The sequence below is a fragment of the Micromys minutus genome (assembly GCF_963924665.1).
Source record: "Micromys minutus genome assembly, chromosome: 24".
Classification (NCBI taxonomy): Eukaryota; Metazoa; Chordata; class Mammalia; order Rodentia; family Muridae; genus Micromys; species Micromys minutus.
Window position 1 is genome coordinate 6,072,159 of NC_137959.1, and position 72,089 is coordinate 6,144,247.

At 40.0% G+C, this 72,089-nt stretch overlaps 2 protein-coding genes and 1 pseudogene across 3 annotated transcripts in view; 1 reads left to right on the top strand and 2 right to left on the bottom strand.

Moving 5' to 3' along the window:
• FREM3 (FRAS1 related extracellular matrix 3) overlaps positions 1-22,230 on the top strand; it is a gene marked incomplete at both ends in the record, with an annotated part of 59,358 nt that extends 37,128 nt beyond the window's left edge. Inside the window, 2 exon segments of the mRNA XM_080936634.1 lie at positions 18,112-18,363; positions 21,995-22,230. Coding sequence (XP_080792760.1) covers positions 18,112-18,363; positions 21,995-22,230 — 488 coding nt within the window.
• Positions 22,231-25,416: 3,186 nt separating this feature from the next.
• On the bottom strand, positions 25,417-59,365 carry SMARCA5 (SNF2 related chromatin remodeling ATPase 5). Its single transcript, XM_080936674.1, has 24 exons — positions 58,074-59,365; positions 55,583-55,657; positions 53,508-53,674; positions 50,110-50,210; positions 48,400-48,500; positions 47,552-47,731; positions 46,177-46,332; positions 45,959-46,090; positions 44,537-44,605; positions 42,107-42,216; positions 41,176-41,402; positions 39,291-39,412; positions 38,385-38,537; positions 36,726-36,858; positions 35,608-35,756; positions 34,562-34,681; positions 33,451-33,561; positions 33,085-33,198; positions 32,636-32,758; positions 29,845-29,977; positions 29,608-29,726; positions 29,016-29,228; positions 27,383-27,490; positions 25,417-26,578 (listed from the first exon to the last, which is right to left on the bottom strand). The coding sequence occupies exons 1-24, from the start codon at positions 58,248-58,250 to the stop codon at positions 26,513-26,515; spliced, it is 3,159 nt and encodes a 1,052-aa protein (XP_080792800.1). The 5' UTR covers positions 58,251-59,365; the 3' UTR covers positions 25,417-26,512.
• A 7,315-nt stretch (positions 59,366-66,680) lies between these two features.
• Positions 66,681-69,581, bottom strand: LOC308435889 (small ribosomal subunit protein uS17-like; annotated as a pseudogene). The gene is made up of 3 exons: positions 69,406-69,581; positions 69,038-69,204; positions 66,681-67,139 (listed from the first exon to the last, which is right to left on the bottom strand). The product of its transcript is annotated as a small ribosomal subunit protein uS17-like (transcript).
• Between the last annotated feature and the right edge of the window lie 2,508 nt (positions 69,582-72,089).

A 72,089-nucleotide genomic window follows, 5' to 3' on the forward strand; every position in this document is an offset into this window, starting at 1 on the left:
CTCACTGGTTGGTAGTTTAGTCCCTGGGAGCTCTGGGAGTCTGGTTGGTTGGTATTGTTGTTTTTCCTATGAGGTTGCAGACCTTTTCAGTTCCTTCAGTCCTTTCTCTAACTCCTCCATTGGGGTCCCTGTACTCAGTCTGATGGTTGGCTGCAAGCATCCTTATCTGTATTGGTGAGGCTCTGGCAGGGCCTCTCAAGAGACAGCTATATCAGGCTCCTGTCAGTAAGCACTTCTTGGTATCAGCAATATTGACTAGGTTTAGTGGCTGCATATGAGATGGATCCCCAGGTGGTACAGTCTATGGGTGTCCTTTTTTTTTAGTCTCTGCTCCACACTTTGTCCTTGTATTTTCTTTGGATAAGAGCAAATCTGGGCTAAAATTTTCAGAAGTTTGGGTGGCCTCATCCCTCACCTGGGTCTTTGCCTGACCTCTACAAGTTCTCCCTCCCCTTTTTTGGACATTTTTGCTAATCTCATTCCTACAGGGTCCTGGGAGCCTCTTGTTTCTGGGCATTTGGGACTCGCTGGTGGCTATCCCCAGTTCCCCATCCTCCATTGCTACACACCTATGTTCAAATTCCAGACCCTCTGTATATCATCCCTGTCTCCTCTCATACCTGATCCTGCCCTACATTTTTCCCTCCCCCTCCTCTCTTCCTCCCAAGTCCCTCCCACCATCTACTTCCCCTGAGTATTTTGTTCCCCTTCTAAAAAGGACTGACACATCCATGCTTTGGTCTTTTTTCTTCTTGAGCTTTGTGTGGTCTGTGAATTGTATGTTGTATTCTAAACTTTCAGGCTAATATCCACTTACCAGTGACTACATACCATGTGTGTTCATTTGTGACTAGGTTACCTCACTCAGGATGGTATTTTCTAGTTCCATCCATTTGCCTAAAAATTTCATAAAGTCGTTGTTTTAAATAGCTGAGTAGTACTTCATTGTGTAAATGTACCACAATTTCTATATCCATTTCTCTATTGAGGGACATCTGGGTTCTTTCCAGATTCTGGTTATTACACATAAGGCTGCAATGAACATAGTAGAGCATGTATGTGTTCTTGTTATATGTCCGAGCATCTTTTGGGTATGTGCTCAGGAGTGGTATAGCCAGGTCCTCAGGTCCAATTTTCTGAGGAACAACCAGACTGGTTTCCAGAGAGGTTGTGCCAGCTTACAACCCCATCAACAATAGAGAAGTGTTCCTTTTCCTTCACATCCTCACCACCATCTACTAAAACAGGAGATTTTGATCTTAGCCATTCTGACTGATGTGAGGTAGAATCTCAGGGTTGTTTTGATTTGCATTCCCTGATGACTAAGGATATCGAACGTTTATTTAGGTGCTTCTCAGCCATTCCATATTCGTCAGTTGAGAATTCTTTGTTTAGCTCTGCACCCTATTTCTTAATAAGGTTATTTGGTTGTCTAAAGTCTAACTTCTTGAGTTCTTTATATATATTAGATATTAGCCCTCTATCACATGTAGAATTGGTAAAGATATTTTTCTAATCTGTTGGTTGCCATTTTGTCCTATTGACAATGTCCTTTGCCTTACAAAAGCTTTGCAATTTTATGAGGTCTCACTTGTTGATTGTTGATGTTAGAGCTAAGCCATTGGTGTTCTATTCAGGAAAATTTCCCCTGTGACTATGTGTGCTTTTTCTCCACTTTCTCTTCTATTAGTTTCAATGTATCTAATTTTGTATGTGAAGGTCCTTGATCCAACTAAACTTGAGATAAAAGTGCTACAAGGATATAAGAGTGTTCCTTCTGTTTCTATTTTGTGGAATAGTTGGAAGAGTATTGGTATTGGGTCTTCTATGAAGGTCTGATAGAATTTTGCACTGAACCCATCTTGTCTTGGGCTTTTTTTGGAGGGGGGGGTGGGGAGTTAGAAGACTTTTGATGACTGCTTCTATTTCTTTAGGGTTTATGGGACTGTTTAGATGTTTTTTTTTTTTTTTTTTTTTTTTTTTTTTTTTTTTTTTTTTTTTTTTTTTTCTGATCCTGATTTAACTTTGGTACCTGATATGTGTCTAGAATATTGTGCATTTCATCCAGATTTTCCTGTTTTGGTGATTATAGACTTTTGTAGTAGGACCATATGACTTTTTAAAATTTTCTCAGTTTCTGTTGTTATGTCTCCCTTTTCATTTCTGATTTTGTTAATTTGAATACTGTCTTTGTGCCCTCTGGTTAATCTATCTTGTTAATTTTCTCAGAGACCCAGCTCTTGGTTTTGTTGATTTGGTGTCATGGAATATCTTAGTTATTTTTGTTGTTAGAGTTGTTCTTTTATAATTTTGTTGAAGATATTTACTGGCCCTTTAGGATGGGAATCTTTGCTCTCTGCTATACTTTGTTATCATTAGATTTGGTCTTCTCATTGTGTCCTGGATGTTTTGGGTTAGGAGATTTTTGCATTTTGTATTTTCTTTTACTATTGTGTTCATGTTTTCTATGGTATCTTCTGCCCCTGAGATTCTCTCTTATATCTTCTGTATTCTGTTGGTGATGCCTGCATCTATGTTTCCTCATCTCTTTCCAAGGTTTTCTATCTCCAGAGTTGTCTCCCTTTGTGATTTCTTTATTGTTTCTGTTTTCATTTTTAGATCCTGGTTGCTTATGTCCAATTCCTTTACCTGTTTGTTTGTGTTTTCCTGTAATTCTTCACGGGATTTTTGTGTTTCATCTTTAAGGTCTTCTACCTGCTTACTTGTGTTGTCCTGTATTTCTTTAAGGGAGTTATTTATGTCTTTCTTAAAGTTTTCTATCTTCTTCATGAGATATAATTTTTAAATTCAAATCTTGCTTTTCTGGTGTTTTGGGATATCCAGGACTTGCTGTGGTGGGAAAACTGGGTTCTGATATGCCAAGTGGCCTTGGTTTTTGTTGCTTAGGTTCTTGTGCTTGCCTCTCACCATCTGGTTTTCTCTGGTGTTAGTTGGTCTTTCTGTCTCTGACCGTAGCTTGTCTCTCCTGTGAGCCTGTGAGCCTGTGATCTTAGGAGTGAGAGCCCTCCTGGGAGACCATCTCTCCGGGCAGGATTGGGGGGAGGGAGGATGCTGTGGCACAGCTATGGGGCGAAGATGAAGACTGGAAGGATTCTTCTAATCTGTCACAGAATGTGACAAATCTTGTTTCCATGATTATTCTAATTCCAGGCAAGTTGACAATCAAAATTTCATGTTGGAGACCAACAGTGCAAGACAAACAGAAGCCTTGGATGGAATGGCCTTGGGAGTCTTCCCAAACTGTAACATACCCAGAGCCACAGTCAGTATTTCTGGGTTGTTAATAAGATATATGTCTACTGTCCACTCAATCATTCAACTATTTCTAACTATTAATTGTTAAACCTATATTTTAACTTTTGAAAATGTTCAAAAGTCCACCTTGAAGTTCCATCCACTGGGAAGGAGTGAGGACAAGGGCCACAGCGGCCTTTTTTGTGAGACTTGACAGTTCCCACAGTTCCACAAGGGTCAGATGTTCTTATGTACACACTGTGTTTCTGTGCACCAGGGAAAGATCTGAGTTCATTGTGTTTCCTTGTTTTAACTACAAGCCAGAAAATAAGTGCTTGTGTAGAGTCCAGGCTCACGTGCCAGGCATTCTGCATTATGTGACAACTGGGAATGGGGTCTTCTGAGAACACCTCTCCGATGTGGAGACAGAATGGGAAGTCACATTCTACAGAAGAGTCTGCTCCAGGAAGGCAACTCCCATCTCACTACCACCACCTCTGACAGCTGATTCACAAAGCTCTTCTCTCAGCTTCCTAGTTCATCTCCAGAAGCAGAGCAATGGGTGGATCCCATCTAGCTTAGCAGTTCCATGAGCTCTGCCAAACTGCTGTCCCGGGTTCAACAGAGCACTGAATTCTGGGAGGCCCTCTGATGATTGTGAGTGCCATATGTATGCCATATGTGTGTGTGTGTGTGTGTGTGTGTGTGTGTGTGTGTGTGTGTATCCCTGTCTTAAGATCCAGATCACAGGTATGCCCTCCATTTCTGGATTGCAGTTCATGCCAGATATAGCCAAGTGACAACCAATGATTGTCATTATACCGGAAGAAGTATGGTTTAAAGGTGTACATTAAAAAGTGCATTTGTTACACTTCCAGGCCACCAAACACTTTCTGCATAAGGCTCATGTGATCTTTCACAGACATGGTGGGCTTTTTGGAATTGAGTGCATGCCCCTGTAATTAGCTGGCAAGAAAGAAGGACTTCACTGGGTGCTGGTGGCTCATGCCCTTAGTCCCAGCACTCAAGAGACAGAGGCTATTTCCAGGGTAATAAAGGCAACAGAGAAACCCTGTCTTGAAAAAAACAGAAAAAAAAAAACAGATTTTAGAAAGAGGAAGAAAAGGAGAAGGAAGAGGAGGAAGAGGAGGGGCAAGATAACTTCCTCATGGAGTGCTTCTGCCCACCTAATTTTCTTTTTACCCTTCAAAACCCAAAAAGGAATAAAGCCAGGGCTGGCAAGGAGGCTCAGAGGGTAAAATCTCTTGCCACTCAAGCCTAACTGCCTAAGTTGGAACCCCAGAACCCAGAAGGAGAGAAAGGGCTGCCTGGTCTCTCACTGAGCCTGAAGCTCACGTTTCAGCAAAGCTGTCTGGACAGTGAGCTCTTAGGATCCAGCAATCTCTGTTCTCCAGGAACTGGGGTTACAGGATTTGCACAGCCGTGTTTGTCATTTTGCATGGCCACTGAGGGTTTACGCTCAAGTCCTCTTGCTTGCAAAGCAAGTGCTGTTACCCACTGAGCCATCTCCCCAATCCCTTGAGAGGCCACAGGATTATCCATCTCTGAATATACATACAAAAACATGAAAACATTCAAACTATATCTTAAGTGCCTTGTCATTATGTTTGATTTTGAACAGCTCAAGATAAATGATATGTGGACTGTCAAATCCTCTGTCCTCAAGGTTAGAGGAGAATTCATTGTTTGTAGGATATTACGTAAACATCCTTGGCCTCTAGATGTTAGAATCCGGGAGCATCCACCAGCTCCAGCTGTGAGTCTTCAAAATGCCACTAGACATTAACAAATGTCCCCTGGGAGATACAACCAGTCCAACTAACATTTATTGCTCTTCAGTGAAATGTTTTGGTTTTAATGATACTCTGTATAAAAACTTGCTAATTAGATAGTTCTTGGCCCAATATTGTCCGCAAAGTAAATCTCATCAATCTTTTCTTATTTATTTGCCACTTTCTTGTTAGGAAACTACTCTTTTTGGAAGAAATAGTCAATGAATAGCAAACCATAAACCCAGAGGAGCAGGAGTAATGTTGAGTCATCCTGTGGTTCCAGGCAGCCTGAAACTAAGTGTGTTGTAAGTTATTAATGATTGCCTTTATCCAGTTGAACAAGATCCTAAAATAAAGCACACATGGTGAACCTGGCTGTCAGGGTCCACCGGCGTCTAGGTAACTGAGGGAGTGCATATGTTGTTGGCAATTGGAGTCAATGCTAACAGCAGCCTATGAGGGTCCCCACTTATAGCGGTGAGCGATTTATGGGGTCAGCACTGCTGATGGAACTAAACTTAATTATCTGGAGCCAGCGAGAAACTCTGAACTTTTAACTTTTAAGAGGTTAGTGGGGAAAAAAGAATAGAAAGTCATGCACACACAAACACTGGCAGGGACTGACCACCATTTTCATCTATTTCACAAGTACACATGCAAACTTATATACATACACATGTGCCTACATACATATGTATGTACATATATATAGACCGTCAGACATATGCATATATGCATATTGTACATGCACACACACAACACATATTTGGTAGATGAAGCAGGGCCCCAACTGCCACATTTTATTTCTTTTCTCAGCCTTTTTATAGCTTCTTAGACAAAAGCTCTTTATAAAATCCTCACAGATAAAATGTCACATAAAAGGGGAGTTACAGAAGGATGTCCATAGTAAGTTTAAAGCATGTTTCATTTTTTTAAATTTTTTATTAGATACTCTCTGTATTTACATTTGAAATTTTATCCCCTTCCCCGACTCCGCTCCCATTCCCCTCCTCCTCTACTTGTCTTCACAAAGGTGCCCTTGCTTCTAATCACCCTCTCCACCTCAGTGCCTTGGCATTCCTCCACATTGGGAAAACGTGCCCTCCCTGAACCAAAGGCCTCTTCTCACATTGATACCAGACACTGGTATTCTCGGCTACATATGCAACTGGAGCCATAAGTCTCTCAATGTGTGCTCAATGGTTAGTATTTTAGTACATGGGAGTTGTGGCAGGTTTAGTTGGTTGATAATGTTATTAGGTTGCAACCCCTTTCAGCTCCTTCAGTCCTTTTTTTAGTAACTTCATTGGGGTCCCTGTGTTCATTCCAATGGTTAGCTGCAAGCATTTCTATAAGCTCATTATAAGTTCAAAGCAACAGTTTCACGTGGCCTTGCTTTATCATAGTGCATACCACTTCATCCTTGGACCTGACCCAGAATGAATGCTTTTACTTGACCACAAATCTGTCTCAAACCTATTTCTCTTCTTAGTGCAATTTATAAAAGCTTGCTGTATTCCTACTTATGGAGTCTTTATTTACTGTTCTATGAGGAGAGGGCACATTCTATTCTTGATTCTAAATTTATTACATATTTCTGGCAAAATAACTAAAACCATCTCCCTAAACTTCCTTCCAAAAATTATTTAACTCAAATCAGAAATTCTATAAAGTCATTAACTCATATAAACATCATTAATTCATGAAAGTTCATCTTCATGTTGATCTGCTGGAAATTTGCCACGGGAGTAATCATACCAGGGCCATGGGCAATAAGAGTCTCCAGGTGTCCACTCACACCAAGCTGAATCAATAAGGAGTATGGCAGTGACACACACGAGAAAGCACATCAGGAACAAGAGGCAATCCTGGGATGAAGTCTCTGGGGCCATGCCTCACCAGAGCGCACCCATTGCAGCCTAGAAAAATGATGGGCCATCTCCAGTGAGCTCATCTCTTCACGCCTTCCTGAACAGCCAATGTACTTGTTTCAGGTTTGTTTTCAGGGTACAGATGTGAGACCCTGCATCTTAGTGGATTTTTCTTCTACCAAAGCAGATATTTCAGGTCTGTGTGTCTATTGGGGTGGACTAAGTCCTGTTTATCAGTTCTAGGGTGGATAGCTATCTTTTCCCAGCATCTTAATGCTTCACTTTCACTGTGATTTTCAAATCTGTCTTTGTTTTGAAAACCATCTTGGTAGGGATGAGCTAAGATCTTCTCTCATATATTTGATCTGTGAAAGTTCTGGAAACTTGACTTAAAGAGAATTTACTTCACTCAACCCATGGACCAGGGCCAATTCAAGGCTCCTCTGTGGCTCCCAGGTGTCGTCCCTCAGGTTCTATGTTTGCTCTTGAAACGTGTCCCAGACCAGAGGCCAGGCTCCCCCTGCAGTGCTGGTGGTGCAACTGCTGCTGGGAGACACCAGTTTCTAAGTCAAAAAGCCTAGTTTCTATTTTTGAAGTTTGAAGGATGTGTTGTTGTTGTGTAGTTGTTGTTGTTGGAGCAGGATGTTCTGTTTTGTTTCTGTCATTGTCTTGATGATTTCCCTTGCTTTCTCTCAGCACAGAAAAGCCAGGATGGTTGGTCTTGCTTTGGCTGTAGTGTAGAGCACCTCTGAGTGTCTCACTGGCCAACCGCTGGGAACAGAAGTTGCAAGAAATCCCTCAAATTAAAGCCCCCAATTTGCCCTTCCCCCACTCACCTCCTACCTCTCTCCTCACAGGCTCTCATCTCTAACTTAAATTGCCTCTAAAATAAAATTAAACTTTTTATTTATATAAATGGCACTATTCTGTGTTCTTGACTATCCCATATATCTAGGCAAGGAGTTTCCTAAATTAAATTTCAGTCACAGATAAGCCTAGGGACATAGCTCAATTGATAGAACATGTTCTTGACGTGGGCCCAGTCCCCAGCAGCACATAAAACTGGACATAGTAATGCGTGCCTGGAATATCCAGAACTCAGAAGCTAAAGGCAGGAAAATCAGAAGTTCAAGGTCCTCCTGAGTTTGAGGCCAGCCTGAGACTCTGTCTTAAAACAAACAAATCAACAAAAACAGCAAAACCCTAAGAGATTAATCTTTGATTTAGCAGTTCCTTAGACAATGCAGCAACTTAGAACCAAACCCCTGCTGCGTTGTTTGAGAGCCAGGGGCATACTCCAGTTCTAAAACAAACAAGCAAACAAACAAACAAAACTCCTAGTAAGTGTTAGCATGACTATTCAACATAGAAAACATTGGAGGGTGGACAATGGTTACTGCACAGACTTGTAACTTATCAAAGTGCTGAGAAAAACTGACTATTGAAAGCTAAGCCCGGCTCAGGAAACATAGCAGAGACAGAAACAGGAGAGGAGCTGAGGAAAGAGTGGAGCATGTGAAGTCATCTAAACATGGTGTGGAGTTCTAATACCCTTCCTGTTGCTGAGATAAAACACACACCAAGGGGCTGGAGAGATGGCTCAGTGGTTAAGAGCACTGACTGCTCTTCCAGAGGTCCTGAGTTCAAATCCCAGCAACCACATGGTGGCTTACACCCATCTGTAATGGGATATATATTATTTATATAAATAAAATAATTTTTAAAAATACAGACCAAAAACAACCTGGAGAGAAATGGTTTGTTTCAGACTACAATGTATAGTCCATCCTTGAGAAGAGGGCAAAAATGTATCTCTTGCTCATCTCATGTAATTGTCATCTCCAGGGCTCACTGCCTCTGTTTGCTAACCTAGGCTTAGTCCTGGAAGCTTCCAGCCTTCGTACAGTCTTATCTAGGCCTAGAATGTTTTCAGCATCTGAAGCTTACTGCTGAGCCCTTTTTGACCTCCCTCTCCCTCTCCCTATTCCCCTCCCCCTCTCTTCTCTCCCCTCCCCCCCCCCCCCCCCATTGCTCTGCTTGGCTTTATACTAACTCTGGCAATATATTCTAATCTTATGGCTCCTCATTCTCTGGCTTGTTCTGTCTTTACCTGTGTCTAGCCTTTTCTCTCTTCAACCTGTCTCTGTAAAACTCCCTCCTTTTTTCTCTTGACTCTCTGTCTACACTGTCCCTTAAGTAGCTTCTCTTTCTCACTCTTCTTGTGAGAGTTGGTCATATATTATTCTGTGAAATCTTTCTCTGATTCGTCACTTTGTCTGCCACTCAATTAGACATCAATTTCAAACATGGATGCTTCCTTCTACAAACTAACTTTATCTTCATTGTTTGGGATTAAAGGTGTATGCTAATGTCAGGTCTGTGTTCCAGCCAGAGGGAATAAAGGTGTGTACTAAGGGCTGAGTCACACCACAGCTAGAAAAAATTCTTTTCAGTAAATAACACAATCTCGGGGTTTAAAGCATGACCAAATATCCTGGAACAAGAAGTCAGGGCAGAAAGAACCAAAAGGAGCTGAAATAGAATCATGAAGAAACACTCTTTACTGGCTGTCATTAGTTATAACTACTACTTCACACTAAAGAAAGCGACAGGAGATATTTAATATGTTAAGACATTTTATAGTCTTTGATGTGCTCTGCCTAAATCATCAACTATTACAACTCTTTATCACTATTTTAACTCTAACCCTATGCTATGGTTGATATTTTCTTTGTTTTATTGTTTGTGGGTTTTGTGGTGTACAGGATCAACTCCAAGGCCTCTGTCCGTAGAAGGCAGTCTCTCTACCGAGGAGCTACATCCTCACCCCTTCATTTTCTTAGAGTCTCATTGTGCTACCCAATATGGACTTGAAAGGTTTATTTTCATTTTATTTTGTTGTGTTGTGTGAGTGTAATGACAGCGCAAGCAGACCATAGCACATGAGTAGCGACAGAGGACAGCTTGTGGGGGTTGTTTTTTCTTTTAGTATATGGGTCCATGAATGAACTCATGTCACCAACTTCGGCGATAAGCACTTTTTATCCGCTGGCTTTAAATTTCTGATTCTCATACAGGTGGGTACACCATGAATGTCTTTGCTGTTGACGTTCATTGGTTCATTGCTGTCTCCTAGCAACACTGTGCAATGACCCCAGGCCATCTATGTGATAGGTAAACTCTCCCACTGAGCTCCAGCTTTATTCCTTTATGTTGCTGTTTTTAACACTGTCCAAAAATGAAGGTCAGCAGTGGTGACACGTGTCTTTAATTCCAGCACTTGGGAGGCAGAGGCATGTGGATCTCTGTGAGTTCCAGGCCATCCTGACCTTCAGAGCAAGTTCCAGGACAACCCAGGCTACTCAGAGAAACCCTGTCTCTAATTAATTAATTAATTAATTAATTAATTAAACTGATTTCTAGAAATTCTACTCTATCTCGGAGAACTATAGGTAGACACCAACTGAAAGAGCAGCACTGAAATTTCATAGAAGCATTAATTCAGAACAGCTAAGGGCTGTCTGTAGAAATGCTCCGTCATCAGCTAGCTAATGAGTAAGAGACTGTAACATCGCCAGACAGTGGGGAGTGTTAAAAACTCTGAACTTGAAAGTCTTTGAGGCCCAGGAAGGCTGGGATATGGCTGGAATCTGGGTCAAAGACCAGGAGGAAAAAGGAAGTTACACAGTGGTAGGAGACATTCATCAGAAGCATCTGCTTTGCTGACTCAGCCAGAGGAGACTGGGAGCAATCATATTTGCTGGACCAGTTTACACCAGCTTTCAACACGTTCAGGGCTGCCAGTTGTACAGGACAACCTGGGGCCATTGTGATGCAGGCAGTTTGGAGCAGTCTGCAGATCATGATAATTCCTGGATGATGTCTGTCATATGGGACAGACATAGACTAGGCACAGAAGGTAAAGTTAATGAGCCTAGTGGGGAATCTTTATCCTAGGGTTAAACTCAGAAGCTTTGAGGCCTGTGGTCCTGACAAAGACCAAGAGAAAGAAAAAGCCCACCTCAGAGATATGTAGGAGGTGGGAAGGCTGAGGCTGTGACCTGTAACAGGTAAAATCAAGTCAGGACTTCCTGAAACTGACATGAACTGTTTTATATTTGTAGAAAACGAAATTAACACGTGTTTATAAACGGCTGGAGGGGACATGCGCCTTGTAATCACAGCAAGAACAAAAACCTGAGAAGTGGGCAACAAGACGAAGCCCGGCTGGATTGATGTAGATTGAACAAAGATGATTTGGGTACAATGAGAAGCACTTTCAGGTTCATATTTAGAAAACAACCAGAGGAAATTCAAATATTTGAGCCTGTGATTGTAACAGAAACCAGTCACTGGGACAAAGTAAATAGTTTATCAGACCACATTGATTATTATGTTCAAATTCTAGACTTTGAAATCTTTTTTGTTATCATTTTTATTAGATACTCTGTATTTACATTTGAGATATTATCCCTTTACCCCACCCAGCTCCCATCCCCCTCCCCCTCCAGTTGCCTTCACAAAGGTGCACTCCCTTCTGATCTTCCTCTCCACCCCATTGCCTTGTCATTTCCCTACATTGGGAAAACATGCTGTGCACTCTCTGGACCAAAAGCCTCGTCTCACATTGATGCTAGACACTGCTATCTTCAGCTACATACACAACTGGATCAATAGGTCTCTCAAAGTGCACACAAAGGTTGGTGTTTTACTCCATGGGAGTTTTGGAGGGTTTGGTTGGTTGATAATGTTGTTATCTTCCCATGAGGTTGCAACCTCTTTCAGCTCCTTAGGTCCTTTCTTTAGCAACCTCATTGGGATTCCTGAGTTCAGACTGATGGTTAGCTGCAAACATGTTCAGCTGTATCTTTATGACTCTAACATAGTCCCTGAGGGGGCATCTCTGTCTGGTTCCTGCTTGTAAGTACTTTTTGGGACCAGCTATAGTGCTTGGATTTGGTTGACTGCATATGTGGTGGATCCCCAGGTGAGGCAGCGTCTGAGTGATCTTTTTTTCAATCCCTGCTCCTCTATTTGACCTTGTATTTCCTCCCATGAGAGTTTTGTTCTCTTTTCTAAGGACTGAGGCATCCCCATTTTGGCCTTCCTTCTTTTTGAGCTTTATAATGTCTGTGAATTGTTTCTTGGGTATTGGATATTGTAAGCTTTCTGGGGCTAGTATCTGCTTATCAGTGAGTGCATACTATGTGTGTTCTTTTGTGACTGGGTTACCTCACTCAGGATGATAGTCTCTAGTTTCAATACATTTGCCTACAAATTTCATGAAGTCATTTGTAGTATAATTTCATTGTGTAAATGTACCACATTTTCTGTATCCATTCCACTGTTGAAAAACATGTGGGTTCTTTCCAACTTTTGGCTATTATAAATAAGGCTGCTATGAACATGGTGGAGCATGTGTTATTGTTATAGGTTGAAGCATCTTTGGGGTATATGCCCAGGAGTGGGATGGATGGGTTTTCAGGTAGTACTATGTTCAATTTTCTGAGGAACCACCAGACTAATTTCCAAAGTGCTTGTACCAGCATACAACCTCATCAACGGTGGAGGAGTGTTCCTCTTTCTCCACAGCCTCACCAGCATCTGCTGTCATCTGAATGTTTGATCTCAGCCATACTGACTGGTGTGAGATGGAATCTCAGGGTTATTTTGATTTGCATTTCCCTGATGACTAGGGATGTTGGGCATTTCTTTAGGTGCTTCTCAGCCATTCAGTGTTCCTCAGTTGAAAATTCTTTGTTTAGCTCTGAACCAACACCTTTTGTTGAAGAGGCTATCCTTTTTCCATTGAATGTTTTTAGCTCCTTGGTCAAAGATCAAGTGACCATAGGTGGGTGGGTTCATTTCTGGGTCCTCAATTCTGTTCCATTATCTACCTGCCTTTCTCTGTACCAATACCATGCAGTTTTTATCACAATTGCTTTGTAATATAGCTTGAGATCAGGGATGGTGATTCCTCCAGAAATGTTTTTATTCTTAAGAATAGATTTTGTTATTCTAGGTTTCTTGTTATTCCAGATGAATTTGCAAATTGCTTTTTCTAACTCTATAAAGAATTGAGTTAGAATTTTGATGGGGATTGTATTGAATCTGTAGATTACTTTTGGCAAGATGGCCATTTTTAAAATGTTGATCCTGCTAATCCATGAGAATGGGAGATCTATCCATTTTCTGAGATCTCCATGAATTTCCTTATTCAGAGTTTTTGAAGTTCCTTGGTTAGGGTCACCCCAAGGTATTTTATACTCTTTGTGACTATTGTAAAGGGTATTGATTCTCTAATTTCTTTCTCAGCCTGTTTATCCTTTCAGTCGAGGAAGGCTATTGAGTTTGAGTTAATTTTATAGTCAGCCACTTTGCTGAAGTTACTAGTTGTAAAAGTTCTCTGGTGGAATTTTTGGGGTCACTTAACTATACTATAATATTATCTGCAAATAGTGATATTTTGACTTCTTTCTTTCCAATGTGAATCCCTTTGATTTGTTTTTGTTGTCTAATTGCTATGTTCAGGACTTCCAGTACTATATTGAGTAGGGGGGCAGTGGGCAGCCCTGTCTAGTCCCTGATTTTAATGAGATTGCTTCAAGTTTCTCTCCATTTAGTTTTATGTTGGCTACTGGTTTGCTGTGTGTTGCTTTTACTATGTTTAGGTATGGGCCTTGGATTCCTGATCTTTCCAAGACTTTTATCATGAATGGGTGTTAAATTTTGGCGAATGCTTTCTAAGCATCTAATGAGGTGATCATGTGTTGTTTTTTTTAATTTGTTTCTGTTTTTGTTTTGAGTTTGTTTATATGGTTGACTACATCGATAGATTTCTGTATATTGAACCATCCTTGCATCCCTGGGTTAAAGCCTACTTGGTCATGGATGATTGTTTTGATGTGTTCGTGGATTCAGTTTGCAAGAATTGAGTATTTCTGCATCAATGTTCATGAGAGAAATTGGTCTAAAGTTCTCTTTCTTTGTAGTATCTTTGTGTGGTTTTGGTATGAGAGTAATTGTGGTTTTAAAGAAGTTGGGTAGTGTTTCTTCTGTTTCTATCCTGTGGAATAGTTTGGAGAGTATTGGTATTAGGTCTTCTATAAAAGTCTGATAGAATTCACCACTAAACCCATCTGGTCCTGGGCTTTTATTGTTCAGGAGGCTTTTGATGACTGCTTCTATTTCTTTAGGTGTTATGGGACTGTTTAGATGGTTTATCTGATCATCATTTAACTTTGTTATCTGGTATCTTTCTAGAAATTTATCTGTTTCCTCCAGATTTTCCAGTTTTGTTTAGTATAGGCTTTTGTAATAGGACCTGATGATTTCTTGAATTTTCTGAGCTTCTGTTGTTATGTCTCCCCTTTGATTTCAGATTTTTGTTAATTTGGATACTCTCTTTTTGCCCTCTAGTTAGTCTGGCTAAGGGTTTTTTGATCTTGTTGATTTTCTCAAAGAACCAGCTCTTGGTTTTGTTGATTGTTTGTATGGTTCTTTTTGTTTTTACTTGTTTAATTTCTGCTCTGAGTTTGATTATTTCCTGCCATATATTCCTCTTGGGTGTAGCTGCTTTTTGTTCTAGAGCTTTCAGCTAAGCTGTCAAACTCCAGTTTCTTTTTGCAGGCACTCAGAGATATGAGTTTTCCTCTCACTACTGCTTTCATGGCATTCCATAAGTTTGGGTATGTAGGGGTGTCATTTTTGTTAAATTCTAAAAAATCCTTGATTTCTTTTTTTCTTCCTTAACCAAGCTATCATTGAGCAGAGCATTGTACAACTTCCATGTGTATGTGGGGTTTTTGTTGTTATTAAAGACCATCCTTAGTCCATGGTGATCTGATAGGATGCATGGGAGTATTTCAATCTTCTTGTATATGTTGAGGACTGTTTTATGACTGACTATATGGTCAGTTTTGGAGGAGGTACCGTGAGGTGCTGAGAAGATATATTCTTTTGTTTTTGAATGAAATGTCTTGTAGATGTTCAGTTGATTCATAACCTCTGCTAGTTTTGCTGTGTCTCTGTTCAGTTTCTATCTCCATTATCTGTCCATTGATGAGAGTGGAGTATTGAAGTCTCCCATTATTATTGTGTGTGGTGTAATATATGCTTTAAACTTTAGTAGGATTTCTCTTATAAATGTAGATGTCCTTGTATTTGGAGCATAGATGTTCAAGATTGAGAGTTCATCTTGATAGATTTTTTTTCTGTGATGAGTAAAAAGTGTCCTTCCTTACCTTCTTTGAAAATTTTGGTTTAAAATCTATTTTTTTATATTAGAATAGCTACTCCAGCTTGTTTCCTGGGCCCATTTGTTTGGAAGATTTTTTCCCAGCCTTTTACTCTGAGGTAGTGTCTATTTTTGTCTCTGAGATGAGTGTCCTGTAGGCAGCAAAATGCTGGATCCTGTTTACATATCCAGTCTGATAGTCTATGTCTATTTATTGGGGAATTTAGTCCATTGATGTTAAGAGAAATTATGAAATAGTGATTTTTGCTTTCTGTTATTTTTGTTGTTAGAGGTAGATTTATGTTTGTGTGATTTTCTTCTTTTGGTTTCCTTTTGTGATTGTTTCTTTGCTTTTTCTTGGGTGTAGTTTCCTTCCTTGTGTTGAATTTTTCCATTTACCATTTTTTGTAGGAATGGATTTGTGGACAGATATTGTGTAAATTTGGTTTTGTCCTGGAATAACTTGGTTCCTTCATCTATGGTGACTAAGAGTTTTGCTGGACATAGTAACCTGAACTGGCATTTGTGTTCTCTTAGGGTCTATATGACGTCTGTCAAGGATCTTCTAGCTTTCGTAGTCTCTGTTGAGAAGTCTGTTGTAATTCTGATTGGTCTGCCTTTATATGTTACTTGTCTTTTTTCCCTTACAGTTTTTAGAATTCTTTCTTTGTTTTGAATATTCGGTATTTTGACTATTATGTGTCAGGAGGAGTTTCTTTTCTGGTCCAATTTATTTGGAGTTCTGTAGGCTTCCTGTATGTTCATGGTCATCTCATTCTTAGGGGCAAGGAAGTTTCCTTCTATGATTTTCTTGTAGATATTTGCTGTGCCTTTTAGTTGATATTCTTCGCCCTCTTCTATACCTATCATCCTTAGGGTTGGTCTTCTCATTGTGTCCTGGATCTCCTGGACATTCTGGGTTAGGAGCTTTTAGTTTTTGCATCTTCTCTGACTGTTGTGTCAATGTTTTTCTTATTGTCTTCTTCCCCCGAGATCCTCTCTTCTATCTCTTATAGTCTGTTGGTGATGCTTGCATCTATTACTTGTGATTTTTTTCCTAGGTTTTCTATCTCCTTGGTTGTCTCTTTTTGTGATTTCTTTGTTGTTTCTATTTCCATCTTCAATTCCTTCACCTGTTTGGTTGTGTTTTCCTGTAACTCTTTGAGTGGTTTTGGGTTTCCTCTTTAAGGACTTGTACTTGTTTACATACGTTCTCCTGTAATCGTTTAAGGGAGTTATTTATGCGCTTCTCATGGACCTCCATCATGATCATGAAGTATAATTTTAAGTCTAAATCTTGTTTTTCTGTTGTGTTGGGAAATCCCCTACTTGCTGTGGTGGAAGAACTGGGTTCTGATGTTGCCAGGTTGTCTCTTTGCAGGTAGCCGGTGAGTTCTGATGACAGTGAATGAGTTCTGTGTCTGTGGACTAGGGCGGGAGAGCGCCTGTGAGGCTCTTCTGGGTGCTCAGCCATCTGCTGGCAGGTCCTGAGACCTGATGGCGGTGACCCAACACACTCTCACTCTCTCTCTCTCTCTCTCTCTCTCTCTCTCTCTCTCTCTCTCTCTCTCTCTCCCTCCTCTCTCCCTCTCTCTCCAGATACATTTAAACAGAAAGTATAATCCAAATGGCCTCTGTATCATTTAAAATGATGGAAGCTTGCCCACTACCTGGACAAGCAGCCTGGGATCATCCATGGTGACCCTGATGCCTTTGCTGTGGGCAGAGGTTGTCACTGTTTGGCTGTCTCACAGGACAGCATTATATCTTCAGCTGCCACACTGGGCAGCATCAACCCTTGGCATCTAGACCTAGACAATCTGAGAAATGTTCATGTAGAGAGGAACGTGAGAAAACCATGATATGGTTAAATCAAAGGCTTATATTGTCCATAAGGGAAAAATTCAGAGATATCTGGAAGAGTCTAGAGCCGAGAGAAATAGAAACAGAACAGACATGGGCAACATTATCTGAGAGAAAGGAGAGGAGAGGAGAGAGAGAGAGAGAGAGAGAGAGAGAGAGAGAGAGAGAGAGAGAGAGAGAACTTGCTCTTACAAAGAGAACCTACTGGTACATGGGAGGAGGGGAGCAGGGACACAGAAGTATACATCGAGTATTTGTGAGTAGGGAACAAGGAAGCCTGGAGGCCAGTGTGGACTTTGGAATGCAGCCATAGTATACGTCAATGGAAACATTCGCCCTTCTGTCAAAGATAAGGCAGTGAGTTCTTTTGACATATGGTAACTGCTTGCACAAGTTCCTGACTGTAACCAAAGAGGCCTTTTCTATGCTCACCCTATTTTCTGAATAATGACAAATATATTTATTAATTAATGCCATTGGCCTTATAGTTAGGCATTGTTTCATACTAACTCTTTAACTTATAGTAACACATTTATACTATTCTGTATGTCTCTGACTCCCTCCAAGTCTGGGTGGCAAATCTCCAGAGCTTGACTCCTTCCCAGTGTTCTTATCTCTGCCAGATGTCCCACTTTACTGATGCCTTTTGCTATAGGCCATAGGTTTTTTATTTTAACCAATCAGAAGGTGCCTTGGGTGGGCAAGGAAGGATGGACAAAGACACAGCTCCACACAGTGTATAAGAACATCACTCCAACACATGACAATGCTATTATCTAACAGCCCGAAATCTTCTATCATCCCAATTAGGCTGGGCCTAGACTCAATTTTGGGCCCAGTGGATGGGTCTGCCCTTTTATTGAAGGTAGGGGCAGAATAGCCATTGGACTTGACAGCTACTTAAAGATCTGCAAATATGTACCATGTCAAAATAGTAGTCTGTCTGGAAGCCTGCCAACTGCGTATTAATACTTTTGAATGGAAGAGGTAAGGACGTAACTCAGATGGCTGCTGTTTGCAAACACATTGATGAACCTGGAAGACACTCTCCGTAGGAATTCCGTTTCTTCTCACCTTCCCTGTTTGCCTGCAGGTTCTGCCACTGGCACAGTTCCTTGCAAGGAGTTATCTTTGTCAGATTATGTCTCAAGACCAGAAGATGATTCCAGCATGCCCCACTTTGAAAAGGGTGAGAGCGAGAAGACCTGTCAGGTCCTGATTATCAATGACTCCCTTTATGAAGGGGAGGAGTCCTTCCGCATTGCACTAAGCCTGCCAGTGGGGGGGCAGCTGGGAGCCAAATTCCCCACTGCCAGGGTAAGGATCCTGGCTGACAGAGAGGATGGTAAGTCCCCTTCCTGCTCTAAGCAATGGTTCTGCTTGCTTGTGATAGCAAACGCTGCTCTCACAGTTGTAAGATAAATTATACAATTTTTAGATGGGTCATATGTGGCCCTGGTTATATAGCCAAGGTTCTACCTTCTGAGTGAGATGACCCTGAGGGAAAGAGAACAAGAGATCTGACCCTCCTTCTGCTGGGGGCAGCATTGGGTAGCCTAGTCAGGGCAGTGCTGGAAAGCTCACCCTGATGATGTGGATAGAGGAGAGCTGACCAGCTCAGCTGCCACCCAGGCCCAGAGCCAGGACTCTGAACTGGCTCACCCCAAAACTCTGTCATCTAAGAATATTTGGGATGCACAGGGCTGGGCCTGCTGCTGCTGCTCCAAAGCTGCAGGATCTCCAAGACAGAAGGTAACAAGAGAATAACTGGGAGGAGTCCAGATGAGGATCCAGTATTGATGGTGTCACAGAAGCCAGAGACCTCCAACCAGACCAGTGACTCACTGCAATGGACATTTGCAGGTGAAGATGTGTGGACAGAGGGATACACTGTGGGACACACTGACACACCACAGCTTCCATGATGAGATGTTTCCTATGCTTTGGGGATCTTGTGGTTCTTTGTGTGTGTATTTTATTTTAGAGGAAGGTTGCAAGGGCAAAGAGTGAATATGAGGTACAGGGAGATGACTGAGACTGGGGAGCAGCATGTGAAACTCACAAAGAATCGGAAAGGTAAAAAGGAAACAAGAAGCCAGTAGTGGAGACACACAGTGCCAGAGCTCTGGGCCTGAGGCCAGCCCGGTCTACAGAGAGAGCTCCAGGACAGCCAGGTTTGAGAAACCTTGTCTCAAAAAAGCAAAAGAAGGAGAAAGAGAAGAAGAAGGAGGAGGAAAAAAATCAAAAGATGCAGAGAGAGTGAGAAGTGGTTAATAATAGTAATAATAATAATAATAATAATTATTATTATTATTATTATTATTATAAACAACTTCAATCCCCCTACTTCTGCTCTCTGGAGTTGGTCTTGCTCTGCCTGAATGACCTTAGTTCAGGAGATAAGCTATTGGCTGCTTTTATGAACAAAAAATGAGGAGAGGGCCTTGCTGGGATTGTGCGGTCTTCCAGAGTCTATCCAGGCAGAGGGGGAGATTACCACAGGTGCAGTTGAGCCCACACCAGCTGGTCTGGTCCAAATGCGCCACCTGGAGGCTAGGACACTCTCAACAGAGGGCATCCCCAAATGTTCCTGGGTTAAGAGGGACTGATAGGTGAACAATCCAAATGGTGACATTTCACCTTATCAAGAAACTACAGACAAGAGACGCCCCGCTCTGGGAGTGGCAGGCTTCTGAAGATGCCACAACATTTCCACAACAAATAAACTGGTTTTTCAGCCATCCAAGGCTAGAGAGGACCAAAACCATGAGCTGTGTGTCAAGAAAGACCTGCCTGGGAGATCCATAAAGTTATATGTGTACAGACATGAAACTAGAGAGAAAAAAAGCCTGTCTATAGGGACAGAATGGGCTAAAGGGAAGGAGCAGGATGCAAAAGGGAAGAATAGCCAGAATAGTACATTATATAGTCACACCCACACAATACACATAAACACACACACACACATACACATAAACACATACACATACACATAAACACACACACATACACATAAACACATACATGCATACACATAAACACACACATACACATAAACACACACACATACACATAAACACACACATACACACACACATACACATAAACACACACACATACACATAAACACACACATACACACACACACACATAAACACACACACACCCACACATACACATAAACACACACACACATACACATAAACACACACACATAAACATAAACACATACATGCATACACATAAACACACACATACACATAAACACACATACATACACATACACACACACACACATAAACACACACACACACACACACACACATAAACACACACACACCCACACATACACATAAACACACACATACACACACACACACACATACACACACACACACACATACAGAGAGAGAGAGAGAGAGAGAGAGAAACACATACATACACAATGTCTGATGCAAGAACTGCTTAGTAGCTGGACAAGTCCAACTCCTGGAACATTCTAAGTCACAGGTTTCTCTGTGTAATAGCCCTGGCTAATCTTGACCTGCTTTGTGAACCACATGCAGGCTTGGTGCCAGAAGAGGGTATCAGATCTCTGGGACTGAAGTAAAAGATGATCGTAAGCAGGCATGTGGTTGCTGGAATGGAACCCAGGCCTCGTGAAGGATCAGCCGGTGCCCTTAACTGACAAGCCCTGTTTAACTTCTAACAGTGTAAAACAGTTTTTCCTCTATCCCCCGCTTCCTTCCTGACCCTTCTCTCTGAGGCCAGAGACTCATCAGGCATTGTGACTGTGCCAGTTAATTACCATCTTCACACAATGTGAGTCACCTGGGAAGGAAGTCCCAGTGAGGGATAATGGTGTCCATCATTCATTGATGTGGGAAGACACAGCCTACAAGTGGGAGGCATCATTTCCTGGATTTGGGTCATGGGCTACATAAGAAAGAGGTAGGGGGAGACAAGAATGCATTCGTTCCCTCTCTGCCTTGGACAGACGTCTATAGGTTTTAGGTTCTTTAACATCTCTATGATGATGGACTATAATGTGGAATTGAGAACTAAAATGAAGCCGTTGCCCAGGGTACTCTATCACAGCAATAGCAAAGGAAATGAGAGCACCTTTCTTGCAAGTGGCAAGCACTTTGGTGACTGAGCCATCCCCCAACATCTCCACCCCACTCCCACCTTTTCCTTTAATGCTCATCCACTTGCTGGTTTTGAAGATGAAGAGCTAGTCTTTCTAATATACTGAATGTCTAAACTTGGGTTTGTCTGGTTTCCTCATGGTGAGACTGAAATGATACATCTTCAGCAAGAATAGCACATGAGTGCTGTGTTCCCATTGCACTGTCTAGTGGCCCAGCTCTCGTCACCTGATCAAGTGTGATGAAGTGGCGTTTGCTAGGTTCTTCCACTGTAATGTTAGCTTATTGTCTTTGTGATTATGGTTTTCTGGAGCGATCCCGATACAATATAGCTATTCTGTTTCTCAAATTACATTTCTGTTTGTGTTGCTAGAGGATCTTGTTGTCATAGCAGCTGCTCAATCATACTAAGTGTCCTTTAAATAAGTCCCAAGAATCTATATGGTCAGGTATGCCAGCCTGCAGAAAGGGCTGGTGAAACAAGCCAGGTAACGGCAGAAACGCCATAGCTGAGTAAAAGTGAACTGGGATCTTTCAAGCCTGAGCCAGAGATGTGGAACCTCATTAAATAAGTTACCTTCTGGATGGGAGTTTAAAGGGCTAAGTTTTATTTCCAACTGAAGCTGCCTCTTCCATGTAATGCTTGGAGTCTCTGTAGAAGTCAGCAGTTGATTTGCCTTGTCTGGTAAGAAGGGCATATGATGGGGAACTACACAGCATTTGTTTATATAATTTCCCTCCCATTCTGGGAATCCACTGCAGACAGCATGGCTCTCAACAGTTACATAAAATACCCAATCTCACTACTGTCTTTTCTCTTTACACCAGCTGGAACAGACTACGTTGGTGTCAGCCGAAACCTGCGCTTTAGCCCAGGAGTGAGTGTGCAGAGATTCCAAGTGACAATCCTTGCTGACCTGCCACAGCCTGCCTTTGAGGGTCCAGAGGTGTTTGAAGTACTTCTCCAGATGCCCACAGGTGCAGTGCTTGGACAACCAAATAAAGCCACTGTTAGCACCAATGGCGGCATCACCAACCATGAAGAGGACCAAGTAAGACTCTGAAGTGGGGAACAGTATCTTAGATGTTTCCCAGCACTAAAGACAGCATTCCAGAGCGTATGCGCTCTGTGAGTAGTCTAAGTGACTGCATGGAGAGAGAATTATATAGAGGATTGAGCCAATAAAAAAAAAAATGAAACCTTTTTGTTTCATTTGTACTTAGACCAACAAAACCCAGGATCATCAATTAAATTAGTATGCATGTGCAGGGGTGCGCACGCACATGAACACACACACACACACACACACACACACACACACACACACACACACACACACAAACTGAAACCTGCGGATTAATTCCAAACTCCTTTTTGCCAACTGCTTCATGTCTACCCACAAGTCTTCATCAAAGCAACTAGCTATCTTCTATTCTCACTCTTCCATGTAAAGAATAAACAGTAACATGAGGAAGGTATGAGTAGCCGAAAAGACAAGAAACGTGAAGATTTGCACAGCTCCCAGACTACCCAGTAGGTTAACTAACTCCATACCTTAGTAACGTTAGAAAAGCAAAATTCCCAATCACTTTTTATCTTTTGAGATAAGAGTCCCTCTACATAGCTCTGGCTGTCCTGGAACTCACTATGTAGACCAAACTGGTCTCGAACTCAGAGAAGCACCTGCCTCTGTCATCTCAGTGCTGGGATTAAAGGCATACATCATGCCAAGTTATTTCTAAACCATGTCTTTGTGCCCCCACTATACCTTTTCTCTGTCAGACATTTGTAGACCTATTTCCAAGCCTACATAGGACCTAAATTTTCACTTTACACACACCAAGTAAGGCAGCTCCTAACTGAAGTGATCTGGATGGATAACGGCATGGCTTCCATCAGCCAAAGCTTAGCAGTAGTGCTGGTGTTCAGGTTTCCCAATCTAAGACTCTACCATGAAAAAGGTGCCAGCAGTTACTAAGAAAGGCCTTTTCCAGTTTTGATTCCACCAAAAAAATCACAGACCTCAGCTGACCCGTCCTTTCATTTTTATTTGTCTTAAGAATATGGGTGTTTTGCCTGGATGTACCACATGCATGCAGCGCTCACAAGATCAGAAGAGAGCTTTAGATTTGCTGTAATTGAAGTTACAAATGGTTGACAAGCCACCATGTTGGTGCTGGGAATCAACCTGGGTCCTCTGGAAGACTGGCCAGTGCTACCTGATGAGCCATCTCTCCAACACAAAAACAACAAATGTTATGATTATTTTTTGAGTACACTGTCGCTGTCCTCAGACACACCACAAGATGGCATCAAATCCCATTACAAATGGTTTGAACCACCATATAGTTGCTGAGAATTGAACTCAGGAATTCTTAAACAGTCAGTACTCTTATAGGCTAAGCCATCTCTCTAGCTCCCCCAAATCTTTTAAAATCTGTTAGCAAACATTGACTTAATCATCTATAGGTAATAATATTAGCATCAGTACCCCGTAATATTAGAAAGGGTACTGACAAATTGCCAGTGAACAGGTAACTGTTGAATTTGCCAGGCTCCATCTAGGCTGTCTGTCCATCATGGATTTCATGCGGAGATTATGTGCCACAACAGGGAAAATAGGAAAAGCTGAAGACTGAAGCCCATCCTCTCAGTGATTTTCATAAAATCCTGATGAATCAACCTTCAAAGAATGAGTTGTTGAGACATGTCTTACGGAGATGCAGGGAATAATACTATGAAATTAGTCTGTTCTACTGTTTCCTAATTTTAAGTGGTTTTGTGTGTTTACAGCCCTCCAGCATTAACACGGGAACTCTATTACAGCTGTGAGCAAAAGCTACTTAGAGGAGAAAGATTTATTTTAGTCTAGAATTCTAGGTTGCTGTGGGTAAGTCAAGTAGGACCTTCAACAGCTTATAGTATCACAACACAAGCAAGAGCAGAAGAAATTAAACACATCTATGATGTCTGCCTCTTTTAGTTTTGGACCCAACCTAGCAGCTGCCATTAACAGTGAGCTGATCTTCCCACATTAATTAACAATAAAAAAAAAAAAAAAAAATCCCTCAACCTCCTTAATGGCATCCCCACAGGCCAACCTCACCCAGAGAAATTCCTAAGACTATGTCCCCAGGCCTCACAATCTGAGCCACATCCTCCAGACACGTATGGTAAAAGGCAAAAAGTGCTGAATCCAAAAAGCTGCCCTCCTACCACCTAACACACACATTCTCTCCCAGGTTACGTCCGTCACACTGATAGCTAAAATCAGCCTTACCGAAATGTCCACCATCCTTCCTTCTGTCTTATACATTTGATAGACTGACAACTTTGAGAGCAGGAAAAATCAACTGTTTTAAAGTTGTTACATTCATGCCATTTAAATGGAAGGAAAACACTAACCAATGGACATGCCTTCTAAATAATGGCATCTCATGAACCTGCCTGTATGTAGCCCACAACCTTCTGGGTTACAACCAGAATGACGCCAAGGCCCATGTATGTCAACTGTGCTCTTGGTTCTCCTTCTCACACAGCCTTTGCTGACACGGTCTAAGGTTTAGTCATTTAACTGGCTGGGTGTACTGGAGCACGGCTGTATCTCAGCCCTTGGAAGGTACATGAGAACTACCTAGATTAGTAATAAAGCATTCTCTCTGAAAAATATAGTTTTCTTTCTCTCAATCTAGATGTTGTATGCACTGGCTTGCACCCAGATCCACAACTAGAATGCTGGAGTAGAAGGATCACTTGTTCAAGACCAGCCTGGAAGCACTGGCTAGTTACCTGAGAAATATTACAGCTCTGTGGGGGATGGAGGAGGGGCCCCAGGGTCGGAGTCTTACTATACTGATAATGATTTCTGCTGCTACAGCCACTGGCGTTTCCTTTTCCTTTAGCACTGCTTTTCCAATTCTACACATCACAGCTTGGTGCAGTGCTACCATTGTACTAGTCTGTGGTGTGGCATAAAAATCCAAAGTGCTGTACTATTTTCTAGACACTTACTCCAGCAATCGTACACTTAAGAAAATCAGACCATCACAGTACAGACATCAGTGTTCTTGTGACTCATGGACACACAAAATGTCAGTTTCAGAGAAAGCGATCTAAGAAAAACGGACTCTCTGTCATGGGGAAAGGTTAAAGTTATAAACCTTCAAAGAATAAAATGGGAGAAAAATTCAAAGAAATGGAAAGAAAAGACCACTTTAAGGATTATAAAAGTTATATTTATTCACGATGCTACATTTATTGCATTCCCTTAGAAAAATGGAGAACTGCTTATGTACCCAATTTGCACATATAAAACTTTATACAAATGCCGTGTAGCACAGAAAGGCCTCTGGTATTCCTGCTCAGGGCTCCAGTTTACCAGTCAATTCCATAGAAAATAAAAACTGGAATTATACTCCATCTTGCTACTAAGACTTACAAGTTATTTGTAAAATATAATAAAATAAAATTTTCATTTACTCTAAAAACTCAAAAATACTATATAAACTGAGAGGGTATATTCTATTAGTATTATAACAGTATGACAAATTCACACCTCATTTTGGCTGGGTCATTCAAATTGAAAAAAAAAAAAAATCACCTTACTTCTGACATTATCTTTCTAAGTTGTGGCTACTGCAAGCCATTTGTCAAAATATTTTCCAAATACTTAAAAAAATTCCTTTTACAAAATAATACATCACCTTAAAGAACCAGAAAATACTAAATGTCTTTGGCTATCCAACTAAAAAGAGGTCACATCCAACAAAATAGAGCACATTCACATCAGAACCATAGGAACAGAAAGTGTAACAGAAATATGCATAGAAAATTAATACTAGTCTTGCCTTTCCCTGTTTTATAATAAGCAAGAATGCAATTTATACAATCTTTCCAGATGAGACTCAATAGTACTACTTAAAAAAAAAAAAAATCAGCAAAGGCAGAGTGTGAAGCAAAGTCATTACACAACCAGGTAGAAGGGACCAAACACATGTTCTCTGCAATGTTTTTACTTGTTTGCTTGTTTTTAAGCCATACAAGGGTTAAAGTAGCTGATTAAAAGCCACAATCCTCACAAATGAAACTATTAGAAAAATGAATCAAATGAAACATTTATTAATAAGTGAAGCCTGTTTTATTACTTCAATTGTTAATGATAAAAAAAATTTCAGCACAGCTGTTGCATTTAAAAAAGTGAAACTACACACTATGTTTCTAGCTCAGTAAGCAGATGACCTGATGTCCTTGAATGACATAACAGTTGAGCACTGTACAGCACATCTTATGAAGACCCGTAAATTAAACAACTACTAGTTAGTGATTGTAAGACAAAATGCATTCATTCATAGTTTCAGCTTCTTTTTTCTTCCTCGGCCATCAGGGGCACCATCCATTTTACGTTTCTGTGTCTATAAACAAACACAACAATTAGTTCTCATGACACATCAAATTAATACAAATAATCAACACATTCCTAAACATGGTGCAGCACGTTAGTAGTGACTAGCATATGGCAGACAGGTAAGACTTCTCCAGGGCTGTATCTTTCAAAACTGTGACCAAATCTCCAAATAATTTACTGCTGTTAAATAACAAGATACCCATTTCCTCCTGAAATACTTTCAAACTGCTAGCACATTACTAAGACAGTATATCAAAGCTTAGAAGATTACAGAACTTGTACATTTAATATTCTAATATTCCTTAAAAGTCTCCTAAAGTTTCAACAATTCTCAAGAACAAGTGTGCACTCTTGGCAATCAGAAGGCTTTGAGCTTTTCAGAGTAACATGGTTTCTATATTTAGTGCATCAAATTCAGTTTATATTTTAAGGCAACTCAAATACATTAATTACAAAGAAAAAAGACAAAATAAATACTTTAAAAGTTGGTTGTGGTGGGGTTTGCTGGAGACATGGCTAGTGGGTAGGACCTGAGCTCTGATCCCCAAATCCAGTAAAGCTCCACAACCCCATCAATAAAGAAATATGGGTCATGAAAGGAAAAAGGAGCTTAGAACAGCCAAACTAGCCAAAATGGCAAGCTGCAAATCCACTGTGACTTTTTTCTCAAAAAATAAAGTGGCACCTGATTGTCAACCTCTGTCCCACAAAGTACTACCACACATACATATGTAGATAACACGAACACATGCACACACACTAGTGTGCACAAAACACCCAAAACTGTATGATTCACATAATCTGTACTTACAGAAGGTTTTGGTCCTCTTTTCTTTTTCTCTGCCTTCTCCTTTTCTTCTAGTTCCATATTTTCTCTTTCAATCAATGTAATTAAGGTATTACACCTCCTCTGGAGCTCCTGCATTATAAATATACATGATAAACTTGTTTTTTCCAACTATATGTTGGCAGGATTTCTGTATCTAAATATGTATTTTAACAAATATAAAATCACTTAAATATCCATAGTAGATAAAATACAAAAGAAGTTACTTTTTTCTCACAGACCACGCTATGGGGACACAAAAAGCTAAGGATTTAATGTTTTCACTTCATTCTTTTAAGCAGCACTACCGTGGCTGAGAGTGTAGCTTGGTAGTAATATGCCAATAAGCAAACAAGCATGTAGGAAGCTCCATACTAGTGTATGCTCTTCACAGACCATTCCCTCATTTATCATGTAGGTACTACAGCAATGAAAACAAACATCTCACACTTACACTTAAAGGTTAGTATACATAATGCAAAACCAAAAGCCAACTACAAGTTAAAAGCAGCAGCATCTTAGCTATGGCAGTTATACACATAGCTATAAGGCCCACTGTTGGCTAGTCACACCTCCCATTCAAGCAGGAAGGCCAACACCCACGATGAGCTTTATCTACCTCCTTTCTCTACCAATCTCTGTAGCCGCCAGAAGAGAAATGTAACTTAATAGAGAAACAGCAGGTAAAGATCCGTTTGCATCACTATTCTGTTTACTTACAAAAGTGTCTTGTTTGCTTTTTTAATCTCTTATATGTAAGTAAAGCTTCTACAAAGGCAACCACAGTAAAAAAAAATTCTAAACTCCACGCATGGCTTAGTAATGTTTTCAATAGTAGAGACAGAAGGCAAACTCAATCTTTCAAGTAACCATATACTTGATATCATATAGCATCTTCCGGGTAGCTCCATATGCTAGTTACATTTCTCTAACAATGCCACAAAACCACAGACCTAATACTAACTGAAAAACAAGATTTTTCAATGACCAAGTGTGAAAATGTCACACATTCATTATCCATGGCTATGTACCTTTAAGATACTTCAAATGCATACACTTTCTTAATGCTGCATGTTCAAACTTAAGACTATTCGATTTTTGTTAAAGGTTCTGAAATACAGAAGGCAAGAAAGACACAATCCAAAGGTAAGCTTTCTTGAATTCTAATTTGACAATGTTTGATCTCTTGTTAGAAACAGCTAGCCATTAAGACTACAAACAACACAGTCTTAAAATGCTATAAAAAATATTGTTCTACACCAATCAGCTATTTTAGAAGGACCCAGAGTCAGAATTCTGATGGGAGGACAGATGCCTGAAGAGCATTATCTACAGAACTGTCTACTTGCAAACTCAAGTCATCATGTTCAGGTGAACATTTCTGCTCACTTAGAACCTAACTAGTCTTACTGTGTAAAGCCACGTTAAAACATACAACATTAAAGGAGGAGACAAGCTTTTCAAATTACCTCTAAGGTTCAAACTGTGGCTACGAATAATAGAGGAAATTACTTAATTTCCAAAACTAAAGAAAAGTCTTCTTCAAGGATCTTTTACAAGGTAACAACTGAATACTTGTTCTGAACTCTGATGCATTACACAAACCTTGGACACTCACCATTGCAGTTCTGGACTTGAGAAACCAGTCAAATCTGAACTGAGGGGAGTTTCGGATGCACTGTCGTAATTCGTCATAAACATTTTCCTTGTCAAACCCAAGCTTGTGCAGCATACAAATAAGAAAACGATCCTCTTCTTCAGTGTAGTTCTTCCCTTTGTTGGTACCGTATGATATTCTTAGCTGGTGAAAAGGTGCTTTGTACCGTCCAATCTATAAAAATCATGATATATATATTTGTATTATATAAAATACAAGTCCTATGTCATCCATACTTCAAACATACGTCAGCCTTCCCATAATCAATCATAAATGTTCCATTTCAAATCAGAGTTTTCTATCTCAAGACTCTCAACTGTTCTTTGTCCTGTAGTACTTTTACATAAATGAGGTCTAAACTTTCTAACATTCAGGAAGAAGTGGATCTTCTTTAAACCAGGCTATCAACTTAATATTCAGGGAAACTTAACAAAAGTTAACAATTATTTTTTATTAAAGAAATATAAAACTTCAAATGGTAATTTTTTTAACATAGGTATTTCATTATAACGGTCTGGAGTTACACTAGCTACTGTATTTAATATACAAGTACCTTTGTATCTAGTGCTTTCTTGATACTTATTCTTCTTTGAATTCTTGCCTCTCCCCTTTCAATCTGAGCCATAATCTTCTCTATATCCTGGAGCTCATTGCATCTTTCCCAGAACACAGCTGTAAAAGAATAAACAGGGAAAATAAAAAATATAAAAAAGAAAACAGGAGCTTCCAGAAAACTGTTTAACTCTCAAAGAGTGGCAACATTTTTATATTAACACAGTAAAAGTATTACCTGAGTATTCAATGACTTCTTCTGGAGTTTTCCCTTCTACTTCTCTGGCTATATTTTCAATATCATCACGGCCCCACTTCTCATTCGCCTTGATAAACTGGTTAAAATCTCTCTTATTCCAATTAGTAAACCCCTAAACAGCAATAATCAAAATATTTAATCACAGCACATAGGACACAGAAAACAATGCTACTTTCAAATACATTTGTTGTTACAGAAAAAAAAATTCCTATTTTATCTTAGCTGAGAGTTTTGGGGTGGTTAAGTTTTCATAAAAGACAGCAGGAATGCTGCAGGGAAAAAAACTCAATGACACTCTTTGTAGCTCTGAAATACTATTAGTAGTTGGGAAGTAAAAGTAACAGAAAAATGAGCAAGTAGAAAAATGCAAAACCAAAACCAAACAAAGGGAAAAAAAACAAGCTTAAAGGAACATATATGAATGTGTAAGTGGGGAGGAGATACTAGGGTGGTAAAGATCAAATGGAAAAGGGGGCAGAAGGAGAAAACGGAAGGTTACGGAGTTAACCAGAACTAAAGATGTAAGAAGTCACATCGAAACCTACTACTCTCTATGGTACCCACATCCCATAAAATGGATTTTAAAAGAGCTAATGAAAAGGTGTACAGCCATTTAACTGTAGCCAAACCTGTTAACTTGAGTTCAATCCCCAGAATCTACATGGTTAGAAAGGACTGACTCCCAGAAGTATCCACACACACAAACACAAGAGTACATAACTGTATTTTTTTAAACAGCATCTGAACAAGGTATCCTGTATGGGTTGATTATAATGATCCCAGAAAGCCATGATGATCAAATAAACTCCATTGCTAGATGTGGAATACCTCCTTATAAGTTGTTGGTCAGGAAGGCTCCAGAAACCCTAAAGCAACACAAGCTATTGCGGGAGTTCCTGGTTGCCCACCAGAACTAAATGTAAGACTCTACTACTGCTGGAGACAGCATGTAATTTAGTTGCAGATAAAGGACTCAAGCTAGAACTCAACTGAATGATTCCTCCCTGCTGACTGGCATTTACACACACACACACACACACACACACACACACACTATTGCAGGGAATATTAAAGAAATGACAGAAAGGATATACAAACTAGACAAGGAGAGCTATGCAATGCTACCCATTTGGGCAACATGGCCATTATAATCACAAACTAACAACAGTTGCAGTTGGTATTCAATTATGGATGGAGCAGAGACTCATAGGGCACTACCTACCACCACAGGGGGAACTGATGGATGCTAAAGCAAGGGGATCAGATGCATTCAGTTGTGGAGCCACTGATGAGACAACCATGCTCTATCTACTGGATAGTCCCACACCCATACTCACATAGACAAATCTAACTAAATACTCAGTGGGTCACGACAATGAGACTGGGGGTTTTACAGTGGTAGGAAGAATAGAGAAGTTGAGAAGCAAGAGTTGTCAAGAGTGCAGAGAGAGAGAGAGAGAGAGAGAGAGAGAGAGAGAGAGAGAGAGAGAGAGAGAGAGTGTGTGTAACTGTCAAATTAATTTTTAAAAAGGGTAGGCTTGAATCTCAAGCAATGTTTTATAAATACTAAGCGGAATACATCTGATAGAGGGTTAACTGATAGAGGGTTAATATCTACAAAGTACTCCACAAAATTAAACTGAGTTTAAAGAACCCTATGGACTAAGGAAATACAAAAGCAGCTTACAAAAATATAAATGACTAGTGAATATAAAGTAGCCAAGCTGTTACAGAAGTCCCTACTGCAGACTTGTCTGTTTAGGTCTTGTTTAAGTTCATGTAACAGTTTTACATGAGTACGTGTCTGTATCGTGTGTATCTGGCACTGGTTGTTGACATTAGCAAGCTGCCATGTAAGGGCAGTGAGTCAAACCCTAACCTGCAAGAACAAGTGTCAGTCTCTCAGCCATCTCTTCAGCCCACCACATGATAGTACTTCTATTACCCAAAGACTCCAGGGCAATATATCTGAGACACTTGCACATCAGTGTGTATTCAGCAATCATTCTCAAGAGCTAAGTTATGGGATCAATCCAGTTGTCCAACAGAGGAATAAAGAAAATACAGTACAAGCAGTGTGTGGAAACTTTTTTTTAAGCATAAAACGGAAAGCAGGAAAACAGAAGCAACTGGAGATAATCTTAAAAAAATAAACGAAGCCAACCTCAGACAAGCACTGTATGTTTTCTCATTTGTTGCATCTAGATTTTATGCAGGCACTTAAAATTAGGCACACATACAAGCGTGTATGTGTGACACAAATGCAGAAGAACAGAAGAACAAAGGAGACCAACAAGAGGAGGAGGAGCTGGAGGATGGTGTGTATGGGGACGAATGTGCTCAACATTCAATGTATAGTTGGTGTTAAAGAGTTTTCATATAACCCAGTACGTAAATTTTTTTTAAATTAAGTACCTAGTAAAAATTTGTAATTTAGAATAATGTGAAAGAGGCACAGAAAGTTGGCAATACTGAAAAGAAGTTCTAAGGAATACCCAATACATAACAACAGTCTCAACTAGTAATGAAAATCAAACCCAGCAGCATCTGTCCACGTTTCCCCATGTTTAATTATCCTCTGTCTTACTTCTCCAGTGCTGGAGATTGGACTTAGAATACCACACATATTAGGGAAGCAGTCCAGTACCAGGTAACACTGTCAGCCCAATTGTTCTCTTTGAATGCAGAAGTGCCCACTTATGTCTGACTCAACAAACCTAAAAGCAGTACTTTACAAAATAACTTAATTTTGTGTTAATCAAGGTTATACCTGTGTCAGAAGCTTTTCTTTTTCCTCTAACTCCTCATCATTAAGGGGCTCTGCTTCATCAATTTTGAGCTGTTCTTCTTTCTGTGCCTGTGCTGCATTAGGTAGATCAGGACTCCGAGGTACCTAGCAGATGTTTTCAATACCATCAATTGGTAAATTTCAAAGGACTTCATAATTTCTTAAACAAATTAACACTGCACATTTTAATATACCCATGAAATTAACCATATTGTTTGATTTCTAGTATGTTACATCTAGTATGTTACATCGCTAAAAAGTATTACTCGTGACATTTTTTTCTTTTTAGCAAACACTGAGAAAGTTTATATACTAGAGTACAGCAAGCAACAGCATGTCCTACTAGGCTCAAGTTAGTTAAGCAAAAGTCAGTAAGTAGCTTTGCCCTTGTGGTTCTAAGAAGAGAATGCAAAGAGAAGAATTTTAATCACCTTGTACCCAATAGTTTTCCTGTAATACAGAATCTCTTTTTCCAGTAATTCAAATAAACGTGGAGGAAAGAACTGGAAATCCTGAACATTTGGTTGTTTTGGAGGTCGAGGTGCCTAGAGAAAAAAAAAAAAACAGTATTGTACATTAGAAAACAAAAATACACAAAACTTACACTCATATTAAGTCATTTCCTAAACCATAAAAGCTAATTCTCCAAGAAAGAGAATTTACTTTTAAATAAAAATGAACTGACAATCAAAATTTAAACCAGCTCAAAAATAACAAACATAATTCTCAATTTTATTTTGTTGTAAAAATGTTAGAAAATGGCAACATATTTAAATATTTCCATGCTGTCAACTTACCTTGGGTGCTTTAGGCTCACTAACACGAAGAGCTTCCCGGAAATACGCATCAACAGCATAGTTGGCTTTTCTTTCTCTTTTAGGTGGTTCAATCCACTCTGTGAATGCAATCTAGGATGAAGAAAAAAATTCCAATCACTAATTTCATTATATGCAGCAATAAATTACCTACAGTGACTTATAAATAAAAATATACTGATGAAATACTAAACTAAAAATTCTACAAAGGTGAGGACTAAAGCTTTTTTAATACTATGTAATTAACACACAAAACAGAATTTATAAAATACTACAGAATACATGCTACAACCCAAATAAGTAGAAAAATTAGACATAATATTCTTTAAATATATTAAATATTGCCAAGAAAAATAACAAGGGCTGGAGAGATGGCTCAGTGGTTAAGAGGACTTAACCAGAGGTCGTGAGTTCAAATCCCAGCAACCACATGGTGGCTCACAACCATATGCAATGGGGTCTGATGCCCTCTTCGGGTGCGTATGAAGACAGCTACAGTGTACTCTCTCTCTCTCTCTCTCTCTCTCTCTCTCTCTCTCTATATATATATATATATATATATATATATATATAGTAAATAAATATTAAAAAAAAAAGAAAATGACAAGTATTTCTTCTATCCAGCATTTGACAACTTCTGCAGTAGCAAATACATCTACTAAATCATTTTAATTATCAACCAATTCAAGTTCTACCAAAAATAGCCTGTGGCCTTTTTATTGCCATCTATTTTACTCTCAAATATTCCAAAGAATACTCACATTATACAAGAATACTTTCAGAAATAGTATACAATGAACTTTATCATATAAATTTAAAATGCTCCAAAACTAGCTTAGCGGCACAATCTGTAATGGCAGCACTAAAGACAGACCTAGAGGCAAGGGATTAGGAGAATTCAAGCCAGTCTCAGATATAAATGGAGGAAGGCCACCCAGGGCCGTGTTAACACCACCATGCCCACAAGTAAACAGGCAAGGGAACAGATAAGTCAGACATTACAAACTACAACACTAAACCATGAAAAACCTAAGATGTGAATAAACTAACACGATTCCAAGTTTTCAGTGAAATTTCATTCTGAAATAATTACCTTTTGTTTTTCTCTATAGTCTTCTCCTTCAAAGTTATAAACACTGGACTCTGTATCCATCGTGAAGTTTCTAAGTGAGCTCTCACCCATCTTGGAGAGCTTTTCATTCATCTCTGCAGTCTACATAGAAAACAAACTTAGATTGAGAGAAAACAGGACTAGAAAGATGGTTCAACAGTTAAGAACATCTGTTGGTCTTCCAGACAACCTGGTTCAATTCACAAGACAGCTCACAACTATTTAACTCCAGTTGCAGGGGATCTAATGCCCTCTTCTGGCCTCACTGAGCAACAGGCACACTCCTGATGCACAGACAAGCGCCCATACACACACACACACACACACACACAAAAGACTCCTTCATGGTATACAAAAGCTTGGTTTTTGTAGGAAAAAAGTTGTAATTTCAGAGGAAGTATTTTTCTCAAATAGTTTTGGTCTAAACTGTCAGGTCCAAAAAAACTCCCAATTCTTCAAATCCAAAAGGCAATGCAAATGTCCAGAAACTCCATCAACATGAACTACAAAAGGAGTCTTGGCAGCTAGATAAAGCCAGTATTCCTCAGAAACCTGTCAAGTCAGTTGTCTACAAAAAGGAGTCATTTCCCTTACCACTGGCAGTCTCTCTGCCACTGGCACCTATCCGCATATCAAAGCCCATGCTGGCTTCCAGGCTCCCCCAGTATCATAAGGACCTGTTACCACGACATCTTAGCCCTTCTCCCCTCCTCCCATATCTAACTCCATCTAGCTCTTGGGCTTCCCCTGCCAACTGCTCATCCTTCTTCTGTCCTGGATATTTTCACCACTCTTCCCTCTGTTCCTGCTGTTTTCACTATGCTTTCTCTACCCTCTGCCCCAGGGTGGCCATGTATGCTCTGTTGATCAAGTTTAGTCTATTTCTTTCTCTGTTCTGGACTCCTGCAGACGCTGCTGGCTGTCTCACATCTATAATAAGCCCTCCTCTCTAATCATACAGTCATGCATGGTTATGGGGAAGTCAGGTCACCAGTTTCCTCACAAACTACCTGTTACAAGTATCTCACCTTCTTTGCACCTCTTTCCAAAATGCCATCGATGTCCTCATCGGTGATCTCACTTTCTTTTGAAGCAAACACATGTGTGGCACCATGTCGAATCATTTGAAGCATTTCATCTTTCCCAATTTTGTTCAGGTTCTGATCTACAAGCCTCCCTAAGAAAATAAAAAAATTATGTTGCATTATATTACTTAGACTTTATTTTACTATAAACTTAAAAAATTAAATGTTAGAAATTTTACCCATTTCTGTTTACTATTAATTTATAAATGATCATAATCACTATTATGTTAAATTTAATGCCTCATTTTTCAGCAGTGTAAGTCTAAATATTTCTAAAGCTTACATATAATATTACCTACTGTATAATGGCTCAAAATATTTTTGAGGTATTTGAAATCAAGTTGCTGGGCTGGAGAGTTGGCTCAGCAGTTAAGAGCACTGACTGCTCTTCCAAAGGTCCTGAGTTCAAATCCCAGCAACCACATGGTGGCTCACAACCACCTGTAATGGGTCTTCTGCTGTGTCTGAAGACAGATACAGTGTATTCACATTAAATTAATAAATGAATGTTTAAGTAAAAAAAAAAATCAAGTTGCTAAGTGCAGTGGCATATCCATGGAGACAGAAGCAGGCATTTCTGAGTTCAAGGCCAGACTAAACAATGTAGTGAGTTACAGGACACTACTATGTAGTGAGACCCTATCTCAAAAGCAAACAAATAAAGCCAAAAAAGAAAGAAAGAAAGAAAATTAAAATTGAGAGAAAAAAAATCTCACAAACTTTAACTATGTAAACCTAATAAACATACAGAATTTCATATTGGAAGGATATTATTGCTCATCTTTCCCAGTCAGCTTTTAGAAAAAAACTATTTCCCATTAATTAAGTAAAGTATGGAATTCAGGTCAGGAAAAAAAACTGCTACCTAATAAATATTAAATAACCAAGTTCAAAATTTATTACATTAATGACAAAATTACAGTTTAAAATATCTGGAATATAAAACCTTATTTCTTGACTGCCGGCTGGACTCCAGGTGCTTAAAAACTCCCCTCGAGCATTAGACTGAACCATGCTGCTGTCAATCCAATTTAGGAAATTATCTAAGTTCTAGGTCTTACCTTGTTGAATTACTATTGAATCCAGTCTGAGCTTCATCTCAGCACGTTCTACTATTCTTTCTTCCACAGTGTTATCAGTTATAAAGCGAAACACTCGGACAGTCTTCGTTTGTCCAATTCTGTGAGCTCGATCCTAGCAGAATTAAATTATGTCATTATGTGAAATAATAAACATGTACACTGAGGAGCAAAATTATTCATTAAATTCAACACATATATGGATGGTTATTACATAAATATTCCTTAAATTCTCAGATTAATCAAATTAAATACAAGGAAAGCTTCCTAAAGCTAAAGAAAATCATAATTGTTTAAAAGACAAAGCCAACTACATGAGTAACAAAAATATAATGCTCCTAGCTAACAGGCAAAACTGTAGTAAATCAGTTTGATAATCATTTCTTTAACTTGAATTTAGTTTCAAAATATTTTTCTCCATCAAATTAATGAACTCCTTAATATGGGATGACCCAGCCCATTGTAGGTGCTTCCACCAATGAACAGGTGTTTCTGGGTTATAAGAAAGCAGGCTAAGAAGTCAAGGGGAGAAAGTCAGTAAGCAGGTTTCCTCCATCCCTCCTGCTTCCATTTTCCTTCCTTAAGTTTCTACCCTGATGCCTTCTGATGACGGGCTATGATGAGAAATTATAAGTTGAATTAAACCCTCTTTTCCTCAAAAATAAATAAATAAATAAATAAATAAATAATAGTAGTAGTAGTAGTAGTGGTAATAATAATGAAATGTTGCCACTTATTAGGAAAATAAAAAAACATGAAAAAAAAGGTCCTTCAAAAAAGACATAAAGATCAGGGCTGAAGATGGCAGTGGTTAAGAGTGCTCTTCGAGGACCCGAGTTCAATTCCCAGCACCAACACTGCAGTTTACAACTGTCTGTAACTTCAGTTCCAAGAGGTCTAACACCCTCAACAGACAAACATGCAAGCACAAACATCAATGCACATAAAAATTATATAAAATCATATTCAAATATCATTCAATTAGCTAAATATATACAATCAAATTAATTTGAATGTTAATTCTGTGTAACTTCTGGTAAATTAACAAACCATGTTCCTCCAACAAAACACCTTATTTCTGGAGCTGGCAGGTAACTGCTACTGGGGGAAGGGAGAATCTTTTTCCTTTGTGCATAACTATTGGTAAATCGCCCTTGCTCCAGTAGAAGGCCCCATATATAGGTTCAATAATTGGAATCCCTAAATTCTTTAAGAGAGAATGAAGGTGAGGAGAGAGAGAAATGTATTGGGACAAATCTAAGCTGGGGCAATGGGAGATATATATGAGCAAAATAAAAGATACAGATGTGAGATATCAAAAATAGTTTAAAATAATTTATATCTATAAAAAATAAGTTGTGGGCTGAAGAAATAATGAAGTGGGTAAAGAACTTACTGCCCAAGCCTGGTGACCTGAGTTCAATTCCTCGAAACCAGATGATAGAAAGAGAACACACACTCCCCTGAGCTGTCATCTGACCTCCACTTATACACCAGGCAGAACTGCAGACACACTTTCTAAATAACTAAATTTTTAAAATTAAAAGTCCTAATAGGTAAAATCACGGTATCTATAAAAATGAACATGCCCTGCCTAAGACACCTGTTTAGCACACACAGTATTTACTTGTTACCTCTTACCATAGCCTGAAGATCAACTTGAGGATTCCAATCTGAATCATATAAAATTACTACGTCAGCAGTTGCAAGATTGATGCCCAGACCACCAGCACGTGTGCTTAGCATAAATACAAACTTTGTGCTATTTGGTTCATTGTATGCGTTGATGGAGTCCTATGGGAATAAAATAATGAGTGTTAAAAATGTGTTGTGGGACAGATTTCTTTTTTTTTTTTTTGGATTTTTAGGACACGATCTCACTTAAGTAGCCCTAGCTGACCAGAAACTCATTATGTAGACCTCCTTCTAACTCCTGAGTACTGGGTTGAAAGGTGATCAACATATCTAACACTGGTGGGATTATTTTTTATACTGTCTACGCTGGTTTAAGCACCCGCTCCTCCTGCAGTTCCAAGCAGCTGGGGCTACAGGTTTATTATACTGTCATGACTGGCTCAGGAAGTTACTTTTCCTAGGGCACAATAGCACACACCTATAATCAATCCAAGCACTCAAGTAGAGACAGTTCAAGACCATACTCAACTATACACTGAACTTCAGACCAGTCTGGATATATAAACCCCTTTCTAATGTGATGGCTCAGTAGTTAAGAGCACTGGCTGCTCTTCCAGAGGACTCCCAGATTCCCAGCACCCATGTCATAACTATCTGTGACCCCAGTCCCCAGGGTTCCAATGCCTACTTTTGGCCCCCTTGGGCACCCGGCACATAAAGGTAGACACAGGCATGCAAGCAAAACAACATCACACCAATAAAATACGTTTTAAAAGAAAAATACAGATTTTTTAAAATCAAATACTCTGATACAATATAATGCAAACATACATTAAGTTAGTACACACTAGTGGAAATAAATAACAAAGTTGTTTTATCTGACTTTTAAACTCCCTATCCTTTAGTACTTACTTGTCTCTCGTCATGGGGTGTCTGTCCATCCAACCTGCAGTACTCATAATTTCTCCACATGCAATAATCTTCCAAAATGTCTAATACCCTTGTCATCTGACTAAAGATTAGTACTCTTGAACCTGAGGAACATAAATAGAAATAAAAGTTAAGGCTGAGCAAAAGGAGAGTCAACAAATTATCCATCAACAAGTTCCAAATTATTTATTTGGTTAAAAGAATAAAAAAATGGCATCAATAAATACCCAGGCCAACCATTCTCCACCTATCTTCCATTATAACAAAGTGTCATGTGCACAGTACACTAAGGTAAACTGCTGCTCTAGGAGAGTCAACCTGTTACCTCATTTTAAACTGTACTCCATCACTGCACATATTCTCCCTTAAACATGATCCCCTCAACTCCAACACTATGTCCACAGTATCTCAATTATGGAAACACAACTTAATAGACCATGAATATGTGCCTCACTTGTATCAGAAGTCCTTCACTACCTGCCATAATTCAAATTATTCTACCGTTCTCCTCACAAGCCAGCTATAGAACACCTTCAGTAAAACGTAGGACTGAAGTTGTTTTGCAAATAACTATGATGTGCACCAAACTCGAGTGAGGCTGACAACTTGATGTATACATTCTTGAACCCACGTGTGTAAGAATGTTCTTTACAGAGTACAATGTAATTCTGATTAACATTTAATACCCACACATTCCTGCCACTTCTACCTACCAACAGCTCTTAGCTATTTCCATAAAGTTACCAAAATAGTAAAAGAAAAGTAAGCCAACTCACTAACAACTAAATGGTGTTTCCCCGCTGTCATTATCAAAGCCCATCTATTGGTATGGCCATCTGTGGTGGTTTGAATATGCTTGGCTCAGGGAGTGGCACTCTTAGAAATTGTGGCCTTTTTGAAAGAAGTATTTCACTGTGGGCCTGGGCTTTAAGACCCTCATCCAAGCTGCCTGGAAGCCAGTCTTCTAGCAGCCTTCAGATGAAGAAGTAGAACTCTCAGCTCCTCCTGCACCATGCCTGCCTGGATGCTGCCATGCTCCCACCTTGATGATAATGGACTGAACCTCTGAATCTGTAAGCCAGCCCCAATCAAATGTGGTCCTTATAACCTGGTCATGATGTCTGTGCTTTCTTTCCTTCAAAAACCATAGCTAAGCCAGGCGATGGAGGCACATGCCTTAATTCTAGCAAGAGGGAGGCAAAAGCAAGTAGATCCCTGAGTTCAAGGCCAGTCTAGTCTAGAAGGAATTCCAGGACAGCCACGACTACACGACTACACAGAGAAACCCTGTCTTGAAACACAATTAGAGAAATTTGAAAGCTCACCGTACTCTTGATATTATAGAAATCTCTTTATTTTAGGACTGATATTTATTGTTAAAAGCTACCTAATGATATACAAAACTCTTATAATGAGATGTTTCAGTTCTAGAAGAACTAGACCTATACACATACAACCCAGACATAGTCACTCTCATACAAAAAACAAATTTCAAAATATGTAAATAGAAATGCTTTGAGTATATATAAATCATATTTAAACTCCATAAAAGAAAAATACTAGAACACAACATCACTGTTAACAAAGTATCTGGGAAATGTGTATGTAGAAAAGGCATTTCTGGTATCTTATGAAAAAGATGAAATTGAACAGTAGCTACTCTGCATGTTTACCAACTTCTATGAGAATTAAGGCCTAAAATTAGGGAAAGAGGATTTGGCTGAGATTTTTAGATTTTTTAACATTTAACACTTCAACTTTAAAAACTGTTAGAATAGACATTTTCAAAGTGTTATGTTTCATCCTCTTATACCAGAATTCTTAAGGTTTTCATTACTTTTCAATCTAATGCCAGTAACATAGATACCTTGTTCTTTTAATTTAGGGAGGAGCTTGTCTAACACCACCATCTTGCCACTATTGGTAACTAGATGCATATCTGTTGTGTAAGGTGGGCCAGGTTCAGCTCCGTCGAAGAGATATGGATGATTGCAGCATTTCCTCAACTGCATCAAAATGTTCAACAGCCTCATTTTGTCCATCTTCCCTGCTGAGTTTAATATATCTATATCTTTCATTAATATCCGAGTATACCTATTAAAAAGAAAAACTGTTTAATACCTGACACAATGCACACTTAATCCCCTTACCCACCCCCAACCACAAAATACTTAATCATTTGAAAAATCATCGCCTGAAATTTGTTTGCATGATCTTAAGTTTCCCATGTTTGTACAAAAGCAAAAAAAAAAAAAAAAAAAAAAAAAAATCCTCAGTTTATGTGTTTATGTGGTGATGAATGAACCAGGACTTTGTGCATCTCAAATTAAAAAAAAAGAAAGAACTACATCCTGAGCCATCATTTTTTTATTTTGTTGTTTTGTATGTTTAACAGACCTTGCTTAATTATGTCCATTACATCTTTATGACTGGCCACCAAAATGTTATACTTCTTGAATATAGAAATTATGACTCCAAAGTGAACTCTGGACAAAATTAAATAGAAGCTTATCATTCAATGTTAAGATACCTAAACTTAACCTCTAGTTTTGATCACTTGTCCAAAATAAACATAAGACCCACCAGCATATATATACACCTGAGCAGCAGAAAGCACACTGCAAACTCATCTGGTGTGCTGACGTGTCTCCTACCACCCACCTTTCAAGAGGCACTGCATTAACAGGTTAAGCCTAATCAAGTACACAGAAATTCTAAAGACACAAATTAGGTAAATAAAAGACTATAAAATGAAAACCTGGAAGCAATAGTATTGTCAGTTGTCTCAGAATACATACCATTCCCTTTGCATTTTGCTAAGACCCACATAGATTTTTACTTCTTTCTTTGGAGGCAAACTCTTTTCAACATCAGCTTTAATTCGACGAAGGAGGAATGGACGCAAAACCTTAGAAAGGGGGGGAAGATAACCTTATTTATAATATATTATTTCAAAATCTTAAAATTATGTACCAAATACATGGAAACAATTTGTTTCCTGTTCAAAATATACCATTACTGAAGGGTAACAATGCAATCTCATTTATTCTGTGAATACTTATATAATAATTGCTATATTCTCATTAAAGACTAAAAAACTAAGGCATGTTTTAACACTATTTTCAATACTGTTAATCCATGCTATTTTAGAAATTAGTTACCTGAATACATACTGTTCAACACTGCTTAAGAAATGGCTAGCCCACAATAAGAGATATGACTAGATTTTAAATAATTACTCGTTATAAAAGCATTCAATGTAGCAATTATAAGTCTCTCCAGGAGACTGGAGAGATGCTCAGCAGTTAAAAGCACTGACTGCTCTTCCACAAGTCTTCAGCAACTACATGGTGGCTCACAACCATCTGTAATGGGATCTAATGCCCTCTTCTGGTGTGTCTGAAGACAGCTACAGTGTACTTAAATAAATAAATGAATAAATAAATAAATGAATAAATAAATAAATAAATAAATAAATAACACTTTTTTTAAAAGTTCAGTCTTAGCAAGTTAACATATCCATATAGTCAGAACTTTTACACATCCCTGAATCCCTCCCAGTTATTTAATAACAGTAAGCAATATTCTTCCTTTTTACACAGATCAGTTTTACCTCATTTTTAATTTTATGCAACACGTTATTTCTATATATTATCACTTGTAAACTTTTTATTCAATGTTGTGATTGGTATTTAGGTTTCAAAAAATACTAGTTCTTTTTACAAAATATAAGTTATATACAAAATATAAGTTATTATATAAAATATACCAATGAAACTATAAATTATTTTTATACCTTCTTTGCACTAGTTTTACTGACTTATAAAAGCACTGACTAAATCAGTGCTTTTTTTAAAACTAATTAAAATGGATGAGAAAAACCATCATCAACTCCTGTCTGAATACAACATATAACAGAGCTAACCTAGGCCAAACACCAGCTACTGAAAAAACAAGACCTTCAGTCCCACTTGGCTCTCTTCTAAAATAAAATACAGCTTGATACATGCAGGGAAAGTCAGCCAAGAACTCATTAGACTACCCACAAACTCCAAAACTATTAAAATGCAAGTTAAGATAGAATTTTTTAGAGTTGGGGAATGGTTTTGTAGCATAATATAGTTGATAAACCATTCCTAAGAATACCAGAGTGAGTTTAAATTTTTGTACTATTATCATTGTGTGTATTTGTGCATGATGTACCTGCTATGACACTCATGGCAAGTCATTCATCATGCTGAATCAGCTCTCTCCTCCCACTCTGGTGTGGTATCAGAGACTTAACTTGGTTTACCATGCTTCCAAAGCAAGCACCTTTCTATAATGCTGACGAATGTCACCAGCCTCCCAGGCTGACTGCTATGCCCCTTTCACCACTGGACCAGAGTGGGAATTTCAGAATGCAAGGGGCAGGAGGACAAAGCAGAGAATACCATTTCTGTTATCCCTTAAGTTAAGCATTTCACACTACTCTGAGAAAAATTAACAAAGATACCACAACACTTGACTCTGCTGTATAGGCTGCTTTACCTACATTTACTTAAAGGACATGGATGGACGGACACACGGACACACACACGGACACACACACGGGGACACACACACACACACACACACGCACACTCTACAACCGTCTCTTCTCCTATCCCCTACATATTATCCAGGTCACAATGTGAACAAATGTCTAAAAGCCCCAGTATTAGGTAATGAAAGGCTTCTAGTTCACGGTTACTGGTTACTTGTCTTGCTTGACCTTGACAACCAAGAGTGTCCTTTATCTACCTAACAACTGTTACCTATGGACTTCTATAAGAAACTGAACTATGCATTCATTGCTTTATGTACACTCACTGTATTTAGAGAACGATGTATCAGCTGATCCTTTCAGATATCAACTTATCAGATCCTGTTATGGAATTTAAGTGAAATTAAGCTCTAAGAAGTTATTATTTTTATCCTTTTCACTCTACCTTTTAAAAGATTACTTTATTACATTAAAAATCTATCCTAGGTTCTAATACTAAAATTATCAAAGATCATCTCCTAATATAATTTCAAACGGTAAATTTTAAATTCAAACACGTTTGTATATACTATATATATATATTATATATATATATGTACACACACACACACACACACACACACACATGATACCATACTTCTATTAACAGTAAAATAACGAAAATACTTTCCTATTAAAAGTATGTTCTAATAATCATACTTACCATATGAAGTCTCTCAACTAGCTTTTGATCTCCAAGGCAATTATTTGTATCAAACCAGGAATCAAAGTCCTAGATCAACAAAGAAAAAAAAACATTCTAAGGTCAAAGATAAGATTAACCACAAATGCCCAGTAAATCCAAGTGTAATAATTATTTCTAAAATTAATATAAATAAGTTGTGAGTTATGAGCCACAAAAAAAAAAAAAAAAAAAAAAAAAAAAAAAAACATATATTTAGTTTAAGCCCTTACTTTCCAATACTACTAGCTCCAGGACAAGGAACTGAATCATATATAGCTCCCTAAGCATTTTTCCACAAGCACACAAACACACAGTGAAAAGCCTAAAGCTAGTTTACAGAGGTAATTAGAAAATACAACTCAACGATTCCAGAGAAATGTTCATATCACGAACTTACGTGAAACTTGAGATAAAAAGCATTTTGCTACTATTTAAAGCTGCATAAAGATAATTTCCTTATCAAGTATCCAGAAAATATTTATTATAAATTTGCTATGTTAAATAAACATATTATTATCACTTTTAACTTATAACTGAAGGCTTTAACAGATATCATTAAATAAGTGTTAGCCTAGTAAGAAAAATAAATAATCTTGAAACTATCTGTAAAACATCAAAATATTTAAAATTAAAACTTTCAAATCTGAATGTACTTTTTCCATTGGCATGTCTGTTCTCTGTAAAATAACCCTTAGCTGGCTGGTGGTAGTACACGCCTTTAATCCCAGCACACCAGAAGCAGAGGCAGGCAGATCTCAGAGTTTTAGGCTAACCTTATCTACAGAATGATCAGGACAGCCAAGGCTACACAAAGAAACTCTGTCTCAAAAAATTAAATAAAGAAAAAGAAAAAGAAATTGTGTGACCATTCCCTGGGTTGGGATCTTGTCTTGTTCAGAATAAAGAAAGGGACTGGGCAGTGGGATGCATTTATCGCACTGTCTGCTCTCTCAAAGTGTGTGAAGAACGACTAGCTAGTAACAGCACCTACCATCTTGTACCTTTGAACTATGACCCAGAATTCACCCTTTCTTCCTTAAGCTGCTTTTGTCAAAGTATTTTGCCACAACAAAAAGGTTAAACAAATCCAAATGTTAAAAACACAATGTATAAGATATACAGAGACACTTGAAAATGCTTAAAAACAAGCCTTTAACCTAGAAACCCTAAGGGAGAATTAAACAGTCTCGACTGCCAAACAGCAAGAAAATGCCAACCCCGATGAAGAAACTGATGGGAAATGAAATTAAAACCAAGGCTCAAATTTTCCAAATACAATGGTTGGTTAGTAATAGGCTAGCTACATAAGTATATAAAAAAAGGTGATGGCCATTTCAAACAGTACTATTATTAAAATACAGGCATTAACCAAAATATTATTAACCACAAAGAGAAGCTTACATCAGCTGAATTAAACACATCTGGTAACAAAAAATTTAGAAGTGACCAGAGCTCGTGCAGGTTGTTCTGAAGAGGCGTCCCTGTTAGCAACAGTCGATTTGTAGTCTTGAATTCTCTCACTATTTCTGACAACTGAAAGAACCAAAGCCCATTATTAGAACATTCTGAATCAAACCCTCAGACACAAAAAAAAATGTTCATAATAAGTATCAAATTACCTTAGATTTTTCATTTTTTATCCTGTGAGCTTCATCTATAACTAAGTATCTCCAGTTAAACTTTTTGAACACGGACTTCTCTTTAATAAGCATTTCATAAGATGTGACACATACATCCCACTCTCCTGGTAACAGGACATCTCTGACAAATGCAGCCTGTAAAGAACAAGCATTACACCACTCGCATCAATTATACATTAAATTCACTTCAGTGATCAAAAGCAAGAAAAAAATGGAACTACTGAACAGTAGCCATTAACTACTGTTAATCTACTGCTGAAATTACTTCAGTATCACTGTGATGTCAGTTTTAACATAGTTTCAAAAAGTTGAGGTGAATCATAAAATTTGGTAGCCTAACTTTAAAATGTCTTTCTACAATCTACCAGACCTTGCCAACCTTAGGAAACAGGGTTTATAAGATAAAGGAAGACTGGCGGTTTGCAGCAGATGGTCTCATTCCTTTGATTTATAGATGTACTAGCACATTACTGTTATTGTTCTTATTTTATAGATAAGAATATAAAGTAAAAAAGCAGAAGTAGTTGACTTCCCCAAACAAAAAAAGCAACTTGGTAACTTTAACCTACATAATCTACCTACTGAGGGGCAAAAGAAATCTAGACTGCTGCTGGAGAGACGGCTCATGGTTAAGAACACTTGTTCTTAGAAAAGACTAAGGTTCAGTTTCCAGCACCCACACAGTGCCATCTGGAACTCTAGTTCCAAGGGTGTGACTCCCTTTTCTGGCCTCAGTAGAAGCCAGGCAAGCAGGCAAAGTATTCATAAATATAAAATAGTATTTAGAAAACTAAACTAATTAAGTATAAAATCATTTAATACAATCATTTACTCAGTGCATACAACTGATTATCTTCAACTTCCAAATCTAAGTTCTTTATTCTTAATAGTGTCATTATTTCCATGACTTTGCCCCAAAAAGATGTGCCTAAGAAGTCAATAATTTAACTCATATTTGTAACATAACAGATCACCAAATTGACTCAACTCATATTTAACAATTATTATTCTATGACTATTACCAGTGTACCTTAATATAGAAACCTGGACCCTCAAATTTCTAATGATTTAACATATTCAAAAAAACAAGCTAATATTTCCAAGTAAACTATCTTGGACTTTATACAGTGACTTCCAAGGAGAAAAACAAACCGAAAATAAAATTCAGAAATTCATTTAACTTTCTTTAAAGCCTTCTCCGTAAGATTCTTAAATAACCACGGATAGTATGTAGCTACAAATTACTAAAAACATATAAAGGTCCTTTTTAATCTCTTCTCCAGTTAGTTCATCATAAGCCTAAATTTAAATTACTTTAAAATCAAAAATACCATTACACAGTATAAAAACTTACTCTTTGCTCTTTATCTCCTATCAAGCAAACAGACCTAAGTGTTGGTACCCATCTCTTGAATTCACTCATCCAGTTGTGCAATGTAGACTTGGGAACCAAAACCATGTGAGGACCAGGAATATTTCTGTAGTGTTTCATGTATCCAAGAAGAGAAATTGTTTGAAGCGTCTTTCCCAAACCCTAAAAAATTCATCACAATTAAACATTAAAAATTTAATTAATTAATCAAATTAATCATTAAACAATTAAAAACATTCTTCCATACTTATAGCCCCACCTTATGTAGGACTATTTAAAGGAAATGCTGAGTAAGGCAGCATGACAAGATGTCCTGTGTTTAAGTTTACAGTTAGGTCACATATCTATAAGAAAGGTATCAACATCACCTCAAGACTCAGAAAATGTGATATCCCCAAGTAACCTACCAGAGGCAGAAGTGAAACACATCTGACTGCATATTTTCCCCAACCAACTGTTTAAACAATACTTCTGGAAGGATTAAAACCTTCACTACATAACTAATAAGTCGTGAACAGAAGAACAGAAGATAAGGTGTTTTGTGAAACTAAACCTGTGAGCTGACTTTTTAAAAAATAGAAACAGTCAAATTATTACAAAACAACAAAGTTCTCAAAATGTATTTTAAAATTTACTCTAACGCAGATGCCAATTCTTCACATGTGAAGATGTCACTTATGTAACTAAGGTTGTGGTTTATAGTACTTAGAGAAAAAAAAAAACAGTTGTAATCAAACAAAACTCTCTTAATTGCTACAAACTTATCAACCTATCTTAAGTCACAACAAGAACACAAAAATCTTCAAGCTTCAAGCTAACCAAATACATACCATTTCATCTGCAAGGATACCATTGATGCCATTCTCATACAGAGAGATGAGCCAATTCAATCCTCGGACCTGATAATCTCTCAGTTTACCCCATTTGACATCTGAAAATAACAAAACACAATGCTCATTTTAAGGACAAGAAATATAAAACAGGGCTGGCCCCTTCAATCTGATATTCAGAGGTTTAACTGGAACCTACAGGTGTCTACTTCTCTTTTCTAGAGGATACATATATTATGGAGTTCTGCAAGGTTAAATAAGTCATTAAAAATAGCTAATGAAATCTGGACTGAAACACGAGCAACTGATACAAGTAACTGATAATGAAGTTAGGAGATAAGGAACTCTGACTATTAGCATCAGAGTCCTCATCGAAATCACTCGATCCAATGTTAAACCACATTGGTTTTCAGAGGATCTCTGGCCTCTTTACCGCTTTTTTAAAACATTTTTTAAAATGTTAGCACATTTTTAACCAAGTGTTTTCATCTTTATTAAAATCAGATAGTAGTTCTCTGAAGATTTTCCTTTCTCCCCATTGAGAGAAATAAGACAGGAAATTCCTTCTTCAAGTCCACCCTTTCTATTCCGTAAGTTCTTTTCTGATAGACCGTACATAAGGACCCATGTTCATCAGTATACAGACATTATTTGTACTTCCGTAAATAAATCACTGCCTAAGAATGAAAAGCTAAGGGCTGGAGAGATGGTTCAGCAGTTCAGAGCACTGACTGCTCCTTCAGACGTCCTAAGTTCAATTCCCAGCAACCACATGAGTGCTGACAACCATCTGTAATGGGATCTGATGCCATCTTCTGGTGTCTGTGAAAACAGCTGCATTGTACTCATATAAATATAATAAATAAATCTTAAAAAAAAAAAAAAAGAACAAAAAGCTAATCAGGACTGGGTACACTAGTTACAATTTGAGAAAGAAATAATCTGAATTTCCTTTTCAGCTTGTCATGCATGTAGCTCTAGCCTCTAGCTTCTTTTGAAAAAAGAAAAAAAAAAGAAAGGAAAAAGAAACTGGGTCTTTGTAAGGCAAGGGGGAAATGAAAGTGTATGTTAAAAAGTAATCCAGTGAGTAAGTGCACTGCTTAACACTCTAAGCAAGAGTCCAACTAAAATTCTATTAGTTGTCCACACTACTACTCAAGTAACAGGAGTTGCAGGAAAGCTAGGCTTCAGTGAAGATTACAGAAGCTTCTAATAACCCTATCAGAAATCACGATTATGTGTATGTAAAACTAAGCTGTTATCTTATAGAAAATCACTAATACATTTCACAAAAATTATAAATCCATCACAAAAAAAGCAAAATTTTTCATGATTTCCCCCTTTTAGTTTTCTAATTTGAGAAAAATATGTGGCAAAAATCAATCTATTTTACATGTATTTAGGAACCATAGTCAGCTGAATGCCATCTTCATATACTTCTAAAGTATAACACATATTGTCTCTCAGTTCTAGGGATCAAAGCCAGGGCTATCCACATGCTAGAAGCTATATAACTCCAACCAACATATTAACTTCTCAGATTAAAAAACAACAAAATCCACACATACACCTAATACACAGCCAGTAACTATCCAAGATTACTAAAATATTTCCTTTATAAATAACAGGAAAAATAAATTCAAATATTAACTAAGGGACTCTCAAAAGAGGCTCCTTTGAAAATTAAAGGATTTAATGAATTTAACTTACATGATGGAGAATCTTCAAATCGAGTACAAACATTAGTTGCTTTGGAACTTTCTGTTAATAGCTCTTCATCTTCCTCTTGCTCTGTTCTACGGTGTCGGTAGCTGCCAAAATGAAAATAAATCATGAGTTTTATTTGAACAAAGTAGCCAAATGATATCACAATAATCTTTTTTTTAACTTATTTATTATGTATAAGTACACTGTAGCTGTCTTCAGACACACCAGAAGAGGGCATCAGATCTCATTTCAGATGGTTATGAGCCACCACGTGGTTGCTGGAATTTAAACTCAGGACCTCTGGAAGAGCAGTCAGTGCTCTTAACCGCTGAGCCATCTCATCTCTCTAACCCATATCACAATAATCTTAACAGGCATCTAAGTTAACCCAAGGCAACAGAGTATCTCAGTGGTAGAGCATGAGTAAGAGTCCTGGGTTAGATCCTACATACCAGTAAAATAGAAAATACAATTTAAAAACTTAAAAAGTAAACCTAAAAAGTGAGCAGTAAAAATTACTAGTAAATATAGATCTGATATGTTTATGTAGTTAACTGAATTATTTTTAAAAAAATAGATGAAAAGGAAGAGGGATATCCTGACTTTGGTTTAATCAGGTCTACAGGATGAGTTCCAGAATAGCCAGGATTAGGGTTAGGGAAACCCTGTCTTAAAATCCAAGAAGCAAAAAAAAAAAAAAACGTTAATTATGACTAAAAGCTAAGAAATAAGGACTTAAGAGAATTAGGAGTAGTAACTAAGGAATTCATTAGATTAACTCCCAAAGGGACTAGAGAATTAGTTCATTCAGCAAAGTGCTTACCTTACAAGCATGAGGACATGAGTTCAAACCTATCCACCCACCAAAAATTGAAACCAGATGTAGCCTAAGCTTGCAATCCTAGCACTGAGGAGGCAGAGAAAACGAAATCTCTGGTCTTAGCTGACCATCCCAGGAACAGAGAGAAAGACTGAGTTCGAAGCCAGTCTGGGCTGTACATTGAGACATTATCTCCAGTAGTATACAATCCCACGCCATTTCCAAAATGAGAAAGAGGAACTAAAAATATATCCACCTGTGGTAAATAATACTTTCCAATAATACTATTCAACAAAGAGAACTTAGTAACTATGTGTTTTCTGTGAATGATCTTTCTTATAGAATCACAAACTAAGAGCAAAGCATTTTTATATCATGTTAATTACTTCACAATAATGCTTATAACAGTAATTCATGTAACACTGATATATTTAAGTAGCTAATAAATGCTTGTTAGCTGTTTATACAACGTTATTAATAAATCTGAAGTACAGAATTGTTTCTAAGTAACAAAGAAGGCTTGGGGGAGGAGCATGAATCTCATGAATCTCCCTGTAAAAGGGAAACAGAAATGACATTGCGGGTGGTCTGTGTGATGGGTCGATACAGGAACAGGAGGGGTCAGTTTGGGGAAAGATGGAGGGAGAGTACTGGAAGAGACAACCGGAATGAGGTGTGCAGGGGGAGGGGGCCCAGAGACCTAGGACAGAAAATGATTCCTAATGATATCCTGCTATACTCATAGACTGGTGCCTAGCCCAACTGTTATCAGAGAGGCTTCACCCAGCATCAGATGAAAACAGAAACCCATAGGCAGACACTGGCAGAGCTGAGGGAATCCTGTAGAAGTCAAAGGGAGGACTGCAGGCACCAGAAAGGTCAAGGACACCACAAGAAAAACTACAGAATCAACCAACCAGGGCTTACAGGGGCTCAGAGACGAAACCCACAACAGGGAGCCTACAAAGGACTGACCTAGCCCCTTTGCATATGTGTCTCATTCAACTGTGCAGTTTGGCCTTCTTGGAGGATTCCTAACAATGGGAGCAGACGCTGTCTTTTTGCCTGCTTTAGGAATCCTTTACTGTTGGGTTGCCTCATCCAGCCTCATGGGGGAGGGGGTACCTAGTCTGCAACTTGATATGCTATGGTTGAGTGATATCTATAGGACACCTGCCCTTTAATGAAAAGAAATGGAGGAGGAAGTGGGGAAGGAGAGTGGAAGATGAGGTGTGGGGAGGGACTGAGAGGAGAAGAGGGCAAACTTCAGTCAGGATGTAGAAAGAAAATAAATGTATTTATATTAAAATAAAGTTGTTTGGTTACTGTTGTTGTTCTCAGACACGTATGGTTTATTGAATGCATACCTTAATACTAATCAGCCCAGGGACATACTCAGAATTATCTGAATGATGACAAACATTTCTCAGAGCAGGCTTATAAAGAAAAAAACTACAAAAACTATAAGCTCATAGCAGGTGCAGAAAGTGCTGCCCAGTGGTCAGCTCTGACTCTTAACCATTTTATTTTTTTTCTTATATTGGATATTCTCTGTATTTACATTTCAAATGTTATCCCCTTTACCCTCACCTCATCCCCCTCCCCATCCCCTATAATAAAGTGTAAGTATAAAAATAGCAGTTGGATATATGTATTTGATAAGATAAACTAGAACATTCCAAATAAAACTAGGAAATTATGATATTTATTTCCTCCATATGAACATACTTTAGTATTTCAACTAATCACTTGGCAATTTTCACATTGATAAACATGTAATCTCCCTCTTTTAAATAATCTTACATATACTTTAACAATTTATTTACCATACTAGGAATTATAGCAGAGACTAACCTAAATATATTAATATGCTAACACAAAAATTTTGAATTATTTGTATATTCAATATGTTCAGGATACTATCAAAAAACACCAAAGGATATGTGGCAAACATTTTAAACGAATGGCAATGAAGCAGATTAGAATATTCTACACACCAGCTAAACTTTCAAATGCCCTTATAACCAAGACTGGTGATAAGGACTTAGAGGGCTAAGAGAGAAGGACCTTAAAGTCCATATGGTCTGTTTGAGCTAGAGTAAGTTCAAGGCCAACTTTGACAACTCAGTGAAAACCTGCGTCAAAATTTTAAAAAGTAAACTGGTGGATTTCATAAGCCAGTGGTAGAATGCTTATCCAGCAAGCATGAGGCCCTGGTTTCTATCTCCAATACCAAAACCAAAACACCTAATACACCTATGTTTTTTGAAAGATAAAAATATATATCAGATACAAATCTAAGGCTGGATGATCTTCTATTTAATGATGAATAACACACTTAACCTCTGCATTTTTAACCTAAATAAGTTAACATCTTAATTAGATGTACAACATAGTTGTTACCAACTCATAAACTATACAATGGTATAAAAATAAATCACTGTGTCTATTTTTAGACAGTTAAACACTGATGGTCTCATCTGTGAAGCTACAAAAAAATAGATTTTAAAACTTTAAAGAAATAGAACTTAAAAAGCACATTTGGTTTGGTTTAAAGTATCACTTATAACTTATCACTTACTCTCCAACTGAAAGCAAATTCTGTTTTTCATCCTTTTTTACCCGTGGGCGCCCTGGTTTCATCTTCAAGGGTGAAGTTGGAGTCTTCTGAGCAGCAGGCTGAATGAAATGTGCAAACAGCTCTGTCTGCTTTAATAAATACTCAAATCTATTTGCTCGGTCAGTTTGCTGCAAAATTTAAAACATTTTATCAAATTTTAAGAATCAATTTCAACATGCCTGCATAACAAACGCAATAATCAAAGTGAACTCCTGAAACATGCAACATGGGAGACTTTCCGAGGCAGTCAAGACAAGCACAGGTTTGACTAGATAGGAATACATGAAGTGCTAGTTAGTGATTAAAGGATGATAGGGGTAATGGGCTAAGGGCAGGAAGGACTTACTACAGAGGGACACGACAGAAATAGTCTACATCATGCTTATAGCAATGCTTAAATGAATTCATGTATTTTTAAAACTAAAATTATATGGGCATTATCGTTTAATAAATTGACAGACAGTCTGTGTGCCATTTGCATGCCTGGAGAGGTCAGAAGATGTTTCCACTTTCCATGGGACTAGAGTTACAGCTATAAGCTACCATATAGGTGCTGGGAATTGAACCTGGGTCCTCTAGAAGAGCAACAAATGCTCTTAACCTCAGTCATTTCTCCAGTGCCTATTAAAATCTTTATAATTTATATTATATGTATTAATGTATATATTATGCTAATTTTATATATATATGTCATAATATGAGGAGTTTGAAGCTTTTTAATATATTTTTAAGTATTCTCTAATATTTGAAGGCGAAGTAAAAGCAAATTTTAAAAAAATATTTGAAAAGTTCCATGGCACATTCCTTATGACCAGCACTTAGTTGAACTGAGTTCAAGGTCAGCCTAGTCTACATAGTAAGACCCTATCTCAAAAAAAAAAAAAAAAAAACAAAAAACAAAAAACAAAAAACAAAACAAAAATAAACAAAAAACTCTATTTTGTACCAGACACCCAGGTGAACACAAGACTGGAACAATGTTCATACCTTTAAGGAATACATTATGAATTGCATTATTAATTTGCACATTTTTACTTCTTAGGATTTTAATGTTCTTGAGTTTAAAAACATAAGGCACTCAGAACAGGGCCATAATAAGCATTCACTGTTGGCCATTATCATTAAAACTGAATTTAAAAATAAAGCTCTTTATAGGTACTAAGTTGAGGGAAGTATATGATGATAACTGGCTCTGTAAACAGTAAAATATCAAGTTTCCTTTTAATAAACTTTTTATAGGTTCTATCTATTCAAGAAGCTGGTACTTCTCAACAGTAGAACCTATGCACAACGTTTGGTCCTCAGTACAAGAAAGCCACAAACTCATGGCAGCAGGTGAAAAGCAGCCCTGTGACAAGAAGGATGCCAAGCTGAAGGAAAAATATGAAAAGGATACTCCTGCCTACAGAACTAAAGGAAAACCTGATATGTCCAAAAGAGGAGATAGTAAAGGCTGAAAGAACAAGAAAAAGGAGGAAACTGTGCTAGAGGATAAAAGGATGAGAAAGAGGAAGTTGGTTCTTGCAGGTTTTTTTTCCTTGTCTATAAAACATTTAACCCCCTATATACAATTGACTACTTTTAAAGGAAAAAACTGAAATGTAGGGTTGTGTCAGACTTGTTTTTAAACAGCAGTGTCTTCTGTACAGTTAACACACTACTGAAGGTGTCTTTAGACAGCCCTGTCCTGTAGTATTTTCAATAGCCACTAACCTTGCCTGATACAGCCTGGGGATTGTAAAGTGGCATGGAAATTGAAAACAAGTTTTATTGATACACAGCACAAATCAGTTTTATATATGTGGAGGGGCAGTTTTTTGGGTTTTTCAGTTTTGTTTTCGTGTTATCTTCCATTGTCTACGATGCAGCTATACAAGGATAATGGTTCTGTTAACTGAATACCACTCTATAATTGTAAAGGAAAAAAAAAGCTATTCTGTTGACATTCTGAAAGTAAGTAAATTCAGATGTTTAGTAGATTTAGTTATCTTAAGAAAAAAAGTTCATTATAAACTATTCGAATGTCTCGAACATACCATTTTTTCTTCATATGTAGGATCTGTTTCTTGGATTTCTTTTTGCTTTCCAGGTGATCCATCATCAAATACTTCCTGGTAGGAAAGGAAGATCATCAATTGTTTAAGGATTGTCAACTCACTATCATACACTCATTTCTTTAAAAAAAAAAAAAAAAAAAAGGAAAAAAATTCTAAATAATATATTCTCACTCCAAACTCCCTAGATATTTAATGGTTATTAGATAACCTGACATGAAACCTGATATGGATATAAAATACTATGGGGATAATCACTTTTCCCAATTATAAACTGTATTACGTTCTGCCGTGATAAAATTATCATCAACAACACCTTAAAGCAAAATTACTTTCTATATAAGCCATGTGGGCAAATCTGTATTTTTCAAATAAAATTATAAATACAAATGAGGTTGAATGAATGTGGTCAAAGTTACCTTTGTATCATAAAGTTCCATCTATCTACCGTGCTATTTTATACAAATGTCTATATACATGGAAGGAGGCATTAGTCCCTAGTTTCCACTATCTAGGATATTACCCAAAAAAGGAGCTTAAATAGAACATACCCTTAGTCTGACTCCTAGCTAGTAAAAACTATTCTATTCCTAAAAAAGCATTCATCCTGACATTCAAATGCCACAAGCAAACTGACAAAACCTCCAGGTCTAACTTACAGAATCCCTTCAGCACACATTCAAGGAAAAGTACACCTACAATAAAGTATTTTCCAACTGCAGACATTACCTCTATAATCCAATCTTTTTTCCAACTGTAAAACCTATCAAAGGTCATTTGATACTTAGGCAAGTATACTCAACTCAAACCTAATTCTGATTCTAAATTTAGTTACGACAATGAAAAGCAATCTGAAGATAATTGTATTAAAAGACAATAAAATAGCCAGGAGAGTTTAACCCTAATGAAATACTTTAATTTCTGAGTTGCTATTTTTCTTTTTAAACTTTTTCCCATTGGATATTCTCTGTATTTACATTTTAAATGCCATCCCCTTCCCCCCACTCTCATCCCCCTGCTATTTTTCAATTAAAAATTAAATATAAGCATAAATGTGAAAACACCAAATACGTGGTATTTTCATTAGTCAGATGAATAAACTGAGTCTTCTCAGTATAGGAATATCAATAGTTTCTATTTTTCCTCAATCTTATTCTTCACTCCTTTTCTGTTTGTTACTGCTTATATTTTTGCTTAGTTTTGAGACAGGACTTCTCTGTATAGCACTGGCTGTCCTGGCTCTAGCTTTGTAGACCAGGCTGGCCTCCACCTGTCTCTGCCTCCCAAGTGCTTGGATTAAAAGGCCTGAGCTGCCAGTGTCACTGGCGTCCAGATTCCTTTATTTCACGAAAATAGAAATCTAAGAATCCATGTTAAACCCAAGAAACTCAAAAGGCCATTTAAAACCTTAAGGGGTGGCACCAAATACATTTTTAAATTCAAACTGTATTCGCTTCAGATTAGTGCATTACACTAACACCTACCTTCCTCACTAAAAGTTTCAAAGATTAACAGCGTTTTATCACTCAAGCTGCCCAATAAAAGTAATGCAGACTGCACGGTCGTTTCCTTATAGTGTAAATTCTGCACTAAAGCTCATTTTTATAGTATTACTTCAAATCTAGGGTTAAATTTCCCAGGAACCTTCAGACTGGAGCTACAGAATAATACCTCAAAGCAAGACCAAGGCCAAGAATAAAAACTGGAATCAATAACTTTGTTCCCAGGCAACTCAGCCTGGGAGCATATCCAAGAGACCTGCCTGGCAGCTCCCCCATTTTCCACCCTCTCCCTCCAGTATTGTCACCATCATCTGGCCCATTGGATCCCCAAGAAGATGATTCAACAGCGATTCCTTCGAATGGCTTCAAAAGGAAGCAATGAGCTGGACTAGAAGCCCAGCACCCTCCCCCAATGCCCCCATACAGTCAGTTTTCCAGGCGTACACCCCTAATTGGATGGGGATCCAGGACAGGTGCTGCGCTGTCACGCTCGCTCCCCTCCCGGTGGAGCAGGGCCCGGGAGGGGCCTCCCCTCGCTGCACAGAAGCAGCTGCGCCCCGTTTATCCCCACAGCGCACTCGGCCCTCGAGCTCTCGCCATTGTTTCTGCCCAGAACAGACAGATGCCGCCCCCGCCAGCACCGGGATGAGGCACTGGAGGCGCAAGTCCCCAGCCGCGACACTGGGAAACGTTGCCCTAGCCCCGGGAATCCCACTCCGGAGGGGCATCTCCCTCGCCCTCCTCAAAGTTTAGTGCAAACTAAAACCTAGATGGGGGGGAACCGAGGGAGTTCTGAGGGAGCCTAGCGATGGAGGGAACGGATCCCCTCGGCCACAGTAATCCGGAACATGTGTTTCGTAAGAGCGATCCGAGATCCCGCTAGGCTGGCTACGCGGAGGGGAAGACGGTGAAGTGCGGGAGACGCGCCAGGAGAGCATCCATCTCCCTCCCCGCGCCCCGGCCGCGCTCACCTCCATCTCGGCGTCCGCGGGACTCGCGCCCGCCGCACACGGAGCCGCCGGCGCCGCTCCGCCCTCGGGGCCGCCTTTGTTGCCGCCGCTGCTGCTCCCGCCGGCGCCCGCTGCTGACGGCTTGGAAGGCGCGCTCTCGGGAGGCGGGGGCGGCGGAGGCTCGGCCGCGGACGACATGTTCCGGCTGCGTCACCCGCCGCGGCCACGGGCAGGCGCGGCGCCGAGGGAAGCGGCCTGGGCCTGCGCAGCTCTAGCGTCCGGGCCGCCCGAGGAGCGAGACCCGCCCGGAAGCTCTCACGCGCAGGGGCTCCGCCACCGACCCGAGCCGGCCCAGCCGCGCCGCTCGCCTAGCCGTCCTCTTCCGCGGGACCCCGCTCCACCGGCGTTTACCTCACGGCGGGAATCACGTCGACAAGGGTGGGCGGGGCCAGCGGGGTCACAGAGGTCAGGGAGGGCGGGATGACTCTGAGGAGGCGGAGGGCCGAGGGAAAGGGAAAGGAAAGCGAAAGGTACTCGGAAGCCTCCCGGCGCCTTCTCCTCTCCACGAGTAGATTCTCTTCTCCAACCAACCAGGACAGCGACCTACGCCACCCGCTCTCAACCCTCGCGAGATCGCTAGTTCCCTCTTCGAAGGCCGGACTGCGAGGGCGCATGCGCCAGCTCCTAGGCCCCGCCTCCTGCAGGCCTCTAGCGGGTTGTGGAGGGCGAGTGGGCGGGGCCTCGAGGAAGCGAGTCGGCGGCGGATGGCGCGTTCGCTCCTCCGAGTGACGCGAGCTGGCTCTTCGGCGCTCCCGTAACGGCTCGGCTCGCTGTCTCCCGCCCGCTGGAGACGCCGCTTGGGAACGGCGCGACTGCCTGGCGACTGTTAGGCAAGGAGCAGAGGCCTGGGCTGGCCTGCGTCGTGCTGCCGTCTTCGCTCACGGGCGTGACGTTAAGTGACGTCGGGCGCCTGAGGAGAAAAATCTCCTCAGAGTTAAACTCTTTCGGCGTTTGTGAACTTCAAGTTAAGCCGGAAGACGCGCTCCCCCGTGAAAACGCAAACGCAGCCGACGAAGAGAAATGATAGCGTGTTTTTGCTTCCAACAAAAGTGCGCTTTTGTCTCAAGTGTTTACCAGGAGTGGTGGCGCACGCCTTTAATTTCGGCCTCGCAGAGTTCAAGGCCAGCGTGGTCTCCAGAGAGTTCCCAGGCCAGGGCTACACAGAGAAAGCAAGTGTTCGGTGTTCGAGGTGCTTCTTTATCCTGCCTTAGGCTGTCATGGAGGCCTCGTGTCCCATCCTGCAGGCTCTCTTCATCACCCACCTACGCCCATGCTCAAAAGATCTTTGCCCTCTTAATCCCGATCATTATTTAGTCCCCACTTATATTGAATAAACGTCTTTTCCAGAGTTAATTTCAAACGTCTTGGAATCGATAATATTCATATGTAGGTTCAAATGTTTGAACCAGTCGAATAATCTTTAACCAAAATTGAGATCTGAAAACTCTGTTTTAACATGCTGGGATTGTAGCTGATTTGGTAGACTGCTTGGGGAGTGTGCACGAAATGCTGGGTTTGAGTCCTAGCACCATTTAATCTGGGTGTGGTGATCCATGCCCAAAATTCCAGCGTTTAGGGAAGTGTAGGCAGGAGGATCCAGCGTTCAAGGTCATCCTTAAGTACAAGGCCAGCCTAGACTAAAGATCTTATCTCCAAAAACTACTAAGGAGCTGGAAGAGATGATTCAGAGGTTAGGAGCCCTGGCTCAATTACCTGGTTCAATTCCCAAGACCTGTATGTCAGCTCACAACTGTAAGTCTAATTCCAGGGCATTCAACACCCTCACATACACATAATTAAAAATTGGAGGTGGGAAGTTGGGGATTCCATGTGTAGCCCTAACTATCCTGGAACTCACTCTGTAGACCAGGCTGGCCTCGAACAAAGAGACCATTTGCCTCTCAAGTACTAGGATTAAAAGCGTACACTATGCCCCCACCACCATCCAGTGAAATCATTTTTTAAAAAATTAGTAAAAGTATTTTAAAGATATGCTTATATATATGTATGGTTAAATATAATAATTCTCATCATAGTCTTCATCGTGGCAAAATCTAGTAAAGGGCTAAAATTGAATATTAATATATTAGAAATATATGCCTATAAAATGAAATAGCATTTAGCAATCATTAACATAAAGTATGTTGATTATAAAGCACTATCTGAAAAATTTTTGCACTTCAAAAATATGTTCAAACAAACAAGTATATTTGTGGAATTATCAAAAATTGTGGACTGTGTCTGTATTCTAAGTCCCATTAAAGGGCATCCTGGGCTACACTGAGGACAGGTCATCTGCGTCTTCAACAGCAACTCCCATTCTTTGATGCTGAGGCTGGCATTACTCTCAATGACAACTTTGTGACGCTCATTTCCTGGTATGACAATGAATGAGGCCCAGCAACAGGGTGGTGGACCTCATGGCCTACATGGCCTCTAAGGAGTAAGAAACACTGGACCACCCACCTCAGCAAGGACACTGAGAACAAGAGAGAGGCCTTCAGTTGCTGTGGAGTCCCTGTCCCAACTCAGCCCCCAACACTGAGCATCTCCCTCACAGTTTCCATCCCAGACCCCCATAATAACAGGAGAGGCCTAGGGAGCCCTCCCTACTCTGTTGAATACCATAAAATCCGTCGCACCCACAAAAAAAAAAAAAAAAAAAAAAAAAAAAAAAAAAAGCCCTGACATTACATTATGAGATAAAATCCTCCAAAGATGCCATTAAGTTCTTTTTGTGTTAGCCATCCACTGCTGGGCACGGGGCCTACCCTCTCAGGTGGTTTTCCCAGTGAGATTCGCTTGAAGAAAACGAATGTTTCATTTCCAAGTAGTTATCAGTTGGAACTAGCTTCTGGTTAGGGATTGCTGGGAGGGTCTACTCTCAGCTCTAAGACCCCACCTGAAGCAGACTGGTATGTGCCCTGTGCATGCTACCACAGTCTGTGACACAAAGGTTCTTAACCATCCTAATGCTGACCCTGTAGTTCCTCATGCTGTGCTGACCTCCAACCAGAAAACTGTTTTCATTGTTTGGGGATTTAGCTCAGTGCTTGCCAGGGACCCGGGGGTGGAGGGGGGTGGGGGGAATGAATGGTAATGTGAGTGCTCGTGGTTCCCAATGTTCAGGCTACCCCTATGAAAGAGTCATTCAACACACACACACACACACGGGGGGGGGGGGGGGGTCACCACCCAGTGGTTGAGGACCACGGGTTTAGAAAGCCTCGTCACCTTGGTGTCCTCCTTCCCTCTGCCTCTTTGACACTTTCCATGTCCCCTTCAGAGTTCCCTGACCCCTGGAGCTGAGATCTGATGGAGACATCCTATTTAGAGCCAAGCATCCCGAGGTCTCTCTGCATTGTCCAGTTGTGGGTCTCCATGTATGTTTGTTTCCATGTGCTGCAGGAGGAAGCTTCTCTGATAGTGGCCAAGCAGACACTGATCATTGAGCATGGCAGAATGCTGCCACTTTATTGCTCCCTTCCTTCAGCAGACCAGAAATAGTTGGTTTTCCTGTACTATCGAGACTCAGGATCTTGGTAACCCAAGTAGTGTCTGGTGGAATGGACCTTAAGTCAGATGTTGGTTGGTTGCTCACACAACTTTAGGTCACTATTACACCAGCATATCATGCAGGCAGACACTGTAGATCGAGGGGTTGGTTTATAGCTGGGTTTATACCTTTCTCCTCTGGTAGCTTGCAGAGAGTTCTATGAGCAAGTCAGTAGGGTACAGGTACTAGTCACCAGCCTGGCTCCTCTGTGTTCAGAGAGTTATGTAGATATTGTCTTTGGCAGTAGGGCCTTAGCATTAGTTTCTGAAGAGCAACCAATGGCCTTGGCAGTAGACTGGTTTGTTTGGGGTTCCTATGTGACTCCTTTGGCCAACGACTCAATTAAATGTAACCAATTTCCAGTACTAGAAACTTTATTTGATAATAAAAGATGTTCAGCTGGGGCTCTGTCTCCCCTGTTACATGGCGTTTTCATTTGGATTGACCACGTGCGTATACATTATAGGATATATTTTTTTTTAATTTTATTTTTATATATAATATAAATTTCCAAACACCCCCTCCAATGGCCCTTAGTTTTATCTGTCCCTCCCATACTCCCTCTCTTGCCCTTGCCCCCTCTTTCCACTCTCCATTTGATCTTCATACTCCAGTCCCGCACACCCACCCCATCCTTTCATAAATCTGTCCATTTCCCCTTCTGGCTTAGTTAGGATTTCACTGCTGTGAAGAGACACCATGACCAAGTCAACTCAATAGGAGAAAACATTTAGTTGGTCCTGTCTCACAGCTTCAAAGGTTCAATCCATTATCATCATGGTGGGAAGCATGGCAGACTGCTGGCAAACATGGTGCTGGAGAAGGGGCTGAGAGGTCTACATCTTAATCCAAAGGCAGCCAAAAGGAGATGGTCTTCCTCAGCCAGCTAGCCAGAAGGAGAGTCTGATGCAAGACTGGGTGGGGCTTAGGCATGGGACACCTCAAGCCCACCCCTACAATGACACACTTCCTCCAACAAGGCCACACCTCTTAATAGTGCCATTCCCTGTGGACCAAGCATTCAGACAAGTGAATCTATGGTGGCAAAACTTATTCAAACCATCACACCTCCCTAATCCCCTAGTCCCTTACACACACACACACACACACACACACACACACACACACACACACACACACACAAAACCTCTGAGGTTATACATATTATAACTTATCAATGATGTGCCCTCTAACACCCACATATAAGTGAATACAAACTATGTTTACCTTTCTCGTTCTGAGTTCCCTCATTCAGGGCATGAAAGCCAGCACCAATTAAATGTTTTCTCTTATAAGGATTGACTTGGGGGCTGGAAAGATGGCTCAGCGCTTAAGAGCACTGACTGCTGCTCTTCCATAGCTCCTGAGTTCAAATCCCAGCAACCACATGGTGGCTCACAACCATCTGTAATGAGATCTGATGCCCTCTTCTGGTGTGTCTGAGGACAGCTACATTGTACTCACATAAATGAAATAAAATAAATCTTAAAAAAAAAAAAAAAAGAGTTGACTTGGTCATGGTGTCTCTTCACAGCAGTGAAACCCTAACTAAGCCGGAAAGGGAAATAGACTTATGAATGGATGGGGTGGGTGTGGGGGACTGGAGTACAAGGATCAAATGGAGAGTGTGTGGGAAGAGGGGGCAGGGCAACTGCAGGGAATTCATTTTTTCCTAGCTCCATCCATTTACCTGCAAACTTCTTTATTTCACTTTGTAACTAGTGAGCGATGTTCCATTACATAATTATACTACATTTTCTTTATCCATCTGTCCATCCATGCATCCATCCTCTGATTTGCCTCTTTTTTCCAGTTACTGGTTATCATTAAGAATGAATGAGCTTGCTGGAGCTTGAATCTCTGTAGTAGAATGAAGTGTCCTTTGGGACCCAAAAGCAGGATAACTGGATCGTGAGGAACCACCACACTGATTTCCACACTAGCTGTACAAATTCACACTCCCACCAGCAATGGTGGCATGTTCCCCTTACTCCACATCCTCACAGCGTGAGGGCTCTTGTGTTTTATTGATCTTGTCACTCTGACTGGTGTGAGATGGAATCTCAAAGTAGTTTTGGTGTACATTTCCCTGATAGCACATTTCTTTAAGTGTTTCTCAGTCATTTGAGATTCCTCTTTTGAGAACTCTCTATTTAGAACCGTTCCCTGATTTTTAATTAAGTAATTTTTCCATGATGTCTAGGTTTCTAAATCTCTCTCTCTCTCTCTCTCTCTCTCTCTCTCTCTCTCTCTGTGTGTGTGTGTGTGTGTGTGTGTGTGTGTGTGTGTGTGTATGACATATTTATCAGATGTATAGGTGACAAAAATATTTTCCCATTACCACTTAGTCTGAATGCCTGTGTCCTTTGGTGACGAACCTTTTCAGTTTCATGAGATCTTATTATTAATTCTGATCTTAATGCCTGCATTGAAGGCACTCTGTTCATAAAGCCTTTTCCTGTGCCAATGAGTTCGAGACTGTTCTCCATTGCTCCTTCTGTCATATACAGTGTACGTGGCCTGATGAGTTTTGTACAGATGATAGGTGTGGCTCTATTTCCCTTCTCCATGCAGACATCTAGTTTGACCAGCACCACTTGCTGGAGATGCTGAACTTTACCCAGTGGGTATTTCTGGCTTCTATATCAAAAATCGGGTGTTCACAGGTGTGTGGATTCATGTCTGCCTTTTTAATTCAATTGCTCAATGAATCTGTTTCTGTGCCGGCACCATGTTGGTTTTATTACTAATAGCTGTCTAGTACAACATAAAATAATAAATAATGATGCCTCCCGAAGTTTCTTTATTATCCAAGATTGTTTCAGCCACCCTGCCTGCGCTGTTTTTTTGTTCTTCTACGTGGAGCTAAAAGTTGTCCTTTCGAGATCTGTGAAGAATTGTGACATTTTGGTGGGGTTGCACTGGCTCTGTAGACTGCTTTTGTTAGAACGGGCGTTGCCTGATCTATGGACATGGGAGATCTTTTGGTATCTTCGTCAATTTCTTCTTCAATCTCTTTTATCATACAAGCCTTTAACCTGTTTGCATAGCGGGGCCCCAAGATATTTTGTGTTGGCTGTGAAAGACATCGTTGCCTTCATCTCCTTCTCAGCCCGTTCGTCATTTGTACACAGGCAGGCTGCTGATGTTTATGAGTTAATTTTGTATTCAGATACTTTGCTGAAAGTGCTTATCAGCTGAAGGAGCTTCCTGGTAGAATTTTTAGACATATATATATATATATATATATATATATATATATATATATATATATATGTATGTATATATATATATATATATATATATATATATATATATATATATATACCATTTTCACATATATAATACCATATCATCTGCAAGGAAAGATACTTGACTTCTTCCTTTACAACTTCTTTCCCCCTGATCTCCTTCAGTTGTCTTATTACCTCAGTTAAGACATCAAGTACTATACTGAAAAGGTATGGAGAGAGTGGACATCCTTGCATGTTGCTAATTTTAGTGGAATTGCTTTCGGTTTCTCTCTGGATTGATGTTGGCTGTGGGCTTGTAGACTGCCTTTATTAGATTGAGGTACACTCCTTGTATCCCTTATCTCCCAGTACTTTTTACCATCGAGGGTTTCTTGTTGGATTTTGTCTAATACCCTTTCTGCATCTAATAAAATGATTATATGTTGTAGCAGTACTGGATGAAGGCTACTCAACTAATCCTGCAGTGGCGGCGTTCCCTGCTACCTACCCAAATGTTTGGGGTTTCTGAGTAAGACACATACACTTACACTTTGTGTTTTGATATGCCACTTCCTAACCTCCACAGGGCTAATCCACCCCTCTCTGACATTCCATCTTTGCTGCCTGAACTCAGTCATGCAGCCCTCTCGAGCTGTGTTCATGGCTCCCACGTGGCAGCTATGTTTTCTCTCTCTGCGTCTTAGTTCTCCTTTTCCTCCTTTTCCTTCCTTTCCCTGCTCCTAGCCTGGAATCCTAAAAGTCCCGCCTCTGTCTCCCTGCCCAGCCACTGACTGCCAGCAACTTTATTTACCAATCAAAACTGACTGGGAGCAGGGTTCCCTCAGTGTTAAATTCTCATGCAATTTTGGGGACCCAAATTAACATAATACAAGCAACATTAGAGCAAACTCAAAACGATGTGGTTTTATCACCTTTTAGTCTGTTTATATGGTGGATTACAATTACTGATTTTCATTTATTGAAACATCCCTATATCTCTGGGATGAAGTTTATTTGATCATGGTGGATGGCCTTATTGATGCATCCTTGGATTAGGTTTGCATGTATTTTATTGAGTATGTTTACATCTATGTTTATAAGGGAAGTAGGCCTTTAGTTCTTTATTGGGTCTTCACGTAATGTATGTATCAAGACAACTGAAACCTCATAAAAAGAATTGGGTAGTACTCCTTCTGTTTCTATTTTCCGAAACAATTTGAAGAATATTGGTGTTGATTCTTCTTTGGCAGCCTGGCAGAATTACACACTAAAATTATCTGGCCCTAAGGGGATTTTTGTTGTTGTTGTTGTTGTTGTTGGAAGAGTTTTAAATATTGCATCTATTTCAGTAGGAATTATAGGTCTGCTTAAGTTAAAAATAAACAATTAATTATTAATTGTAAAAAGTGAACTGAACATCTTTAGTCACAGCACTTGGGAAAACCAATAGGTGGATCTCTGTGAGCTCTAGGAGAGCTTGGTAACACAGTAAGTCCCAGGACAGCTAGGGCTTTATAATAGAGAGATCTTCTTCAAATAATCAAATATGAACAACTAAAATTACCAGCAAATTTCACATATACAATTGAGGACTATTAGCTATAATAACAATGATGTACATTGTTATTAATGCCTAAAATCTATTCTTAAATAACTGAACCTTTATACCCTGTCTTAGTCAGTGTTCTATGTTGTGAAGAGACACCATGACCATGGCAACTTTTTTTTTTTAAGTTGGAAAATAACTTTATTTGTTCGAAGGCATTGGTGTGAGTCCCCTTAGAACTTCTGAAACTGCTTCTTGGTGCCGGCAGCCTTGGTGACCTTCAGCACACAGTCTTGCTCAGGGTCCTGCACTCTCCAACAGTGACAATGTCGCCGATCTGGACATTCCTGAAACAGGGGGACAGGTGCACAGACATGCTCTTGTGACACTTCTCAAAGCGGTTGTATGGAGATAGTCCCGGTGGATGACAATGGTCCTCTGCACCTTCATCTTTGTCACGACACCAGACAGGATGCGCCCTCGGATGGAGACATTACCGGTGAAGGGACATTTCTTGTCTATGTAGGTGCCCTCGATGGCCTCCTTGGGCATCTTGAAGCCTAGACCAATGTTTTTGTAGTACCGAGGAAGTTTTTCCTTGCCAGTTTCTCCTAGCAAGACACGCTTCTTGTTTTGAAAGATGGTAGGCTTGTAAGGAAAAGATGATGGGGCACCAATGAAAGTAAAAGTCACTGATAGGAAAAGTCACAGGGCACCAATGTAGTGAAAAGATGAAGATCTGAGTCATGGCACCAATGTTAGGGGAAGGATGAAGAGAGTAGGGGGCATATAACCCATGGAGGTGCGGCAAAGCCTGGGGGTAAGGGGGATGCCTCTGGGGGGTCCATATTGGAAATCCCTTCCCCCTGAGGGACCAGCCACACAATGGTATAGTACAGAATAGAGTTTATTCAGGTCATGGGAGAGTTAAGAGGGCGGTAGAGGCAGAGAGAGAGAGGGGGAAGTAGAGGAGTAGAGGCCCTGGCCATGAGCACGTGGGAGAGAGGGGGGAAGGGAAAGGAAAGAGGAGGGGTAGGGGTGGGAGAGCAAGGCTGCAAGAACACAAGAGCAGGAGAGGCCAAGAGAGAGAGGAGGGGTCAAGCAGCTCCTTTTATAGTGTCAGGTCACTGGGGAGGAGCATACCTGGCTACTGCTGGGTAATTGAGGGGTGGGGTATACCTGGCTTTTGCTAGGTAACTGAGGGGTGGGGTTTACAGAATCCCAACAAGGCTGCTTTTGTTAAACTCCATCTGAATGTCCGCCATCTTCCCTGCAGCCTAAGAAAAGGAGAGGCAGGCACACTCCCGGCTTCCTTATTCACTTCTTGAGGTCTGGCACGGCAACTTTTTATAAAGGAAAACATTTAATTGGGGCTGACTTACAATTCCAGAAATGTGGCTAACTGTTGTCTCAGCATAGTGAGAGTTCTACATCCAGATCCACAGGCAGCAAGAGGGGGAGGAGGAGAGGGACAGGGACAGGGGAGGAGGAGGGAACCACAAGCCCTAAACCCTATCCTGTAGCAGCACGACTCCTTAACAACCAAGCGTTCAAATATGGGGACCATTCTTGTTCAAACCACTGCATACCCTTTAACCAACATCTCTCCATTTTAAGAAAACATTAAACGGTGTGATGGTGGCACACGCCTTTAATCCCAGCACTCAGGAGACAGAGGACAGGCGGGTCTTACAGGGCACATAGGAACCCAGTCTCAGGAAGCCAGAAAAGAAGTTGGTTTGGTTGTTGTTGGTGTTTGTTTGTTTGTTTTCTGTCATTTCAAGACAAGGTTCTCTGTGTAGCCCTGGCTGTCCTGGAACTCTCTGTAGACCAGGCTACCCTTGATCTCAGAGATCTGTCTCCCAAACGCTAGTATTAAAGTCAAGTTCTACTACCACATGGCAGAATTTTTTTATCTTAAACATTTTTTTCTTGGTTCTGAGGCACAGGTAGGGTGTGAAGGACCCTAGGAGCTTTCTCCAGCCTTACACCCACCGCCTCAGGTCAAGACTAGGCAGAGTAACAGCTTCCCTGCTCGGGTCAAGGCTAGGCCAAGTTCCATTCTCCAACCACAGTTCTTGGGAGGAGCAGGAACATTCTTGAAAAACTGCAGAATGTACTGACTGTTAGTCACCTAACCAGATAGAGTTCGAATGCCTGTCACAAGCTTACTAGCCAATAGATTCAAAGGTCAACATGCTTAGCCAATAAGTTTAAACTATAACCTTGATGACGCAACCTCTGCAGCTAAGAAGTATAAAAACTACTTGTTATAGCCATTCGGGGACACCTCCAGTCACTTGCCACGAGGGGCTGTTTGAGGGTCGACCCCAACACACCGGAAAGTAAACCTCTTGCGTTTGCATCGAACTTTGTTCCTGTGTCTCACCTGGGGGGTCTCCTGGTAATTAAGACTCTTTTTGAGTCTTACAGGTGGAATACACTAAAACCCAGGTGAGTACATGGGGAGAGATGGAGGAGAAAGGAAAGCAGAAGGAGGTGTGCACAAGGAAGACAGACAGAAGTAGATGCTAACCAGCTGATGTGAGCAGCCTGCCTGGCCCATGTTACCCCCAAAGGTCATACATACCAAAGGCCCTGTTCCAGGCTGCCTCCTGAGGCCATGTTGATATGTTCAAGCTCTCCTGATTGCTGCAGCCAGTTCGGTTTTGGGCCAGCTTTGCCAGAGCATAAACGATATCATAAGAACCAAGGATTGTCAGCATCATGGTCTTGAATGGTAACTGAAAGGAGGTACTTGGTAAAGAAAGCTTTATCAAGGAGAAAAGTGGGCCGTTGCGTGCTCTCCTGCAAACTTATTTTGTGAAAATTTAAGAAAACAGAGTGATCACTCTATGTAGAATTATTATTTATTAATAAATCTTAGCACAAGGTTGCTACCCTAGTCTCTTGCTGCTAGAATCTACCTCCCAGCAATAATTCTGAGCTATTACTTACTGATTTCTATGCTCATGTTGGTCATTCTGGACACATTTGTGCAGCCCTCTGGGCCGCACTTTCTTGCCCCAGAGTCTGGGGCGCTCTCCTTGCTTCTCTACCCCAAGGTGCCTTCTGTGTCTGTCCTCTGTCCACACTCTCCTAAAGCCTGGTGGGCTCTTCCCTTCCTGCTTCATCGCTGTTCAAAGCCTGGGAACCCCAAATCCCACCTCTCCCTCACCTTTTCCCTCTTTCCCGCCCCCTCTCCCTCCCCCTCTTTCTCCCCCTCTCCTCTCTCTCCCTCCCCCCCTTCTCCTCTCTTTCCCCTCCCCATCACCATCACCCTCCCCCTCCCTTTCTCTTTCTTCTCCAGCTATTGGCTGCTGACATCATTATTTACAAATCAGAATTAACTGGGGGCAGATTCCCAGTTAATCTGTGTATGTGCATGTGTGCATGTGTGTGTTTGAGACAGGGTTCCACTGTGTAGCCCTAGCCGTCCTGGAACTTACTCTGTAGACCAGGCTGGCCTTGAACTCAGAGATCTATCTACATGCCTCTGTCTCCCAAGTACTGGGGTTGCAGGTGTATGCCACCACCGCCTGGGAAGAATTGTTATACCATTAATAAGAGGATAACTAAAATTATTATATATTCCATTCATATTCCATCACCAACTCACAACTCCCAGTGATCTGACTCCCGTTTCTGGACTCTGAAGGCACTCACACACATGTGCCATACATTCACACAGATATATACACACATACACATAACTAAAAATAAATCCTTAAGCTACAGAGATGGCTCAGGAGGTAAGAACACATACCTTCTCTTAACATATTTACTATTATGCATATGTTTTGCTTTCACGTACATATGTGTACCATGTGCTTATTTTGTGTATATGTTTTGCTTTCTCGTACATATGTGTACCATGTGCATGCCCGGTGTCCACAGAGATTAGAAAAAAGCATGTTTGTTGTTCTTCTGAAAGTATACTGTTGTGAGCCACCACACACAGCTCAGTTCTCAGTACCCATGTAGTGGCAGGCATGGGGGGTCAGCTCACAATGAGAACCCAACCCCCTGTAACCTCAAGTTTCTCTGGGCCTGATGTTTAGGAGAGATTTCCCTCACTGCCTCATCTGTCTGGTCTCTGTGTAACCATGCCTGCTTACAAATGCCTCTCATCCCTACCCTGTGGTTTTGTCTTATAAAATGTACTGAAAATTGGCGTGGTGTTGATCTCCTGAGCCTGGCCTTAGGGGAGAGAGCCCCTGGCCAGCTCTCAGGTACAGGAATGAAATTTGCTTTGATTTGGCCGTAATTTGGATTGGTGGTCTTTCTCCCCTCATCTGTGGGATTAACAACTTCTCATAACTGTAGCTTCCTCAGGACCTGCAGTTGAGTATACACCCATTCAACCCCCACCAGACAATCAAAAACAAAACAAGTCACTGAAACAAGTGATACTGGTCCAACTATTATAACCTAAATTTAATTGTATAGTTTTATCCAATGCCTAGACCGTATAACAATGTGTTAATCATCGATAACCCTGGGCCCTAGTTCACGAGGTTTCCTAAGCATTTTGGTTCAGATAAGGCTATTCTCTCCCAATCAGCACAATATGACCTGTTATAGAAGATTGATTTTTATATTCAAACCTTTTCAATTTTATCACTTCGTTGCTTACATTGCACAAGACTTAAACTAGCCAGTGGTAAACCCAATGGGGGAAAGGGCTCCTGAAGCTCCGCCCCTAGTAATGGAGGGCAAGCTGGGTAGGCTGTGCTCAAGGAAGCAGCTCGAATAACTTTGAAAGGGTTATTTTTAAACAGTAGCGGAAGAGAATGGATTCCACCTCTAGGTGAAAAGAGGCTCAAGGGTGCCCGCAAGTGCTAGGTGCTGCTGATCAGGCACCTAGCTAAGGGGCCAGACCTAGAGAGGAGGGTTCCCCTTAAGATAATATACTTTTCCTTCCCAGAATTCCTGTGCCCTGGTGCAGTCAGCTAAGAGCTGAGCTGCGTTGAGGTTGGCTGTGTCTGTGCATAAAGTTTCAGAAGGATAGAACTGTTTTTCCTCCTTTCCACTGTGTTTTTAAACTACTGGACTAGCAGTCTGAACTCCCTCCCTGCCCCGTGGCTGCCAGTTTGTGACTGACATGCAGGGCTCATCTTCTCCACTGTCCTCCAAGCAGCCTCAAGATTGTTCAGTTTCCTAGCTCTGGGATTTACTTTTTAAAAAAATGACTGCATTACCCTTGAACGTCCATTCAAGTCCCTCCTTAATTCTTTACTTAATGAAAACTCTCCAGGGAGGCCTGAATTCTCTAGTATCATCTCATGGCTCCCTTGGGACTCCCCAATGTTTTTAGTAACCTCCATCCCCCACCTTTGCTTTAATTGGCAGAGAAAATGGACCTGTCCCAGTATCCTAGGTAGCAGGAAGGATGGGACAGGCACCCTCCTCCAGGGAAACCTGGAAGGAGTCCTGAAACTAGTTGGGAAGATTTGATCAAAATTGTTTATATGTACGACATCGTCAGATAATAAAGTAAGTGGCAATGGTACCTACAGTAGGTGAAGAACAAGGTCCTTTGGGGAGTCCCAGGAGCAGCCTGAGGACAGTGTACTGTGAGTGTGTCACCCTGAAGGTTGCTGAAAGGAGCAAGAGGCAAAGGCACTGTCACTGAGGCAGAG

Bases quoted from the DNA above. Each gene is read 5' to 3' on its own strand.
- SMARCA5 (XM_080936674.1), bottom strand. From the start codon at position 58,250: ATGTCGTCCGCGGCCGAGCCTCCGCCGCCCCCGCCTCCCGAGAGCGCG. The intron at 42,217-44,536 runs GTAAGTATGATT...CCCCTTTCTAAG, and splicing joins TAGTTGAGAGACTTCATATG to GTTTTGCGTCCATTCCTCCT. The intron at 36,859-38,384 runs GTAAGAGGTAAC...TAATTCTGCTAG, and splicing joins AAGTTGATCTTCAGGCTATG to GATCGAGCTCACAGAATTGG.